We start from the raw sequence: 60,948 nt of genomic DNA on the forward strand, positions 1-60,948 counted from the left end.
CATGAAAGATTTGTACATTGATGGGTGTATGTTTACTACCTTCCGCACCTTTTCATTTCAACAAATGAAGTCAAAATCACTTGATAATTCAATTGAAAAGGCATATTTTCTTTTTAAACCAGGCCTGGTGATGGGAAGCTCAAACATCCAGACTTAAAGAAATATAGTTTGACATTCTGAACAGACCAATACCACTCTTACCACTCAATATCTGCTAAATATGAAGCTACCAGCCATTAGGTAATGAGCTTATCTAACTACTACTGCAACGTTTAGGTTTTAAACTTTGGTTTTTGAATGGCTTAAACGAACAACACATAATGTGTTAATTAGTGAGCTTTTGATAAGCTTGGAGGCAGATTTTGTTACTTTTAGACAGAGCCAGGCTCGCTTTTTCCCTGCTAACCTAATCAGCTCCTGGCTGTAGCTTCATATTTAATGAACAGACATGAGAGTGGTATAAATCGGCAAGAACACAAATAAGTGTATTTTCCAGAAATATTGAAGTATTCCTTATAGTTGAATGCCAGATAGCAAGAAGAAAAAAAAACAACAACATTTACATTGTCCTCATTATTTTCACAATGTCCATGTTTGCTGATCTTTTTAGTTTCATTCTCTCTGTGGACTTTTACTAACTCACAGACATGAGAGTAGTATCTTACTCTCAGCAGAGTAAGATACAGCAGATCTGTTGAATGGGAACGTAATTTTTGGGAAACTAGGCGGCTCGGCAAGAGAGCAAGCGCATTTCCCAAAATGTCAAAGTACGTCTTTCTTTTAACAGTTGTGATCAAACTCATGCATTAAGGGTATATAAATGTCCACTTTGGAAACACCCCAAATTGAAGCTGCAGCATCTTGGCACTGATCACATCTCACCCTCGTCAACGCTGAGAGGCAGACATTTGTTTTCACGAGGAGATACTGCACGATTGAAACAGAGCTGTGGACTCAATGTGCTCGCGGCAGAGAGGCAATACTGAAGCCAGACTCTACAGCTATCTTTAGAACAATATTGTCTTTGCCAATCAGTCATGCCAATAATGTGTAATTGACATGAGGCGGAAGTTGCAATAGAGGGCAGAGGGCGGTTGAGGCTCAGATTAAACAGACTCTGAGGTGAAAACCACCAACAGCCGAGTAATTATTGTCTATTTATTTCAAAGGAGATAAGCGGTGTGACAGAGGATAGTGTGGATTTCTCCCTGTGAGAACCTTATGTGACTTACAATGAAAGGGAGGAAGGATGTGGCAAGGGGAGAGAGAGAGAAAAAGAAAGTGGTAGAACAGAAAGGGGAGAAAGAGAATGGGGGGGTGGGTGAGTACGGAGGGAAGAGAGTGAGACAGTGTGAGGTTTCGCTGCTTCCATTAACCATCCGTTGTCTTCCAAGAACTGGAGCAGCAGCTAGATCAGATTGCACTCCACTCAAACAAAGAGCTTTGGTTATTTGAGTCCTCTGCCATTGTACCAGCTACATTTCCCAAGGCAAATGTTGACAGAGAAAATTGATATTGAGTGCAATATTAATACCAATCACAAAGCATTTCCTTAAGCAAGTTTCGGATCCATGATGTCTGTGCTGCGATCATCTGCATTAACATTAGACTGAGCCTCTGTCTCGTGAAAGAGGACGCCCATTTGCAAAGAAATTAAACTTGCCTGTACAATAAAACTTACTTTGCTTTATAAATAGTTTACCTGCACTACAGTGGCATTGTTTTAAAGAAAAATGCGCAGGTTTGGTGATCATGTTTTAGCTAATACATGCTTTTAAACGAAATTTTTGAATTCAGTCTTATGTGTGAGACATCAGCTTTTAAGCCTAAGTAATCTCCACCAATCAATACATGCTCTGTGGCCAGTAGACAGTGGTTATGCGCAGCATTTTAAATACAGCCTTAATCACGAACAACTGCCTTGAAACATGAGTTAATCCAATTCCCGATAGACACACACGCCTATTGGCTTTAATACCTCATGTCTGTGAGAGAGAATTAAGTGTTAAACCTGACACACCCATTGAAAACATATGTCCTCTGACAAAATGTTCAAGGGTCACGAGGAAATAACAACTCTGCAGGGAAAAGTACAGCACATGCATGCACAAGCTCTCATAAATGTGTGTGTGCATACACGCACAGAGGAATGTTTAAGCAGCGTGAGGCAGATGACATGAGGAAGTGCAAGTCTGAAGAAAAGCTTGAAACAAAGTGGTAACCGCGCCTAAAGGCGAAAGAGTTTGTACCTGTTCTGAATGGCCACACTCGATGGAGAGAAGGCAGGACGGAATGATTTGTTCAAATGAGGATAACGGCGCAAAGTCTCTCCTTAAAGGCATTTATAGGGTTGCACTCGATTGTGCACAGCAAGAGTGAGGAAGTGGAATGAAAGGAGAGAGCTTGAGAGAGAAGTTCGAAATCTACTTTCTAGTCACTAGAAACTAGAATCTAGTGAAAGTAGCCTGACATTAGTTTTTGGCAACAAAACCACTTGCAACTAAAAAAACGTTGCATGGAGTGGGCATGCTTTTCGGATTGTTGGTTTGCAAAAGTTACCAAAATTGCCGGATGTATTTCCTCAAATCCAAAGTCAGAGTCAGTGAAGTGTAGACAGACAGGGTTTCAGACAAGCACTTTGTGTGAAGCATTATGATGTTTTAGTGATGTTTTAGTCTGTCTACCTGTATTACTACCAACCTTATGGAGGCTCCTTATGGAGACAAAAAAAAGACTTTAATTTCAAGCAAAGTCTGCTTTCTTTCTTTCTTTCTTGCTGTTGGCAACTGAAAACATTCAGAGTATGTGAAAGTCTTTCTTATTTGCAGGAACAACATGATCTCACAGAAATGCGTGAAATGACCAAGACCTCTTCACAGCGTATTACACGGCGGTTTGCACGTAATGAACCACTTGATAAGCTTTAAGTGAAAACATCATGGTGGGGCTTAAAACAAGGAAACACGTAACCACCACCACGTGTTGTGCTGTAAAGAGTTTGTCTGCAATTATTCTACTAGAGCATTCACTGGCAATACAATGTCCACATGATAACTTACAGCTCTTGAAAAATCAAATCTAACATAGTTTATAAACACTCACACACACACACACACTCTTAAACTTCCTCAGTTTTGTACGTTCTTCCTCAAACACACACACACACACACACTCAAACACTAACAGACTGTGGAATGTAGGAAATAGATGGCGCCCAGTTGTGTTTTCTTTCTACAGTGTGCACTTCCTCCGAAGGCACGTCCAAAGAAAATATTTGTGTCTGAAACACTCCGAAAGTTCAGGGAATAATTCACTTCAGGGCTCCATGATGAAAACAGTTTGGCCACTTTGTTTGACTCCATTTTTGGCTGTTTACTCACAAAGAACAAAAAAATATGGTGCTGATCCACAAATAATGGAAGTTCAGAAGGGAGTGTTTTTTTGTGTGTATGTTCGTTTTAATACCCTATTGCTTTTTGTTTTTTGTGTTTTTCCCTCAGTGGAATCCGGCCCTGGCCGCTGGCTGAATGAAAAATAAAGCACGGACAGACGGGGCATGTCTGAGCATGATGTGTATGTGTGTGTGTGTGTGTGTGTGTGTGTGTGTGTGTGTGTGTGTGTGTGTGCAGGGTGGACATTAGCAAGCTGAGAGTAGATTCCTAAAAATCAAGACAAAGATGTAAGCGCCACGAATGAATTCTGTTTAGCTTGTTTCAACATGAGAACCAGCTATAATCCACTGACCACCTGTTTATTTATTAATAAACATAGCATTTTAATTGGAGGCATTTCATGGGCCTCATACATATGTAAATATTTGTCTGTGTGTTTGTCCATGGCACGTGTTCAGTGTGTTTCTTCCGATAAATGTTACTCTTATTTTATTATCACAAGATGCACTTCACTGATAAAAAATGGGCCAGAAATACATAATAAACATAAAGGTGAAACAAAGAGACACATTGTGTGCGTGTGAGACACTAAGGCAGGACATAATACACAGCTCAAAGCCTCTGGAAACAGTGTGAAAATATCCATCTAAACAGCATCATTATGCAAAAGCGACAATAAACTGGTTCTGATGATAAACAGACTGTCATATCTCTATACCCGAGCCAGAGGGCAACACACTCTGTGACATCCATCTTCTTTAAGTAACGCCGCTTATAATGACACTGTGCATGGTGAGAGAAAAACAGACACACACACACACACACACATGCCAACGTCCTGTCATAAACACACACAAGTTAACACTCACAACCACCCGGTACTAATATCCTCAGTCGCTTTCTCTCTGTCTTACAAACACAGCGAGAAGCGCTCGCACACACGCATACACACTCTCACAAATCTCCCAGTATTTAATACAACCGGGTAATGCCAGGGGCAAGGCAGAAGTCATAATCAGGAGTGTGTTTAACAGCAGTGTGACAGGCGGATGCTGCTTCAGTGTAAGTAAAGAACATGTAAATAAGAAGCAGAATTATTCAAAACTGAGACCGGCTCACACCCGCTGGTTGCCCTCGCCCGCTCAGCTCCAGGCGTGCCAGGATAATCTCAGGAAGGGATGGGACGCAACGAAGAAAAATAATGTCTTCTTCCGTCAAGGTGCAAACCAGTCCAAACACAAGACTGAGGCAGAGCAGGAGGTTGTTATCCAACAAATGTATTGTATACTTACGTGACATGAATGTAAATTCCGGGTTGGATGAAGTCGATGCACATGTGGAGGCCACAAGGCCGTGGTAAGCTCAGAGGAGATGGAAAGGAAAGGTGAAACAATAAGTCGATTCAATGATTCGTTGATTGAGTAAGCAAAAGGGACCAATGCTTTGGTTTCAACTTTTCAAATGTAATAATTGCTGCTTCTGTCTGTCTCAAATTACGGTTAACAATACATCTTTGGGTTTGAAATTGCTGGTTGAACGAAACTAATAAACTGAATAAGTCATCCTGGACTCTGGAAGATTGTGTGAGTGGCACTAATCACTGTTTCCAGGCATTTTATAGAGCAATTAATCAGTGAATGCTCCCTACGACTGATGATCGGCGTTCACTCTTTTTCGGTAACCAAACCAGATCTTGCCACGATCTCCATCAGCCAATCAAATTGCTGCTGTCAGATTTGAAATCTCTTCTCCTCTCGGTTGGTGTCAGCTGATCATTTTGGGCGAAATCATTGTGCCTCCCTCCACCCTATTCACCTCCAGTCATCATATTTAGTGCTGGTTGAACTCATCGGAAGTCCACGGGGGGGGGGGGCATATTACCAGTACAAACCATTTGACCCACTGTACGCCTGGATCTTATGTGGCCTTGGCTTCAAAAATAAATAAAGGCAAAATTCAAAATTGTTAGTTTAAGCTAGTGAGGAAAGGACATCATCATTATTGAGAAATCATACAAATCCAAATCTGCATCTTAAAATTGTACAATAGCTGGTTTTGTATGACAGTCATTCCAAAACCCACATATATTAAATTTACAATAATATGCAACACAGACAAGCAGTGAATTCTCACATTTTGGAGGCTGGAATAAAGGCAGCACGAGGAGCACACACACATCACATGTAGGTGAAAAGCTTTTGGTAAACACAATTAATGAAAAGTGGATGAATCCGCAAACAATCCACACAAGCTCAGGTTTTCGATCTTCCAGTGAACAAAAAGGGGATCTATGGGATCGAAACATCGGTCTTAAAAAAATGTGCCGTCTAGAGTCTGTGTTGATGTGCTCCTCTTTTTTGAGAAAGCTGGCACCAGCAAAACGTCTGGTTTTGTAGCTCAATGAATGATTAAGACAATTAATCAAAGTTTGGTTCCACTCTCTCATACGTCACCCTATATATAAAGGGTTTGTAAGTTGAAACTATTGACTTTATTTGTGGCTTATCAATCATTCACTAATTATTTATAGATCAGAAACAAGTCATTAATTTGAATAACTTTTGGGTTGCCAGGTTGTGAAAAGTTGTAGCTCTTTAATTCCTTACTAGAAATCTGGAGCAAAATCCATTTATTAACACACTATTAGCATGTATGTAAGTGTGAAACCCACAAGCATTTAATAATGGGTTTATAACTGCATTGTTACAAAATAGAAAGCATAAACAATAATCTTTTATGCATTAGTAAATGTATGACCATTATCAAAGTCATAAATAAAGGGTGCCGACTTATCATTTTACCTTTAAAAGGACAAGAAGGGAAATACTGAAACAGTTATTAAAGTGTGACTGAAGTATCGGTGTATCTGGACATCTGGAACACCTGGTCCTCCTAAAAATGACCTGAGATAAGTTATGACAGGTTTCAGGAAGCGGTTGAAAACAGACCACATCCAACTGGGAAATCATGGAAGTTGAAACTGTGGATAAGCACACGGGCAATTAGAGCCTGACTAAACACACATTACACATCATCAACCCAAACCACTCAAAGTGAAAACATACCCTCATTCCTTACCATCCTCATTTGCCATCAGCCACAACCAACTGCTGCCTTCACACCCCCCGGGCCGCTGATTGGGCTGATCTCACTGATTGAGCTTCATTTAGGAAACATGTGGGAATCAGGCCTGGTAGCTTACTAACATTACGCGCAGCCAGTAATTTCGCTTTGCCCTATTACCACAATAAACATCTGCAATAACAAATGCTGGAGAAATTGCAGCTTAACCACAGGGTGGAGGAAAAAAAAGCACTCTGTCAGCTTTGGTGGAGTCTTATCTGAACAACATCCAGCAGTGGAAGACATGTCTCGCTCTTCCACTAGATGTGATTAGTGAGAATATGTTCGACAGTAATCGCCCCTGGGAATAACATAAATATGCCTGACAAGTTGTTCGGGTGCATTAAGGAAGAAGCGGCAGCAGGTCTCAGTGCTGACCACCAGCGGCAGCAACGCGAGAAGCAGCGTGAGCCCAACAGGCATTGGTTGATCTCATGGTTGTCGGACACTTGAGCTTTCTGGTGAAAGAATCAGTTTGGAGCTTTGCATTACGCAAACTGATTTGTGTTGCCTCCTATTTTGCAATTTTGATTTTCTTGTAATCGGAATAAATAAATTGCATTCAAAGGGAATAATTCACTGATTTCACAATAGCTAAAAAATTCGTTTTTATTAGGCTACTTTCGCTCTTAATTTCTCTATAAATTCAACAAGTTTCACATACTTCAATTAGAAACGGCCACTATTTTGCGTGCTTTTAAATGACTTTTTGAGAGGAGTGTGTTTGCTTTTACTGATAATGTTTGTTCTCCATTTAGTCTCCAGCATTTCAGGCTACTTATGTCCGTGTCTCTGCACAAGGATGTGTTTCTGGGGCTTTACTGGCTAACAAAAACGTTTCTTGAAAAGTTCATAATCTTTTCATCTTTTAAAGTTATTTCTAACTTTGTTTGTTTATTTTCCATGTTTGATTTGTGTGCATATAGAGCAAAAAAGACAATGTAGTCTGCATTAAAACACATATGATGCAAAATAAAATCATTTTTCTTCCAAAAAGTCACTATTTCATAATTTCACAACACTTTTAAAAATACACATCTGAAGAAGATGGTCATTTTCCTACATGGTTGCATGTTTCGGGCAAAACATTAGATGTCTTGAATTGGGAATCCAAGAACTCTAAAAATACAGGCTTTAAATGACAGCACATGCTTTGCCCTAAAATCAAACCAAACTTTCTTAATTGATGGAATTCCTTCCAAAGTTTAAATTGGATAACGAATGGGGTTTGTTATGCAAAAAGAAATGTACAGCCTCAACTAGAACTTAAAATGTATTTTCTAATTGCTTAAGTCTTATTATGATGTAGAGGTTGATATTTGTCATTATAGATGCCAAAATATGTGTTTTATTTAATACGCTTATTTTGTATAGCTTCTAACTTGATCTGCAAAGTAGTAAATAGAGCTAATCTGATGGAGTAAAAATAAAGCAGGAATTGAAATTCTGAAAAACTGAAATGTTTGTTTGTGACTTGTTAAAACGTAATGTTATTATAACATAAGTAGTTAACAACCACATTTTCAGAAAACTGTATGTAGATGTAATGCCAGTTATATAGCAACATATCTATTACAAGTATTCCAAGTACTGGCTGTACAGCAGCAAAACAAGTGTGTTAAATTGTGATTTATTACTTAAGAATTCAACTTTTAGTTTGCGTAAAGAGGAATGTGTTGTAATCTACGTACGGCCACTGGCTATTGGCTACTGGTGGATGACACGGTCGTTACGTTCCAACCAATAAATTAAAGAGCCTCTCCTTTTCACTCGGTTTTCAGAGAGAGAGAGAGAGAGAGTGCGCGAGAGAGAGAGAGAGAGAGAGCGAGCGAGCGAGCGAGAGACCTTGAAAAGGTAGGATTCGCGCTGCATCCTGGGTACATAGCTCCATGGTGATGCAGTGTGCCTGTTTGTGTAGACTGGAAACCCAGAGTAAAGTAAACGGGGGAGGGTCGTCAACGGGGGGGCTTTCAGCGAGTTACAATGCGTCTTTCACGGTGTTGAGCGGTCTCGGTGCACGATGAGCCAACTTCGCCGGTCGTCTCGAAGCGGAATGAGTCAGTCCTGAGCCCCAGAAAACGAGTCCTTCTTTTGGCGGAGGGGGAGACAGAGAGAGAGAGAGAAGCGAGCATGCAGAAGCCGAGCGCCCCGCTCCCTGTGGACGGCTTGACTGGGAAATGGTAGCGTACTGTAGGAGCCGCACTTGGAAGGAACATGGTCGAGAGGAGCAGCAAATTCTTGTTGATCGTCGTCGGATCCGTGTGTTTCATGCTGATCCTCTATCAGTACGTGGCTCCCGGGGTGATCAATTTCGGCTCCCCGCACGGTTATTTCACGGAAGAAGACGAGGGGGACATCTTCCCCACTCCGGACCCCCACTACATTAAGAAATACTACTTCCCCGTCAGGGACCTGGAGAGGACGATCGATTTCCAAATCAAAGGGGAGGACGTGATCGTGTTTCTGCACATCCAGAAGACCGGCGGGACTACCTTCGGGAGGCACCTGGTCCAGAATGTCCGCCTGGAGGTCCCCTGCGACTGCAGACCGGGCCAGAAGAAGTGTACCTGCTACCGGCCGAACCGCAAGGAGACCTGGCTCTTCTCCCGGTTCTCCACCGGCTGGAGCTGCGGCTTGCACGCCGACTGGACCGAGCTCACCAACTGTGTGCCGGGGGTCCTCAACAAGAAGGAGAACAAACAGAAAAATCTAAGGTAAGAAAAGACACTCGGAGGTGGTTTCATTTACTGTCATTGTAGATCATGAAGAATTTTGAGGTTTAGGAAATGTCAGAAATTGGTCTATAGTAACACATAAAAAAAGATTTTACCTCTAAAACTTTTAAACTACATTTCTGTGATTATATGTCGATTAAAACGGTGTCCCAGAAGGGACAATTCACCTGACGGTACAATAAGGTCACTGTAGACTCGCACAGTGTCTCCGTAGGATCAGATAAAGATGATCTAATCAAATTTAACGAAAGGAAATCCATCTTCGTGAGAGGATTAACATTTCGATCTACTCTTAACAGTTCTTTCTGCTTCTTACATCTGTATCTGGTTTAAGAAAACAGCCTTTAATGCAGGTTCATTCCTCTGGAGATACAATAAAAACAGGCCTAATTTAATGCTACATTTTAAAGCATTTCTTCCCACAATATATCAAAAGTTAAGTGCGCAACTATTTTTTGTGGGGTCTAATTCCTGACATGTAAATGTAGTAATGACACCAGAGAAGATAAAGTACAACAGAAGGCAATACACTGGTGTTATTATAACCTCATAACTGAACACTACAAACCCATTAAAGTCCCCACAGGGTCTGAATGGATGCACCTGGTTGTAGTGTTGTCTTTAAATCAAAGGTCTTTCTTCCGCACCGTGTGGGACAATGTTGGTATGGTTTCTAAATTATGAGAAGAATGTCGAGGATCGAGGATGGCGTGCATCTTGCTGAGGTGGTGGGTTGATAGTAGCTGCTGAGAGGCAAACCGTTTATCGACATTTCAACGCTGCGCTGTGACAGATACCACAGGAGCTCAACAGTGCCTCTGTCAATTGTTGATGGGTGCTAATAATATCAGGGTGCCCTGCGTTTCCCACTGAATATCATTCTGAGGTTCTGGCTGAATTTATTTCAGGCACGGGGGAGTGTAATACGTCCAGGCAACATTTCCACAGCAATCATGCCTTGCTTTGAGTGCGAGGTATCCAGACACGCATTATTATTATTATTAAGTTATAGGCTAACCCATTTCTTCTCCTGCGCCTCCCCATTGTTGTTGCCAACACATTGCATCCCTCACTCAGACATATTGACGGCTGTATCAGCTTCCATTTCACTGCACCCTTGTGGTTAAAGGCTTGTTGAATGTGTTGTGTGTCTTTGTATTGCCTGAGCTCGTTATGTGTTTTAATTTGGCTGTGAGTGATCAATAGTACAAAGGAGGGAGGGTGTGGGGGGGGGGGGGGGGGGGGGTTAGAAATATGTGGGAATTTAAAAAAAGAAAGCTGTGTTTTTTCGCCTCTCTGTCTGGCAGCCAGGCGCATTGGGGATGTCAGACCGGCTGCTCTGCTTCCCATAGCCGCTCAAACTGGGGGATCACAACTGCAGGGCTGGGTTGGTAGGAGGGGGGGGGGGGGGGACCCTGCGGGGGTTTGGCTCCGCTCTAATCCGGGTGATTATTACTGCTGGGACACACACACACACACATCAGCGCTGGTATTTGCTGCTGGCGTCTGTCCTGATTCCCGTGGTTTCCCCTGGTCAGAGGTGATAACGCGTCCGGCCATTCAGCGCGGCGAGCCGAGATATCACAGTGGAAGCGGGATAAACGGCCTTTCATCACTTTTGTGAGCACTGTTCCAAAGCCTGAAAATTGTACGAGTGCGTATTTATGTGTGTGCACCCGAAGAGGCCGGGGGAACCGAAAGAGACGGCGGGAAGGCAGAGCAGATGAGAGGTCTAGGTATGCATGCATGGGAGAGGATCCCTTTGCCTCCGGTGTAATCGACTATCCTATCACTCCTGACAGGAGAAACAAGGGACTACACGCTTAATAGCACCCTGAAGAGAAACAACGCTGCTCCATATTACCCACTGCTCCACTTCCACAGGAAAAGAGAAGTGAATCGCTGCAATGAGGAGCTTTGAAGAACAACTAGAATCACACTCTCCGTTTCTCTTCCTGTTGTTCCCTTTTTCTTTCTCATTTCCTGCTTTTTCTCTTTCGGTCCTTGTGTCCCTTATTGGTTTGTCTCTCGTGTGTCACTGTGGTAATGCTTGTTTAAAGGCATTTGTTTTTGAGGGCAGTGTGGTGAAGAGGCCAGAGAAAGGGTGGAAAAAGATCATCTGTGTTTACAGAGCGATGGTGAGGGATTTCTTGGCGCAGTGTCGCATGCATATAAGCTTTGAGATCAGCTGTGCGTATTGTCAGTGTGGTGGAGATAAACAGCCCCAGTCGATGCTTGACACACCTTGTTTCTGCAAAGCTTTGTGGAGGAAGTGGTTTGTAGGTGTGTTGATAACTGAGAAACAGGAAAAGAGGAGACAGCCTCTACCTACAGATCCTCGCCTGTGCAGCAGCAGGAACCGTTCCAGTGTTGAGATCCAGCATCTCTCCGTAAGCGCTGTTGTCATCCAGCTGTCAAGTGAATTTTGCACAAACGTTTTAAATGCTGCAAAAATAAAAATGTGCATTAGGACCGTTTCCATCAGCTGGATTCAAAGCTCATAAATACGAGCGTTCTCAGTCGAGTTGTGACAGACAGTTACTGTCATATTTATGCTTTCATTTGGTTATGGAAACAAATGTACGAGCCAATATTTTTTTGGCCTGCAACAAACAAAAGGAATGACAGAAAATAGTAAAATGTGCAGAGCAGGCGTTGACATATTTAAACAGCTCGTTTCATTCGACTAACACTGCAAAGGCCATTCATATGTTCCAATATGTTCAGTGTGTGATCACAGAACACCAAGGAATAATACTCACATTTGAGAACCTGGAAGCAAAGAATGACAAATAACTTTAACCGATTACCAAGATTCAGCAATTTAACATTTAAACAATAAAAATCGTATTATTGTCTTTAGCGCTACTGTTGTTTATATGTTTTAGTGTAATGGCTTTGTGAGCTCACACGTTGCCATTTCAATGACGGGGACAGCCAGTCTGACATTTATGTGATTTGCTGTAAAGAACATCTCTGGATGTCCAAAGCCACTTTTGTGTTGTGTAACTGTTTTGTATTGTTAGTGTAACATTTTCCAGGCCCTGTTGTTGTCATGGCTGTGTTATTTATTGATTCTACAGATGGGTCTGTATCACTGTGCACAGTTTCTTCAAAATGCTTCTTCTTAAAGAGAGCATAAAGCCATTTTCGAGACATTGAGGAAATTGGATAGAATATGTTTTTTTTTTTTTTTTAAATTCAGTATAAAAAAATGCTACGATGGAGTACGCTTAGTTTGGTCTGGTGACAAATGTGTCGGCTTTAGAGGGAGGCGCATGAAGCGGCAGTGAGATGAATGGTGGGTAATAGGAGAGACAAGTCTGTCTTTGATCGGTGATGAGATGGAGATGGAGATGAACAGCGGCATTGTGGGAGAAAAGAAGTCACATACTCGGCGGCGCGCCACTCGGAGTGGATTTGTCATTTCCCACCTCTTTTATCAGTTTTAATGTTCTTCAGCGATCCCACGGGACACACTAACACACACTCACACACTAATGAGTGTGTGAGACAAACAGTCACAGCCCCTAATGCAAGGCCTTAGATATGGGGCTTCTAATTGGTTAAGGAGGTATCTACCACTTTACTCAAATTAGAGCCACATTTTCAGATGGGGGGGGGCACCATCTGTCCTGTGTATGTGTGTCTGTGCACACAGCTCATGACTGTGTGCATGTTTTTAATCCTAGCGTGTCATAGAGCGTCTTAGTAAGTGAAGTGATGATGGGGGCTAATTTTACTGCCTCTATCTCGGCCCTCTCAAATCACTCCCTGATTTTTTTTCTCTCTCTATCTCTTCCACCCCCCCCCCCCCCCCCCCCCCCCCCCCCCCCGCCTCCTCTTCATCCCTTCTGCTTGCCTCTAAAACTCTTTCCCTCCTCTCTCCTTCCATCCATCCCTCCCCTCCCTCCTTCTCTCCATGATGGTGTCACTCTATAATCAAACAGCAGGCTTGCTTTCCGCTTGGTGGCTTTATGGCCGGGGGGCTCACTCTCTATCTTTCTCCTTCACTTTCCTCCCTCTCCTCTTTTTCTCCTCTCTCCATCTCTGCCCACTCGTCTTTCTTTCGCTCCTTTGCCATCTTCCTTTCCCTCTCTCCCTCCGAGCGTGACTACCGCATTAGAGGAAATGTCTTTTCATGGAAGATTTGCTGCAATTTCCAAAATGGCTGCTTTGCCTAATGGACAACTGCCTTGGTTCTAATGAATGATTACATGTATGAGTATGGGGGAGAGGCGGGGGGGGGGGGGGGAGCAGGGGCAAGGAGAGAGGGAGATGGAGGTGATGAAGAAGATGGGATGAGTGTGGGACAAGAGGAGAGCTGTCAGGGAATGATTGAAAAGATAAAAGATGGAGGGGTGAAAACGTTTACTTTCATTACTGGGGAGGGGGCTAGTCAATTAGCACGGTTGTCAAGCGCCGGGCATTACTCGTCTTTGAATAGGTCTGCTTCAGATTCACAGCACAAATCACTGCACTCTCTAAAATGGCTCTCTGTGTGTGTGTGTGTGTGTGTGTGTGTGTGTGTGTGTGTGTGTGTGTGTGTGTGTGTAGCGCGAGAGCGGATGCGCGTGCATGTGTTAGCTCAGCATGGTGCCATCAGCCAGCCAGCACAACCCCCAGAATCCAGATGAACTCCAGGAAGCTGCAGAGGCAGCCCTGGCTGATTGGCATATAGTGTGTGTTGGTGTGTTGGTGTCCATGTCTGTATGAATGTGTGCGCACGTCCATGTGGAGCCAGGCAGGTTGGTGTTAATCCAATCAGATAAGCCGGGTTTAAGTGCTGGCGGCCAGGCGCTCCAAAGCGGGTTACGTCCGCTCATCCCGCGACTGCAATGCACCGCGTTTCTGCTTTCCCACAATCCGGGCAAACATTCCACCATCCCTCCGGCCGGTTTACTCGGCTCATCACCGTCACTTACGGGACAAGCCTCCTCGTCTTAGTGGAAACCAGGCTCTAATTGGGTTTACCACTGGTGATCTGACACCTGACTATACCTGACGGCTGTTAAGTTAGTGTGTGAGGAATTGGCGTGCAGACAGGGGCATTAAAGAACATTTTGTATCGATACACTCGCAAACATGGTGCTCTTCTGAATGATTAAGTGACAACAGTAAGTGCTAGAACCATTAGTAGATTAATGGACTTTTCAGTAGACAATTCATTTTTGTCTTTCTAGTGTAAAAGCACCAAACATATGCTGGCTCCAGACTCGTTACTATCATTATAACGTAAATAGTTTTTTGACTGGTGAATCTGATGGTCAGTCAAAAACCCAATTTGTAGATGTTATTTGGGTTCTGGTAATTGGCGAAAAGCCTTTATATTTGATATTTTAATCATCAAAGCAACAGTTCACAACCTTTTTTTTTGTCTTGTGACCCCAAAAGCAAAGCATCGTCTACTTTCAACCCCTTGTTTCAGGTCATATGTGCGTTCAAGCTTTCACCAGTTCAACTAATATATCATTTTATGTCATACTGTTTTATTTTAAGTACTTTTCTTAAGGTCAGAAGTGCTGAATGTTATCCAAGAATTCACAAGAAGCAAATACTTAAAGTCTGAAATGAATCATCCTGCAGCCCTTTAGATTTTATCCATTTTCTTCTAGATATTTGTGTTTTGTTTTCTACATTCTGAGAAAAGCTATTAAAAAAAAAAAGGCAGTTTTTAGCTAATGCAGATAAGCAGCTGGCCCGTTAAGGTTTGTGCTCTGCTCTTCACAATATAGTGAAAAGATGGCCGACTCACACGCAGTCTCACACATAAAGGAAGTGAGATATGGCCCCCATGTGCTCTTCAGTAGCTTCGAGGTGAGTGTTGACAGCACTCTCTCGGCTACAACGCTGCTTCACCTCCAATACAAGAGTTCAGCTCGGGTTCAGCCCCGGGTCACCGTAACGTATAACCCAGCATCACCATTCAGAGTCGAGAGACTTTTGCTCAACAGGATACGAGGACCTCTTCTGGGCCCCTGGCCACACACACACAAACACACACACACAGAGCTTTTAGTTTGACTCTGTGCCAGACCGACAGCCAGTTTACAGCAGACAACTGATGCCGTAGTGTTGATCAGGGATGCAAAATGGCTCGATTGAGGCATAGCTGTGATTTTATGGTGATGTATGGGATGGATTCTGGTGTTTAGGACGATCCTAGAATCAACATTAAACTGACAAGAATGCAAACCCCTCCGGTGAAGTCGAGTTGAGGCGGTTGCCACCATTGATTTGCCCCAGCTGTTCCACCTCAGTGCACAATAAAGACAGGAAGGGGAGATGGATCTGCTCGATCGCTGACGACTGTGTCTATTGGTAGTCTGTGTAGGGTTATCTTTGCTCTGCCCTGCGCGCCTTCATTTTTAATTAGCCATTATGGATCCAGAGGTTTTGTTTTTTTTCTTCATTGATTGATAAAACTTGAATGACGCTGACATTGAGCAGAGCCTTTCCAGATCCGATCCGGCTGTATCCTCAACACGGAAGAAAAGAAGAGCAAGAGTGATGTGTTTCTTAATCATTACACAGCCTTTGTGACTCTGTGCGTCACTCTTGTCTCTTCCATCCCCCCCCCCCCCCTTCAGCCGCCACCATCACCACAAGTGATTCTGCCGCCCTGTGGACAAATAGCCCGTGCGGCGAATGATTAGCGCCACATTTCTATGGCTGTGTAATGAGGGGCGCTACGCTACAGCGGCTCCGCCAACAGGATTACTCTCTATTGATTAGCCTAGCCTAGCGTTAGCCTTGCTAGCTAAAAAAAGCGAGTGAGTGATTAGTGGGCATTTCTATAGTGGTTCACGAGTGGTGCAGAGGAATACTATGGTATGTTATCCATGAGAATGGGATTACAGGCTCCTAATGAGACAAGAGGCTAGCTGAAGTCATTAGCCGACCGCACGGCGAAGTCTGTGGCTGATCCTAGTTCCTGGTTTCTAATCCGGTTTGGCCTCTTGCTACATGCCGACCCTGAGTGTCCGTCTTTCCTTGAACACCCCCCCCCCACCCCACCCCACCCCACCCCACGGTGCCCTATTCTTTGACGGCACTCCCTGTCTCTTCCCTGCTTCGAAGACGGAGAAGGACAGAGACAAAAAGAGAGGGAGACATCCCCAAGGACTGCTCTCTGCATCCATTAGCAGCGCTGTCTTTTCACGTCCCTGAATGTGACAAGTCCAGACAGGATGCGACCCGGGAAGCTTCTCCTCGTCTCTCGGTCTGAGCGCCTCCCATTTCTGTGTAAACAAACAAACAAATAAATGCATATATTTTCTGCATGCGCGAGGTTTATGAATAAATGCATCTATTTATGAAGCTGATGTGTGTCCGTGGGAGCGTGTTTGTGTTTGTGTGAGCGAGAGATGGCCAACAGAGGCATGTGAACGCAGAGGAGACGCTGACAGGCGTGTTAATTGAATTGTGGGAAAAATGCAAATCCCGTACTGCCTCTTTGAATTAGGGGGAGGAGCTTTAACTGATTGGGACTGTCACGTCTTTGGGGACACGCAAACACACACACACACACACACAGTAGGCTAACTTTTACAAAATCCCCAAAAGAGAATGAATGATAGCGTTGTGTTTGCATCCTTCCACGCCTCACCCTTTCCTTTTTCCCATCACTCCTCTCAACTTTTCTGCCCGTCATGCCATCCCAGCACTCCGGTGTCTTTTGTCTGTGTGCATGTGTGTGTGTGTGTGTGTGTGTGTGTGCGTCTGTGCATGTGAGCGCCCCCACCAGAAGTGCTGAAGTGCTGATGCCATTCATGGAAAGACAGAGCCAAGGAAAGAACCAGATTCTTCGTTCTGCTACACTTGGTTTGTCTGCTTTGCTCCAGGGCAGAGCTGTAGATCACCAGAGTTTACTGTGTGTGTGAGTGTCTCTTGGCCTTCATTTGTGCATTCAAGCAGGGGTTGCATGTGTCCGGGTGTTTGCTGTGTGAATGTGTGATCTGTGTTCACAAGTTTGTTTGTGTGTGTGCAGAGGAAATGTGTCACTTTTGCGTACCTTGCTGTTCTGATTAGTCTCTTTTCACACCCGGGGCTCAATTATAGGAGGAAAAATGGTTTTCCTCACCAAAATTGGTATTGTGATTTAAATTGTCATTATCCAATTCAAGGCCTTATTTATGAACCACATGGTATTAAACAAGATGAGCTTGTACCAAGCACAATCAAATCTATTGTGACACAAAAAGCATTAGGTAAAATAGAGGCAGGACAGAAAGACACTGACTCTACTCTCTTCTCAGACATGAATATAAAGCCAGAAGTCATGACGATTACCACGCAAACCTCTGTTCTACTAACTTCTGCAACTCGATGCAATTGCCTCACTAAGCGTTTCCTTCCTTATCTGAACATACAGAGTGAACGACTCAACATACTGTTGAGAAAACGGCTCCGTTCCAGGGCTAGGTGTTTGGTTTTATTAAGCGTGGTTATGAAATGTGTGTTTTGAATGAGGTTTTCCTTTTCTTCTGGAACACAACCTTGAAGTGATACAGATCGGTGTTTTCCAGGGGGAAGCCATCTTTAGCTGAGCATAAACAGTGCCGACATGAGCGTGCAGAGAACATATTAACCAGACAGCTGCCGTGCATTTTGAATTTGTACTTTGGCCGATTCAAGGAATTAATGATAATTAGCTTCAGCTGGCCAAACTTGCCGCAGACAGTTGTCTTTATAGCTGGCGGAATGGTTGCCAACTGTACTTTCACTCAACATTTTTTTTAATGTATTATAAAAGTCTGTTTTGGTACGAAAACAATTGTGTTGCACACGTCACCTCTCCACATGCACACACACACATACACAACCTCTTGTGTAAGCAGCTGATCTGGTGAAATAAGAGTTTAATGAATGTCACCTCATCTGGAAATGTCGACACAGTCCACCTTTGAGTCAAACTTAAGAGTTGAAAAAGTAGGCGACAACAGAAAGCAATTGAGGGAGCGAGAAAGTGCCACGCCGCTGAATACAGATCGGCGTCGAAGCAAATCCAGTTATACTATTCTTAGTGTCTCTTCATCTCTTTGTCTCTCATTGCTCTACCTCCTTCACCCCACACAGCACTGTGGATCTGGGCCATGATTATGTCGTTTTTTTTTTTTTTTTCCACCTCTGCTTTACCCTTCTCTCACCCGGCTTCTACCTTTTTTAGCTCTGTCAAAAAAAAGTTCCAGTTCTTCATCCTCCCTGCCACCACCCTGTCGCATTAGGTTCCCAGCGCGTGTCAGCTTCCTCCAGAGAGAGGAAGTGATGCGTCAGGAAGTGCTTTTATCTGCCAGTGATCTGATCTGATGTGAGATTGAGATAAACACAGGATGAGTGTAGTGTTCCCTTTCTCACCCCCAGAGAACTGTACGATGGAGGTGCCCTCGTTTCGTTTTTTTTTTGTGCCTGTGACTGCTTTTCTTTCCTCGTGCACACAGATAGAAAAATCGGGTGGTCTTGGGGTGATTGCCAAATTTAAACAGGGAATACTAGAGCGTCTGCTTTGAAACCAGAAAAGTCTAGGAAGTAGTCTTGTAGCAGAGAAATCACCGGATTGATCCGTCGCAGTATGTAATATGTCTGCAGACAGTTTTGTGTTGTCTGTCAAATTATCTTTGAGGAAGAAAATGTTGTTTTTTTACACCTCCATCTGCTCCCATTTTTTTATACTTTATGTTACACTGTCAAAGACATGCAGATACATCTATTAGATCACTTCCAGGAGTGCCTACGCATGCAAAGTACACCGTCAGAAGGCTTGTACATGAAAATGACAAAAAGTACATCAATATTTCAGACTGCGCCTTTGGGTTGTCCTAACAAGCATCTAGATTGGCTCTTTAGAGTTAAATAAGAAGGGGAAACCCGATCCCACTGAGGCTAGACCACTTCCAGGAGTCAGTGTAGCGTCTTACATTTTAAAAGCCTCTGTGTGTTTATAGTATACACACATGGAAAAGCAAGGCTAATACACATTCATCACTTTTATGTAGTGTGCTGCTTTATGTAATGTATTTGCTATGCTCATTTTTTTTTTGTCTACCTGCAGGGACAACAGATGCAAATACCAGCTCACTCTGGTGCAATTACTTTTAATTGTGCTCTTTCCCTGCAAAAAAAGAAACTCAATAAAATAAATCAACCACTCACAGATGTCAAAACCAAGCCAGATATTTTCTTGAATATAAAAAAAAACTACCATCTACTGCGTGGAAAGGTACATTTACTACTTCGTCGTACACCGGCAGTGTAGTGAAGAAAGTATTGCAATGGGAGAAAGTAGACGGACAGTCTGAGTATGAAAACTTTGTGCTCTGCGTTTAAAAGCCGGCCATTAGCTTCAGACTCGTGAGAGGCGAGAGAGAGGCTGGCTCTTTGAAAGTCTCTGTCTGAGCCGGGGGTTAGACTGAATCAGCCCTGCGTTGGTGGGTGGGTGTTGTTTCGTCATGAAATAGAGTAATAGATCCATGGGGTTGAAGGCTTATCTCAGGCCAATGTGATACTCACGGCAGGAATCGTTTTTTCTTTGGTTGTAACGATTGCGAGGTCGACAGTAGAAATATGGCGTAACAAAATTAATTTGACCAAGATTGTGTACCCTTGCATGTGTTTGCTTAGCTGCCACAGCGGCTTAGCAAATTACATCGTGGTCCAGCAAAAGTTAAGCCTCGTTCAACTCGCTGGACGACCCCGAGCTACACTCGGCCTGTGATGTCTTTTCACTTGTGATTTAAAGGCAGAACGCTTCCAAAATACACACCCCCCCCCCAAAGCGCCCAAATGCTGAAAATGTGTCTTTGGTGGATAAATCAAGAAGCGTCAGCTGGCACACCGGCGATTAAACATTTGAATCATTTAGTCTTTGGGTTGTGCTTGTGTCTCCCTTTCTTATTACTGGACAAACTAAAACAATGACTGTCAAGCAGCCCTCTGTGTATATATATAGCTGCCTGTCACACTGCTGCCATTTAAATGTCATAGGCTGGTATCATTCCCAGCTCCAAAGTTTCCTACAAATGTTACCTCACCACCAAGGAGCCTTTCAAGCACCGAGCAGCTCTCGGAGGCGAACGTGTCGCTGTGAAGCAAGGTGTGCCGAGCAGAGGTCGCGTTAGACTTTCTTGCTGTCCGTCATTTTGACGGTCGTAAAAATTCTGTCATAATCTTTTATTTCCCCTCATTTTAATAATCTCTTTCAATGATAATAAGACATATTTAACAACATTTAGATTATGTTTAAGGACATGGAAAAGGTGAAAATGGCCACTGACTGCACTGTCAGTGAAAATATTTTCCCTGGGATTTCTTTTTGAATGAACTTTATTAACCAGGGAAGTGAGTTAAAAACAAATCCTCGTGTACGCTGATATCCTATCGCATTGTTTCGATTTAGATGATAAAAAAAATACCCGGGCCATAAGATTAAAAGGCTAATCATCTGCAGATGGCAACAGAAAAACCAAAACAATGACTGCGATGTGGCACCGTTGGAGTAATGTTTCCAGTATCCCATCAGCAGTCTGTTGGTTTACGTGTGTCCATAGCAATAAAGCAGGAGAGAGTGGAAGCATGTGAGGCAGATAAAAGCACGGAGACCTCCGGGCTGCCCCTGTAGTCCGGCATGCTCTGTTCCAGAGACATGTCACTCTGTCATGACATGCGTGATGCGCTGGCCGTTTGCATGTCGAGCACCACAATGCAAATGCTCAGAGGCACTCGTGCAAAAATGCAGACCACGCTCTCTCTCTCACACTCTCTTTCTGCCACACACATTCGGCCTCCATCCCTCACTGACTTTATGGATGTTCACTGGTCGACGTTTTCCCCTTGTTGCCCCGTGTTTTTTTTTTTTTTGTTTTTTTTCTTTCTTTCCTCCCTTCCTTCCTTACTCCCTTCTCCCCCTTCTCTGCCGTCTTTTGTCCGGCATCTCTTCACGCTTGACCAGCCTTGCTGTGACTCTTGACTTCAAAGAGCTACTTCATTCATCAGTCACTCATCAGAGAGAGAGAGAGAGAGAGAGAGAGCGAGAGCGCCATTCAGTGCTGCGCTAAAAGAGAAGGAGGGGACGAGGAGTGAGTGTATAAAAAAGAAGAGGGTGAACGAGTGTATGAAAAGAGGGCGCGAGAGAGAAAGAGGATCCGCTCTTGACCGCGGGGAACCTCGGGAGTCACAAAAGCGAAAAGGGGGACACACTCCCACACGGCTACACACCCATACAGAGTCACTCTCAACACTTACACACACTTTTTGTTTTGTGTTGTTTTTGTCTCGTTGGGTGTGTGCATACATGATCTTTCGTCTTTCTATATCCTCTCTCCTTCATTCTTTTCACTTGAGCTGGCAGTACAAAGGGGTGTCGAGGCCTGTTCCTTCCCGTAATCCCTCACCGCGCGTGTGTGCGTGTGTGTGTGTGTGTGTGTGTGTGTGTGTGTGTGTGTGTGTGTGTGTGTGTGTGTGTGTGTGTGTGTGTGTGTGTGTGTGTGTTTTCAAATCTTTTCTACGCGGCGGCCACTCTCCAGTTCTTCTAAATCTCGCCCTCTGTGTTTTCATCGCCTTCGTGCTCACTGACATTCTCCCTCTATATTTTGAGGTGGCTGGCGAGCTAGTTTTCAGGTCAGTGGGAATTGCTATTGCTTCCCCTCTCAGCTGGAGTCTGGCTCACACTCAACTGCACACAAACACACAGATATGCACACGTTTTTCTTTTTTTTTTTTTTTTTTTTTTGTTCATCGCTCTCTATTTTGTGTGAGTGCTTTGTACAGACATGTGGTCTTGTACACGCGAGTGTCTGACTTGTAAAGATGCATTGCTTCTAGGTGTGCCAGGTTGCTTTTCATCCGTCTTTTGACTCTTCATTATTCCGTCGTTTATTTGTTTTTCTCCCTCGAGTAATAAGTCATGACTGAAAGTCTGTCACGCTCTGCGCGGCGCTCGCCTCAGTCTGTTTTTTTTTTTTTGTGGCTGTGTTCACTTTGTCTGTGAAGGAGAGGAGATTTCTGTAATGACTCACCTTGTGTGTGTGTGTGTGTGTGGGCGAGTATGTATGTAAATGTAACCCGGGTTAGCTTCTCCTGCTCAACAAGCAGTTTGTGTTCTTTATTATGTAAGATCACTTATCGTGTCATATGCGTGGTTATACCAGAAAAGCTCCGTTTTTAAGATCACTCCGGTTCCTCGGTAGTTAATCACATGGCACTTTTGAAAATTTGCCAGTGCACACCAACGACCACCGAAAGCTGTGAGAGAGCAGGTGTGGAGACAAGTCACAGGTCTTAATACAGAGGTGTGGAATAGTTAATGAAACACCTAGTCATTTTTCTATTCATTTTCCGATTACCAGAATGAGAAAGTGTGTGTATGTCTTGTCTATACGTGTAGCTGCACATACATACATGTGAATAAATACGTTTTGTAAGTATTCGTCGGTATAAATCAGTGTGAATTACACCCTCGATCCAATGTGGTGAGTCAGTCGGGTTCTTGTAAGCCTGCGAGCTGAGCACCGGGCCTGCCACGACATGCCTCAGCGACACACACACACACACACACACACACACACACACACACACACACACACACACACACATAGACAAACAGTCACATTAACTGCAGGAGAAAATTGGAGATGGAGGTAGAAAGACAGAAAAAAGAGCTTAATAAAAGCGCCATGGAGGGGGAAATTGGAACGGAGGGATAATTGTGTTTTGAGTAGGCAAACGGAAAGAAAGACTGGGGAGAAATGTGAGATGGAGTGAACAGTCGGAGGTAAAGAGAGTCAAAAGAAAGCAGAGATGTAGTAAAAAAAACGGTGGAAAACAAGAGGGCAAGAAGGTGAGGGAAAGTATCTCTTCATCTCCCCCTCCTCCCCCAATGGAATGTTAATCAGCGTAAAGAGGTCAGCCCCTTAGGCGTTTCAGAGAGGGTGAGAGAGAGAGTGTGTGTGTGTGTGTGTGTGTGTGTGGGTGAAAAGGTCAGACGCGGTGTTCTGGCCTTTTGGAGCCTTGTCTGAAGTGCTTCAAGTGAACAACTGCACGCAGGGGTCCATTACAATGCCCTTTACAACTTTCTTCACAACACAGTCCCGGCCGTAAACAGCTCTTTGATTCATCACGTTTGACGGCATTATCATTATAGGGAAACACTGCGTGAAGGGTTTAATTCCAAGACATCAAATATCCAGTTTTGGAGATAAAATGATCTATTGGATACTAATAAGATACCTTCTTTTGTTTACAGGTTGTCTTCCCTTTTTTTGTCACATTGTGTCAGTATTTAGTGAGAGCAGCTGTCAGCTTTTTAAAAAGCACGGATTCTGGATTTTAAATCCAAACGTTCAACAGTTGTGCTCGTCTTCTCTTCCCTCACACATTTGAGGGAGTTCATGTTGCCAGTGGCTTAACTTTGGATCACAAAGCAGTCAAACGATCTAAATGTGTCACGCATGGCGACAATTTAAAAATGTATTGTACATTTCATATTTTTATTGAAGAGCTCTGCGAGGTTATTTCAGGCGATTGACAGCCAGAGGGTGAAAGAAAAGGTTTGAGCACTATTGACAAAAACATCACAGATTTTATTTTTTTGTCTTTTGAGTCGTGCACATTGGCGGGAGTTGCATCACGTTTTGACGTTTTTTTTTTTTTTCACATTGAAATCAAAATTTCACTGCTTGAAAATAGTACACAGTCTCCAGACCGCGATGTTTTAATGAACTGAAGGATCTTCTAGCATGTGTCTTTGTTTATTGGCCAGATGATTCCTCACAGCTCCAAATGAAGTTGTGTAGGAAGCTGTCTGAAACGGTTTTTGCTTTCAATAAAAGATTTTTTTTTTTTTTTTTTTATTCCAGCCTCAGGTGATTTGGAAATTGCAGCAGTCAGTATTGAATTGGATTTTCTCTGTATGATTCATCGTGCAGTCCCAATACAGAGGCAGGGTTTAGACTTGAAGGTTGCCGTTCTAAGAAACGATCAGATAAACACCAGTCAAAGTTATGTAAGGTTGTCTGTCCAGTTTAGCGTTAAACATAGTGGTGAGATGGTGAAAAACGACTCAAAAAAATGGTATAGAAATGAATTATGAAAGCTGTTATAATCAATATCTTTCTTCTGTATGTGCTGCACTTCAGGGCTGCAACAATGAATCGATTTAAATTGAATCAAAGCAATTCTAGGAATAGCTGGCAATGAACTTGGTGTTATGTACAACACGCACTGAGACAACTTCTTCATTTACCCAATTAATGATCAATTATTCAACAGATTAATCAATTATCAAAATAGATGCAGCCCTGCTGCGGTTCCCTTCAGCTCTATCTAGACTTGTAGCAGCTTATTAGCTCATTGTTATGGTTTCCTTACATGCAAATGTACTATTTCGGTCCACTCGCATGGCTGTCATCAGTGTTGTTTACAGACGCAACAAGCAGCTGTTTTCAGCCAAAAAGGACGAAACCCACTGTACAGCAGACAGCAGAGCGACAAAGTGAACGACTAGCTGGTGAACATAGCAGAGCAATTAGCTGCTAAAGAGCCAGATACTTCCCTCAGGAGCTTGTGAAGAGCAAAGCAGAGCAAATAAGTTGACCTACACTCTTACGGTTGCAAGAGACTCGACTCCTAAAGAATGCTAATGTTGCTGTGGATATGTGTAAATTAGCAATTAGCTAAAACGTTCTCCTGAAAAGGTTTCATTATGTTGGTGTTGTGTTCACAGCTTGTTTACAATATGTGAATGCAGGCTTTAATAGATTTGTTACACTTGCTGCTACACTTACTTGTACGCAAGTATTACTGAAGCTACGCTACAGATGCCTCCAGCGTAGGGGGTCAGTTCCAGCTCTATATATCTGCTGACAAGTTAAATGTATGACCAACACACAGAAAAGTGTGTACTGAATATTATCCCCTCTTTACGTACACAAGTAATTGTGTTTAACGCTCTCTTACCTTCCTGTTGTGATGCACAGAGTCTTTTTCGCACCGACTTATTTTATGCATTTTACACAGATTGCTGTGTTTTTGGGTCACTAGTCGCTCTGATGTGTACCGGCCTCTTTTAGCTGTGGTGATTTTTACAGCTAGATCACTCGAAGCAGCTCCTTCAAACGAAGTGTTTTCACTTATTTCAGTTTATTGGGCCGTATAAGAAATTGGGGGGCGTGTAATTTAACTTAGGACCAAAACAATCAGACCAGGACCTTGTTTGAGGGGACAGGCTCAGTAAGTCTGTGAGGACGAGATCCTCCATCAATCGATCGGCGACACAAACGCCGAAGAGTACGGATGAAGCAGGAACGCTCTCAGAAAATAGTCACGGCGGTTCAATTAGCGTGTGAAGTAACCAGATGATCCTTTGTTGTACATTACGAAGACAACTGGCACAATTTCTAAAGTCTGGTAATCAGTGCAGTGATCCACATCCGCAGCAGATGCTGCTGCTTCATGTTTGTTTAGCTGTAAAGGAAGTTCAGCCACAAATATCTAATAATATAAAACTCAATTCTGTTCCTTTCTGTCAGCAATTAAAAAAATAAGCATAGTAAGAAAGTAGTGATTAAAACATTGTGGAAAGAATATGATTCAATCACACTGACACCGCTCTGTTTCCTTTTATATTGTTTATATTCCAGTTTCGGCTACAGTGCTTCAGATAATCTGGCTAAACTTTTGCCTCAGTTACAACCGATCGTTTATTTTCACATCGAGGAATATGTGGGCAACATAGTTGTCATGAACCAGAAATATCCCTAAATAAATAAATAAAGCAGCTTCCAAAATGCTTACACTCGCTTCTTCTGCCTTTTACCTCCCAATCCCCCCGAATTGAGGTCCCCCCCCCCCCCCACCGATCTGTGCGTAAGTTTAACAGTAATGTAGCATTTTAATGTGTAATACTGTGTAAGCTGTCAGCTTTGCCACATCTCCCTTTTGGTTAATTAAAACTGTGAGGTGAAGTAATACGACGCCATTGCACACACACACACACACACACACACCTATGCATATTCCTGACAGTGTTGACTGCTGTGGATACCTAGAATGGGATGTGGGGTCCCTGTGGAATAAGAGATGTCATCTCTGCCTCCTCCCCTGTCTCACTCTCTCTCACTCTGTCCCTCCCTCAGTGTGTCTCTTTCCCCGTCTCACCAACTCTTACCTCTGCTCTCTCTCTCTCTTGTCATCTCTCCGCATTCCTCTCCATGTATCTCTCTCTCCTGCTCTTCTTCTCCCCCTTCATCAGATAGAAGCTGACAGCTGCCATCAGGACACACACACACACACACACACAAACCCACACTTCTCTCTTTCTTTTCACACTTTCTCTCGGTTTGTCACCTTCTCCCGTGATGTCTCCATCCTTCTGTTTGACTCCATCTGAATATGTACCTGCCTTGTGAGTGAGTGTGAATCCAACTTGGGATTGGTTTCTGAAGCCCGGCCCTCGCGAGCAGAAGATCTGGAGGAAGACGAACACAAAAAGTAAACCGGGAAGCACTACCTCTGCTGCTACTTCTTCTTCCTTTCCCCCCCCCCCCCCCCCCGTCTCCACATGATCGTCATACTCCAGAGAGGGGGATTTCTCACTGTGTGTTTCTCCCCCGTGTCGGCGTCGCAGAGCACACAAGCACACATCTCTCATTCATTTATAATTAGGTGTCGGGCATTCCTGTCCCCGTGGTTGCACAAATTCCCCCGATTTTGACATGCTGTCTGTGTCTGGGCCAACGTGTCCGTTATGTCTGCTCGTCCATCTCCTTCTCTCTCTTTTCCCGATCTGTCCGCCTGTCTTTTTGCTGGACCACCTTTCTCTCTTTTTGTCAAATAAATAGGTCATCCACCTAACAACCCGTCCCTCCGACTGGCCGTCCCTGTGCCACTCAGACTGTCTCGCTGTTCAATTTGTCTTTTGAGCTATCGATCTGTGACGCTGTGATTGTTTAGGGATTTAATTTTGTTGTCAAAGGTTTACGGTGTCACAACACGGCGTCAACAGTGTCACTCTGTTGTTAGGACCTGTCCTCCATGCCAGTGAGACTCATTGTTTACCCAGTCTTCTCTCTCTGTCTTGTCTTTTTCATGACCGTCCTGCTGTCCTCTTCAACGTGGCCTCTTCTGCAACAGGTAAGAGCATTTGACCTGACCAGTTCTGTGTGTTTGTCTAAATCAGTTCTGTTGTCAAAAGACTCAAAGAAGTTGCGTCATGCAGGTTTGGTAATCAAACAATATGCACTGTCCTTGTGGCTTTCCACACACGAGCACAATTCCTGACATACACACATACACACACTTTGTTAGTCTAACTCGCACTTACAATCTCAGGTCACACGCACACACAAGCTCCACGAGTGTTAAATTACTATTATGGTGTTGATTTACTAAACTAGTTAAATATTAACTCGACTTTGAAGGTCTGAAGGTCTTTGTGTCTGTTTGTTGTCCTTTACACTGCATTTGCTTGGGCGTGTGTGTGTGTGTGTGTGTGTGTGTGCGTGCGCGTGGTTGTGTTTGTTGTCTCCCTGTTGGGACATTTCTGCTCTCCCAGATGGAATTGGCCTCTTCCTTCCTTCCACGCATGCAGCCTGTGGGACTAGTTTGTATTTGTGTGATTTCTTTATAAGTGCGAACATTGTGTCGTCCCCGTGTGAGATCACCTGCAGGATGTTTTTTTTCTCTCCCTGAGCTGTCTCTTGTGAGCTCTCTCGCCTCTGTAGCACCTCTTTTCTAATTTCCCATCATTCTGTATTCTCCCCCATTCCTTCCTCTGTTGTTTTTTTTCTTCTGCCATCCTCTCCCTCCAGTCTCTTATCTCCTCCTTGCAGCGGAGCCAAGGAACACCACCTGTGTGTGTGTGTGTGTGTGTTTGCTCTCAGTCGTTCCAACGCCCACTCGTCTGTTTTCTCTGATTTCATTTTCTTTTATCATTCTGTCTTTCCTCTCTCTCTCTCTCTCTCTCTCTCTCTCTCTCTCTCTCGCTCTCTCTCTCTCGTTCGCTCTCTCGCGGTCTTCAGTCATACAATCTGTGGAAATCTGTGTTTCCAGCCCAGCGCCCTGCTTTCACCCGCACATCTAAGTGTGTTTATGTTCATCTGTGGTGAATACAGTGTGGGTGTGAATCTCTCCCTGGTCTCTGGTGCATCAGGCCCCACCGCGGCTTCTTCTTGTTCAGTCCACTGATGCCAATATGAAAGCATCAAGTCCTTTTTCTATTTCTTCAGTTTTTTACATCAACTAACTAGAAGGCCAACAACAACAACAACAACCGCCAAAATAATGTAGCTACCATGACTACTACGCTGGCCAGAGTCTGCTGCGCTGCTCCTCAGGCTGGCAAACCACAACACATTCACAGATGTGTAGTTGTCTCGGCATGTGGAGTTGGTAAAAGAACTGTCGATGACGGGCGCTGTGGAGACCCGGGGGTGCCCGGACTCTCTTCCATGGATATTTTGTCAGAAGCTCCCTTTATTCCTTTCTTTTCTTATTTATTTTTTTTATCCTCACCTTGTTCTGTACCTGCTGCACACCGGAGAACAGAAGAAAGGGTGACCCAGATAGAAAGAACGAATGAGCAGGAACAGAGGGAGGGTACTGAGGTAAAAAAGCGCAAAAAAGTGGGATTGAGAGAAAAGGAGGAGGAGGGATGGCAGTCGAGACATTTACTGGCGACACCTGCTTCATGTCAGCGCTCCGTCGAAACAGACACATTCCTTCCTCTCCTTCGTCTCTCTCCTCAACATTTCTTTTCTTCTGTTTTCCTCATTTCCTTTTTTTTCCTGCTGCCCGTGAAACCTAATAATGACGGAATATGAGGGGACAGACAAGAACATGTCATGCAGGGAGGGAGCAAGGCAGCGACCTGTGTGTGTGTGTGTGTGTGTGCGCGCTTGTCTCTCTGAGAGTGTGTGTGTGTGTTTGAAGAGGGATTCTCAAACAGCATTATTAACTCATCTGGGTTTTGCATGAGTCGCCTCCCATTCTCAGACAATGCGTGCACACACACACAGAAAGCAGTGCAGTGCATCTTGACAGCTCCCCAGGCTCCTATCCTGGAAAGGCGAGACAGGAGAGCAGCGGAGCATGCTGGGATAGTAGAGGACCCGGACGTTCATCTCCGAGCCCCCCAGCTCAGTTAATACTTAATGTCCCACCACACACACACTCAGTGCAGCAGTTGCCGTATGCGGTCTTGCATGATCATAAACACACATGTACACACACACACAAAGCCAGGAAGAAAATGCTTACACACACCCGCACACACACACTCTCAGAGTATATAAAATATTCAGGAGTCCATGAAATAATGATGAACATTGATGGAATGAAACTTGCTAATTTAACTGGGACCTTCTCTTTCCTTTGTTAAAGAAAGACAACAGACAATGGAGACTCGGATGCGCACACACACATTCTCTTACTCACACATGCACACTGTCACAGAATTAATCGCAGCAGGAGAACAGAAGTGACAGCTTATGGGCACCATTGGGACAGTATCTGAAGCGTGTTTTTCGACAAAAAAAATGGCCACAGCATCTGTCCCATCAGACTTAAAGCAGGGTGGTGGGCTGTGTGTGTGGGCGTGCACATGTTCATGTTCCCTTAAGTACATATCATAGTAGGTGCATTTAGATGTTACAGCGATGCGATTGAAATTCTATATGTGGTGTGTAAGTAGGGCAGCGGCCCTGTTTCCCTCAGTGCCACCGCTTCAGCAGTGAGTGGGAAGTGCAGCGGCGTGTTGCTACAAAGATTAATAATGCTGGCTGCCGTTTGTAGCATTGAGATAGAAGTTTGGTAATCAGTTAATTAAATCAGCTAATTAAATCAGTGTTTGGAAGCGAGAGTGTTTTTCACATTTTGCTTTTCTGAATGGTGGCAAACAGAGAGAGAGAGAGAGAGAGAGAGAGAGAGAGAGAGAGAGAGAGAGAGAGAGAGAGAGAGAGAGAGAGAGAGAGAGAGAGAGAGAGAGAGAGAGAGAGAGAGAGAGAGAGAGAGAGAGAGAGAGAGAGAGAGAGAGAGAGAGAGAGAGAGAGAGAGAGAGAGAGAGAGAGAGAGAGAGAGAGAGAGAGAGAGAGAGAGAGAGAGAGAGAGAGAGAGAGAGATATCGATCCAATGTGCGTATTCTCAACAGAGCATTATTAACTCATCTGGATTTCGTTTCCTCGCTCACTTACTCCTGCCTGTGTGTGTGCCTGTTTTTGTGTTTAACTTAAACATTTTCCAACAGCAACAACTCCCCGTTCCCCAAAGTGTGTGAGGTTGTTTTCCACTGATGTCAGCATTTGGACGCTGAATCACCTTATAGGGAAAGTTGTTACACTGAAATGCTTTCCCCCTTGTAACAACCGGCATTAATGCTGCGTCATCCGGCACTGATTGTGCTCTAAGCTGTCAGATAGCGAGCGGAGGCGTCCCCCCCCCCTTATATTCATGAATTCCAATTTAGACAATTACTTGAGCAGCAAGACTTGAATCACAGTGAACGCCACTTTTTATCGCGGTTTTCAAAACACATTTGAGATCTTTACAAAACAGTGAGGAGTGAAAGTCAGTAAGATTAATAGTGTAATAAGATGAAAACTGGTGAATTAAAAGCATGACTGCAGGAGAATAATATGTTGGAATGCAGCCGGACTCAAACAACAATATTATGAACCGTATATCCGTGTGTGTATTTAAAGCTGGCAAGTCAGAGTATGTCCTAACGAGTGGATCCAAAGGTGGCACTGATTTTTCCAGCCTAAGCTCCTCAGGCAGAATGTTCAAAAGCCTCGGAGCCCAGAAGCCACATCCCAGCCCCGAGCCCTATTACTCGCTGCAGTGCCTTCAAAACTGCAGCGCATTAAAGCTAAGATAGCAAAGTTTGTATCAGCATTACTTGGTGATTCTATTCGTCGTGACTCAGGGACTCAGGGCTGAAGTAACAGGCTTGGACGTTACAGAGAGGAGCGGTTCAAATTAAATTACACGTCTACGTGCAGTAATAAAGGCATTCGTTTGAGCATCTGCCCGCTTGTGTATACGTGACGGTTCACGCCAGCTTATGTGCGTGAGCTCGTTTCATGTGTGCACCTCTGACACTGATCAGCTCTAAAAGTGTGTGTGTGTGTGTGGGGGGGTCTCCTGCTGCTTGGCAGATTGGCACTCCAGATCTCTGTTTGTGTCACCCTTTAATCTGTCCCCCTGCGTCGCACCATAATCCCTCCCCTGCCAACCTCCGCTGACAGGTGGAGGTTGCACTGGGGTGTCCTTGACCTCCGCTGCACGGTGGGCTGGCGTGGGACTGGATCAGACCGGATCAGACCCGACTCCCTCTGTGTGTGCGCGTGTCTATGAGCCAGAAAGAGCTACAGGTATCAATGGGGCTTTTTTTGAGAGTTGTATTTTTCCGAAGGCGAGTGCAATGATCCCTTATTTGATGTCCAAGTAGCTTTCAAGAGATCTAAGTGCATTTAACGGTAGGAAACTTGGAAAATAAAACCCATGCAGAATTTCCTGCTTATATTCCAGGTGCAAAGTTACAAATCCAGCTTGAAATCCAGCTTGAAATCCAGCGTTGCCCAACATACATCCCGAACAAGAATACATGGATTTAAAAGTGTGCAAGGTGCTGTTGTGTTTCTGCAGCACTCTTTCCTGGCAGAGACTCGTGTCTCCCTGCGAGTGTCAGCGGATTGACAGTAAGCAGAGTAACGTAATGCAGCTGTCATCTGAAAACAGTCGGCCCAGGCACGGAGAATATAATAACAACAACACAGCAACACCTGCAAAGCCAAATTAAGACTTCACGTTTGCTCTCACAGATCTGCCTCTAGAAGCTGTTTTTCCAACTATACGAACTATGGTTTCCCCTTAAGGTAGGGAAATGAGCCCAGATATTTCCATTTATGCTGACTGTGCTGAGATACCTGCAGGAGTAGTATAAAGGAGAGAGGAGGGGGGGGGGGGGCGGTATTGGCTCAAGCTTAAAAAACACCGACATTATCCTCACAAACGAGTGCCCTGCAGATCAGACCAGATAAATCGCTTCGTCTGAGATATTGTATATGTAGCCATAGGTCATATTGAATGGTTAAGATGCTAATGCCATATAGCAGAGAGAAAAAAAGAATCGATGGAATACAGAAATATTGTACAAACAAATGTTATGTTAGAAAACTGTGCTGACCGATAAGCTTCTCACAGAAAAAGTCCAGCCGAACTGTGGCACAACATAAAATGTGATTACCCTCTTTCCCTGCTCCCAAGAATGACAAGAAGCACATAAATGAAGCCCTAAAACTGTTTATCATTTTGGCCATGTTTATGTATACATAAACAACACAGAATTACACCATCTTATACTTATCCGTCAACTAAATCAAACACAAATTGCCACTCTCCTCATCTCCAAGGTCTTCAGAGTCGGCTCAATTATTTACCCAAAGTTACGAGCTCAGTGTCGACACCCACAAACACGCGAGATAAAAATAAATTCTACTTTCATTTGTTTTTGAGCTATATGTTGTCCTGCTCGTGTGTCTGAAGTACCCAGTGACAATGATTGTAGTACAATTACGTCTAACAAAACTAAAAACATCTCGGGATGTGATAGAAGTGAGCTCATCGTCTCTGCTCGAGGCGATAGCGGCTCGAGGCTACATTAGCCACTAACTAGCGTATCGCACTGAAATTTACGACCCAACTGTCTGTGGTCGAGTTGCATTGTGGGTACTGTGGGTGGAAGGAAGAAGAATGTGTGGAATAAACGAGGATATCTGTGGCTTTGCTGCATCGGTTTAGATGTTCTTTTGACTGTCCGTTGGTAGTCCGACAACGTTTCGGAAGTGCGACGCTAAATCGATGGAGTACTCTTTTTAACTTTCTATTGATTGAGCAATCAACAAATGGATTCAACTGTAGCTTTTGGTACTGATTAAGTTGTGTATTGGCTACATAAGTAGAATACGTTGTGTATAAGAAGAATGATCCTTATTTGTTTGTGTCCATGTGTACCCTAAACTCGAATTATCTATGAATGTCCAATACAAAAGGTGCTTAATAAAGAATAAAGGCCCACAGTTATATCAACAGTGAAGACCTTCCTCTACCTGGAAGGCCTGTGGTCATATTCCCCCAGGAAAGCAAGTACCCTGAAGCTGAGGTGTCCTTCTTTAAGGCCGTCTCATATCCTCAGGTATCGCACATTACAAATCTCGGGCCATACCTGGCGGCCTTGGAGAGAGAGAGACCTTCCACACTCCCCGGAGAACTGTGAATACCCCTATAATCACATAATGAATGCCAGCGGCTCAAAAGCTTCAGGCTGCATGACAGTTTAGAGAATTTTAAATCTCTCCTGCAGGGGCAGATTAGTAATGTGGTCATCTAGTACTGACAAGTGAGCCCGAATTCTCAGACTAAATGTCTGCTGCCAAGGCTGAGGTGTCCTTGTAGCTCAGTGTTGAATTCAAATTTGAATCATGTGGCTCCCCTCTATTGCCCAACTGAATCCTCGCCGACTCCCTCAGCTGTACTCCTTAATAAAGTAAAGAATATCCAGACAAAATGAATCTTTGAACCGCCATTTCTTAATTTCCCCCTCGCCAGACTGTCTGGTTCTGCTTTAATACTGTTCATTACGTTTTCTTAAGACAAGATAAGGATTCAATATATTTTTGTTTTATTCAAATTAAGAGGATTTTTTGGGCTTATGCTGTCCTTAAATGTAGCCATTTATGAGCTGAACAGACTAGAGGTGCGGAATGTTTGGACTTCGTAAACCAGGACTTCTCATGGTTGTATGGCCTTATCGATTATTATGTCTTCCTTTAGGTTTTGTTGTTGGATTTCTCAATATTGTCTTTGTACACACACCCAGACACACATGCTCTTTGGCCTCTTTCCCCCTCATTGTGGAAACCTTGAGCCTTAAAGCTGAATATGGGACTTCTGCTCTCAGCGGGAACCCATGTAAAATCCATTATGATGATCATCATCATCATCATCATCACTGAAGCTGACCTTTGTCCCCTCCAGGCTGGTTACAGTCTGCTGGCTATGGATCTGCAGAGCTGTACTCAATAGCATCCTGTAGTTTTGTGTCTGTGGTCACTTCTTTTTAACCCCCGTGGTCAAACCATCGACCGTATAGACCGTCCGACTTTTACATGTGACGGTCGGAGGAGGAATCAATTCCATCACTGGCAGATTTTTCCCTGCGCATATGTAGAAAAGGGAAAAGTCAGACCGTACGTCAGGGCCTCACAATGTGAGCAATGCTTACAGTTGAAGGCCAAAGACTGCAGCACAGACTGCTATAAAGTGGACAGCAAACCCATGCCTTTTGTTTGTGATGCTTGGAGATCATCTAAAAGCTCCGAAATGAACCTTGAGGTGACATTGAAATAACTTTGAAGAAATAACTTTGAAGCTCAAACTAACAAAAATGCCAGAGAAACTAAATCGGTATCTAATTCCCGTAGGTGTCATTGCATCAGGCTTCAAAATAATACTGTATGGTTATAGTCTGATATTTGATACAACTCCGCTAGAGTTTGGCTCTGATGTATCCGTCTAACTTCTCTATAGATTTCTTCTGTTTTCTTTATTCTGCTGCCAAGTGCCGATTGAACATGGGAGCAGAACGCAATGGAACAGATTAGAAATCTACAGTAGGATTCTAATTCTCGTCCTCTAATGGCCGACAGTGGAGTCAAAGTAATGTGAAAGGGATTAACACAGGGATGAATGCACACGGGGAGGGAGAGAGCGCCCGAGATTACAATGAGAGCTTTGTTTCTCCAAACTATCGAGCTGAGGTTTCTGCGAGGATCCATTATTCTTGCTTTGATGCTGCTGTCTCAATGAAAAGTGGTTGGCGGCGATGCATTGTTTCAACAGCAAAGGGGGGGGGGGGGGATATCACTACACTGCTATTCAGCATAATTTAGCCTTCCCACCCCCCCGCCTTCCCATCCCACACCGCTAACTCACTCCCTGCCTGCGTCGGTGCAACTTGGTGCAATTACCTGCGGTGCTAAATCAGAGCTTGACAGCGGTGGCTAAATATGGAGATTCGTGCCCACCTTCAGCTTATCAAACTTTCAGGGGTTTGCCAGCAGAAACCACTCCAAATGGGATGGAGGCCTCTGATAAACGCCGGGTTACCTGAGACAACGGCTGTCGAGGGCACCGTTTGTCAGTTATATGGGCCAGTTGTCAAAGAGCAGATTGTCAGAGACCGGGGAAGTCGGGGACAATTAGAAGATGGGTGATTTACGGCGTGTGATAAAAAACCAGAGCCGCTGGTGTCACCGTGTCTGAGCCTCGGCCGTGCGTGCTCGTGTGCGGATGCAGTCGGACGCGTTGATGTGTCAAGAGTGTGACAGATATTCCTGGCTCGGCGCTCGGCGCTCGCACCATCATTTCCCATCGCTCCTCTCGGCACAGATGTTTCGTCTGTGCACGCCCGATCATACACCCGGCCGCGCACACGCACAGACACATAATGGGCAGCGCTCCACACGCATCCCAACTCCAGCTGTTCCAGCAGTTAGTGGGACATGGTAGATGCCTCTATTAGATAGCCGCAACTCCCCTCAGAGGTAGTGAAAAGAGATGGAGTGAGCTATGGATGAGGAATGAACAGAGAGAGTTGAACAATGACCCCGGTGCTGCAGGGAGGGAGGGAGGGAGGGAGGGAGAGAGAGGCTCTGGCAAGTCTCACAGCAGACATTCTGGACATTTCTGGATCTGGCTTCAGAGATTCTCAGTGAAATGGAGGGGGAGAGGTGCACACAGCAGGGACGTGTGGGGGTATTGAGGAGGGGTCTTGGGTTAGGGTGATAAATGCTGGCGGAATGCTCCTGGAATGTCAGATGGGGCTTTTTAGAGGCGGCCTGCTCAACGAGGGCAGATGTGGCCTCGGGGGAAATCACAGGATCATCATTCCACCGCTGCTTACCTTTTTCTCTCCAACACACAAACCATACACAGATCCACAAATCCAGGGGAACATTCTCCGCTGTACGGCCAACAAGGGAGGGGAGGGGGGGGGGGGGTTAAAGGGGGGAATTTATCCCCCAGCTGGGGAGTGGTGGCTACCTCCAACTTTCACAGATGGTTTTATTTACTTTTTACAAGGATTTATGTTTGCAAGTTTGAAGCTTCTGCCAGCTGCTGGTTAAATAGTACAAAATCTAGTACAAGGTACAGGGTTCCCTCTGTTACAGCAGCATCTCTTTGGTACATGTTCTCAGCGCCGAACCATGTCTGACCTCTACAGAAGTCTATATGTTACTCCTCCAATCCTTCCCTCCGCCCTGCCATCGCTCCCCTGGAGACGAGTTGTGAACTCATGAGGTTCGCGGTCCAAAGCGTTGTGTAGGTAGACCGGCCTCACTATCAGGAGAGACCCCGCCGCGTGGGCTAGATGAACAGACTTGTCCTGCAGGCTTTTGGCCGATTTGGCTTTCCCGTACGAGTCTCGAAGGTCGAACTTTGTTCAGCAGTTAACAATGTTTCCCGTTGCACTGGGATGAACCAGTGTGGGTGGATTAACAGATAATAGGCAGTGGGAAAAAGACACGGTGAGCTTTCAGCGCGGTGACCCAGCGTGGGAGGTTTGCAGGCAGTCTCTGATAAGGGCCCCGACTGCTAACTGTTTCCTCCAGTTCCTACTGAATGCTAATCGGGAGGAGCAGAAGACAGTATTGGCTGGTTTCTCTTATTTCGTCTATTGAGCGTCTGCCTCTTCCCACCCTATCCATCTCCTGTCCTCTCATTCTGTGTTCCTCTGGTCTCCATCCTTTTTTTTCTCTTCGTTGCAGAGATAACTGTTACACGGCTTTGCAGATTTAGCATGAAAATGAGGGAAAGCACTTGGCTCCTCAATGTAGACGTGTGTGTGTGTGTGTGTGTGTGTGTGTGTGTGTGTGTGTGTGTGTGTGTGTGTGTGTGTGTGTGTGTGTGTTGAGCACTCCATTGACTCTCACCATATGGAGGAGCTTCATTTGCATAGTGTATTGTTCCCCTGGCACATGGTCCCTTGTGAGTTTTTGCCATAATATACTCTGACTCTTTCTAGTGCACAGCACACGAACATACACACTCCAACTCTGACCCTTAGACACAATCCTCACACACACACTTTTTTTCTTTCCGTCCGGCGCCCCCTACCACGGTATCTGATCCAAGGATTTGTTTGGGATTCACTCGGATTCCCGCTGATTCTCCCCTTTATTTATCAGTGTGTGTTCGTGTTCGTGTGCCTGCATGTGCTTGTCTGTACGCGTTTCTTCTTGCCGGGCACATGAATTTAATTACATATCAGCCTCTGCTCAAACAGTCTTTTATACCTCCCGAGGAGACACAATCTTGTATTGTTAGCCTTGTTGAGTGTAGGATGTGCTGCAACATATTATCACACTCTCTCACACACACACACACTGATACTATTACTGTTATGTAGACATTCCATTGACTAACGTCTGCTCTGTGACTTCGCTATTATAGCTGAATTCCCAACCCTTTGTGCTATACAATACAACTTTGGTATAATTTGCGTAGCTTTGGCCATCATTTCTACTGTTGTGATAACAATGTACCCATCAAAGTAATTGCCGGGTACATGCCGACATTGCTACAACAAGGTCTGACACGGCGGGAAACAAGATCTACTTTGTGGTAAAACTGAAAGTAAGCGTACCCAAAATACCAACAGTAATTTCCCAGAACTACAGCAACCACATTTGGTCAAAGGTTGAACCAGTAAGTCGGTCTTTCTTTGCCCCATCGGGACTGTTGACTAAAGAACCATTTACATTTGGATTGAGTCGTGACGAGTCATTTGAAATATGTGTTTATTAGTTTCTCTTGTTGACGATGCTGTGGGTGTGTACATGAAACAGTTTTTGTTAGTCGGATTTTTCCGTCTATTCAAGTGGTCACAGCATGCGGTGTTTAGCCAAATTTAAATTAGAAACACACCCACCCGGCTCAAAACCGGCACCGTGTCTGGTTTTGGACTTATTTAAACTTTACTGCTTGTGTTTCTCAACACCGTGTGACTTCGTTTTTGGGCGATACCGTGATAAACCAAAACTATGACAATAGGAAACATCCTTTAGCCTTGTTTATGAGGCCAAATGCTGCACCCTTTCCCAGTCCCCTGTACTCACCTGATCTTGTTCCTGTCTGAAACATATTTCATTTCTACACTGAGGAATCGTCTATTCTACATGACCATTAAAGGGAATATTTATTGCATTTATTTTAATATTTCTTACCTCTATCAAAAGAGCGCTGTAGCTTTGACCCGCAGCCTCTGTTTACTGTCTTTTTAGCGGATAACATAAACATGTCAGCTGTGATGTGTATTCTTTTTTCCATCAGCCATTCACTTGTTGTTTTTTTTTCCATTTCATTCGTCTTCCATTGCCAGAACATCCCAAAGCTTGAGCTCGGTTTGTGCTGGAGGAACAGCAGCCGTGTGCCAGTTTCGTTCTATACGGCAAGCGAGCACATTTCATGCCAAATCCAACCAGGTGGCACAAATTGTAAAAAGGCACTCACTGTAGAATGCCGATAGAGGCTGCCAGGCTCCAAATTAATTTAGCTCTGATTTATTGATGTTAAAATGGCTTAAAAAACAGAATTTACATTCATCCTGCTTTTGAATTCTGACTCAATCATTCTGGGCGGGGTCTTCAGCTAAATGCCTAATAGTTACTGACAACATGAATGGTTATTGAAGCTACACACACACACACATACATACACACACACACACACACACACACACACACACACACACACACACACACACACACAGGCCCTGTCCTCTGCCGTGTTGAATGTCGGGGTGTTGATGCTCGGTGAGTTTCTATCCCGCTTGGTTAGCGAGGCGCGTTGCCAGGCCGACAGCTGCTCCGACTTCACATTCCCCAGCATGTGATCCGGGAGTGGAAACTCAGGGGAGAGTCGGCCTGAGATGGACACACACGTCCACACACAAACACACACACACACACACATGCAGGGTGTGAGGCGCTAGATGTCACGGGCCTTATAATGGAGGGATGCCCCCTTAAGCTGCTTCACACCACAGCCCAGAAAATCAACTTGTCATATCAATGAGCAGCTCATCCCCAAAAAAAAGATCTCCCCTCTCCTCCTCACTTTTCTTCTTCCTCTTCTTCCATCTCTCTCCCTCCCTTTTCCCATGCCTTTTCTTGAAAAGCAGGTTTGAAGTTTTGTGGAGGACTGAGCAGGCATTTCAATTATTTTCGGTGTCATTCGTAATGGTTTAAGAAGGAGAGAAGATGAGAGAAGATGAGAGCAGAGGAGAACATGGGCGCAGGCTAAATGGAAATCTAATTCAATTGTAGCTATGACCAAAGGCCAGGTTCCTTTACTAAAAGCCTGCTTGCATCAAATGCAAACACATCTGTTTTTTTTTTTTTAAGTCCCTTTCTTCTTTTCAGCCAAATAGAGAATCATCAAAAAAGGGGCAGGGACTTTGCATCCATCTCCAGCCAAACATCTCCTATTTCCTCACTTTTTGTATTAAAAGGTTGTTTGATAAGAGTGTTTCTGGGTCTCGTCCTCTTGTTGTCTGTGTTGGAGTTTGTGTGGAATATGCACCCAACAGATGGTGCGTGGCTCCACCGCTTTTCTTCTTCCCCCCCCCCCCTTTTTTTTTTTTTCACCTCTTGTTTTGTTCCTCTCCACTAGCCAGTAACAATTTGCTGCTCAGTGCATGTTAGCTGCATGTTCCTCTACGTTTGTTGTAGAGTTTGTTCTGCTCTCTTTCTCTCTCTGTCACAGATGTAGCCTGAAATCACGTCTGTCACACTGGCCTTAATCTCAGGGTTAGCAGCTGCCAGTTGAGTGTGTGTGTGTGTGTGTGTGTGTGTGTGTGTGTGTGTGTGTGTGTGTGTGTGTGTGTGTGTGTGTGTGTGTGTGTGTGTGTGTGTGTGTGTGTGTGTGTGTGTGTGTGTGTGTGTGTGTGTGTGTGTGTGTGTGTGTGTGTGTGTGTGTGTGTGTGTGTGTGTGTGTGTGTGTGTGTGTGTGTGTGTGTGTGTGTGTGCTGTAGTGTGAAAGAATCAAATAAGCAAGTTCCTCTCGGTGCTCTGGTCACCTCAATGTGCGAATGTTGGTTTGTTTGAAGCCGTTGGTCAATTGATAATTAGAATAACTTTTTTTTTTTGCTTTCTTGACAACAGTTGGATGAGATGATTCTTACGGCTCTCATATCTGTTCGGTAAATATAAGACTACATCCAGCATTGGGTGAGCTTAGCTTAGCTTAGCTTAGCATAAAGATCGGAAACAAAGGGAAATGGCCAGCTTGCCCAAAGCAACAAAATCTGCCTTCCAGCACCTCTAAAGCTCACTAATTAATGCATTATTGCCTATTTGCTTTGTTTATTTTGTGAAAAAAAGAAAAACACGAAGTTCAAATCAATAAAACTGCACGTCGTCTTTTTATCGATTTTAATGGATTAAACTAATGAGATACAACGTGTTAGTGTGTATTTTGTGATCTTTGGACAGAGCCAGGCCAGCTTTTTCCCCTGTTTCCAGTCTTTATGCTAAGCTAAGGTACCTGGTTGAAATATTCCTTTCTGAAGAAATTGAGTCTGGTTGAATGGAGTAAAGGAAGGAGTATATGAGGACTGAAGGAAGGAGAGAAGGAAGGATGCCACAGCCTCGCAGCTCATTTGAGGCAAAGCTGGGGCTGTGAGCTTGAATTACACCGCTAGACAATGGGCTTCTTTCACTCAACTCACACACACAGCACAGAGGCGTTCTGTCTCGAAAAACTGTTGTTGGTCCTGTTGCACAATATTTGGCTCTTATTATTTCATTATGTCCCCTTCTTCCTGCTCTCCTGCCTCTCCACCCATTTCTGGTTTTAATTTGTGTGTGTGTGTGTGTGTGTGTGTGTGTGTGTGTGTGTGTGTGTGTGTGTGTGTGTGTGTGTGTGTGTGTGTGTGTGTGTGTGTGTGTGTGTGTGTGTGTGTGTGTGTGTGTGTGTGTGTGTGTGTGTGTGTGTGTGTGTGTGTGTGTGTGTGTGTGTGTGTGTGTGCGTGCGCGTGTGCGTGCGCGTGCGCGTGTGCGTGTGTGTGTGTGTCGCACCGCCCTGTCACATGTATCTAGCCTGCACTGTATGATTGCATATGATAACAAAGGGTAATTTTAGCTGTGAAATCCCTCTGACATTGTGTCTCTTGAGTTGCGGCCGCATAATGACAGAGACGGCACGGGGACAAAAAGTGGGGAATGTCATCGTTATTCTATAATTCCCTGGAATTTCCTTTCCCATTTTTCCTCTTTAGCTCTCGGGCCGTTCCTCCCTCCAGGCAGTGCTCATTAGCCCCGTGGCCCCCTCTAAACAGGTGGGGCATGTTTGGCACAGCCCTCCGACATGCAGTCGGGCTTAATTGGGCTTGGAGGAGCCCTTACATAGACACACACATACATGCATCATGTGCACCCCTCCCCATTTGCCCTTCACACGTTTCCCTCCATTCTTAAAGGGCCAATTGTCCCCTTGTTATTCCCCTGGGTGAGGTTGCAGTTCCTGGACCGGAGAGTGTAAATCCAGCCTCAGGCCTGTCTCTGGGCATGACTGACTGACTGGCCTCCTGGCTGTCCCGCTGTCTCCCCTCTGTCTCCCCTCTTTCTCGTCTCTGTCAATAGATAATAAGCACCGCTACCCATGCAAGCTCCATTGATATGCAGACGTCTCCCCCAAATGTCAGTTTTAGCTGCTTCTCTCGCTTGCGTTTTCCCCGGCTCTCCGCCTCTCCTTTACTCCGTCTTTCTCTCTTCTTGTTTCTCTCCCTCTCCGGCTCTTTGTGAAAAAGACTTTTCTCTTTGTGTGTATGTGTGTGTGTGTGTGTGTGTGTGTTTTCACTTTTCAAGGATACCCAGAGACTGAGAGTTATCCTCATGTGACTCTGCTGTTTGTTTGTGCATCTGCTGAGCTCTCTGGGTAAACGTGAATCATCACCATACCCATCTTTGTCTGTGTAATTGGAGCCACATCAGCCTGTTTTTTTTCCCTTTAATGGGCAAACACTTGACACTACCTTGAAAGAGTATTTTCTTAAAAAAAAAAAAATCCTAGTCTTCTTTCTGCCTCCTGTCTTTTTCTCTCCCTCTTTCACACACACACACACACACACACACACACACACACACACACACACACACACACACACACACACACACACACACACATACTATTCTCCGCTGCTACTGGCTCAGCGATATCTCATTATCCTGTTTATTCATACAAACAAATACCTTCTTTTTGGCACACATACATAATATACAGATGTAGCGCTGGAGTGGAGAGCGAAGAGCAGAGTGAAAGAAACTAGCAACGAGGAGAGAGTGTGTGTGTCGTGTTGCACGGGGCAGGTGGGGAGGTTTGAATGTTAACTGCCTTATCACTCCAATTTCACACTCTCGCCTCCAGTCACACACACACACACACACAATGCATGCACACAGAAGCACCCTGTTGCCTCCGGTCTCGTATGTGACGACTGATTAACGGGTAAACGGGGGGGGGGTTACACACACACACACACACACACACACTCGCGCACACACTAATCCCAGCCAGAGGGGAGGTTTTGTGTGTACGAGTGTGTTAATGAATGTGTGCGGCTGCTTCTGTAATGGGGCCACCTGTCTACTCATTAGCCTCGTTACCCAGCCTTTTAATTGCCCCCAGACTCTGCATCATGTCTCCTCCTCCGTCTTCTCCTCTTGCTCCCCTATTCCTCACTCTTGGTGATTTCTCTTCATCCCGTTAAATGACCTATAGGGACATATCAATAATCTGACATCATCATCATCATACAGCGGGGATTATGTCATACAGCGGGGATTATGTCATACTGCGCAGGTGTGTGTGTGTGTGTGTGTGTGTGTGTGTGTGTGTGTGAGAGACTGCATGTGTGCTGGGATTGGGCGGGGTAATGGGAGTGCAGCTCGTCCATATGTCAGCATATTAACAAAGTGATTGCTTTGACCTCAGTATCAGGAGGCAAATGAATATGACGCAGAGTGGAGGGGAATTTGTACACACACACACACACACACACACACACATATGGCTGGCAGGTTGATTTGTGTTACCTTGAACAACCTAAAGCTCTGCCTCCATTCCTCTCATTTTTCTGGCTCATATCTCATCTCCTTTTTTATAGCTGCATGATTGTGAAAATGGACTCTGGTCAACGTATTTTTCTCGTACTACCGCGTTCACACTTCCAGTCGTGATTGTTTGTCTCGGCTTCAGGAAATTAAAGCAGATTGTTTTATTGGATTTCTTTGCATACATTTTCACTGTATTCGTCTCAGTGCAGTGTTTCTTTAAGTCGCTGAGAGTCCTTTTTTTCCACACAGTCTTAACACCCTTATTGTGGTCCTGATGTAGAAATTCGGTTAATAATGGCTTCTTTATTACTTTGGGACGCAGCTGCAGTCCAAAGGCAAAGAATCTGTCGCTGTTTGTCGTGATCTGGCTTAAAAGCAAAGAGGTTTTTGGGCGATTGTATTTTCTTTTCTATGGCTAAGCCAATCCACTCTGCTTTTCATACAACGTGATGAGCATGAACATAGAACGTTTGATATTTCAGAGATGTGGATGAAAACAGTTTATGTAATTCAATGTAGTGAAATGTTGTAAATGTCTATTTGTATGAATAAAATATCAGACAGGAATGTCTGTTTTTGCCCAATTCAGCAAACCAATACCAGACACATCAGTGCTTATCATATTGATGCAAAAATCTAAAAGGAAAACCAGAAATATGGAAAAATAAGTGCTGAGACGACGAGTCAATCGATCTATTGGAAGCAGAAGAAACAACAGAAAATGAATCAGCAACTTCTCTCTGAATCAGTTACAACCTTTAGTCATGTTTCCAAACAACATCACCAAACGATTGCTGATTCCAGGATTTGATCCTTTTTGCTATATATGTTATTATAATTTGAAGATTTCACCTTGGGCTCTGGGAAATTAGAATGAGTATTTCATACTGTTTATAGTCAAAACAATTCATCGAATAATCAAGAAAACAGTAAATAGATTCACCGATAATTAGAAATAAAGAAATCCAAAATATCCACAAAGCAGTCTACGAGATAGGAACCAGGTATACCTTTTGCACAATCTCTGACAGTAGAAAAATGTACGGTAATGATCTGATGTCGTCACCACCCAATACTGTCAGGGACACATAACTTTAAACTGTTGAAAAACATGAAAAATGATCCGTGATGACTTGTGCAGTCCTTCCTGTCCTCCACCCGTCTCCCTCTCACCAAATCCATCTTCTTCTCTACATACCTCCCCCTCCCTCTCCCCGTCTGTGTCAGACAGCTCTCTGGGCTGTTGCCAGTCCAGTTACATGAGAGAACAGGCGGCGGTACATTCCCGCTGAACATAGCTTTGCACTCAGGGGATTCCCTCCCCTGTCTCTCTCTCTCTCCCTCTGCCCTCTCTTTGTCTGTGTCCATTGCTGTACCGTAATGTCCAACTCGAGCTGGGTCACTTCCATCCGAGTCGCTCTTCTCCCTGTTTGCTTCTTACCTTTGTCTGGTTATCACGGAAAGGGTGAATTTTTTTTGTTGTTGGTTTGTTCTGAAACGCAGTGAGCCATGTAGGGCTGGGCGGTATACCGCTTGAACCAGCATACCGCCCAGCCCTAGAGCCATGCCGTTATTTGGCACTCATGTTTTCACACGCTCCTTTAGCGACGGCAGCACGGCGACTCTTATTTGTATTGCCAGCTTGCATTTATTTGTAAAGAGCACCTTGCATGCAGAGAAGAATACTTTGACAGTACCTGGGATCTGAGGCATGCTCCGTGTCTTTAATAACAAAACAAGACGTTTAAAGACACCAGCTTCGGTTTTATGACCGTGAAAATGAAATCACACCAGACCCAACCATTAATCAATTAAGACAATAATCTTCAGATTCATTAACGATTGAAAATGTTATTTGCAGCCGCATGTAAATCATAAATCATGCCTCACTGTTGTTTAAGTCCATTAAGCAGGATTCCAACATTAAAATTCACCTGTGTTTTTTATAATCTGCTGACTGACTGTTGGAATGATTGGCAACATTTTGTTTTCCAGTAATCAATTCACCATTTAAATTTTAAAATGGCAAAATGTCCATTACGTTTCCCCTGAAACCAAGGGGATGGCTAAAAGTCGCTTATTGTGGAAAACTGTAACAATTCTGTCAACAGAAAACTATCCAGCAACCACTTTGATGATTTATTAATAGTTTCAGTCAATATTCCCAGACGCCAGCTTCTTGAAAGTGATGGTGGCTTTTAAATATCTTTTGGGTTTTGAACTTTAAGCACTTTGAGGATGTCACTTTTGGTTCTGGGAAACTGTGATGAGCATATTTTATTTTACATTTGATAGATTATTCAATAATAAAGGTAATCATTCACAGCCGGGGTTTGGTATTATTGCGTATTTTATTTTATTGTACAAACTTGGCCCACGTGTCCCAGTCCCACTGCCCGGACACATCAGCACACAGCATATCAAATTGCATCCAGAAGTCTGCAAATCTCCGTCAGGATGTTATGATATATAGAAAATGTGAACACTTGCAGTGGAAAGAATTCAGAAACCATAAAGTCTTGGCACAACAGGATTTCTCTCTTTGCTGAGGGAGAACAAAGAGTTTCCACAAGTTTTCTCATATTGAACCACAATCTCCTGGATGTCTGCTTCACTCCAACGTGGCCCCTCTGTGTCCCCTCCTTTGCAATACTGTCGCCACCGGCTTCTCTGTTACTCTCTGCTTTTTCACTTGTCTCTCGTACGTCTTCTTTGTTTAAAGTTCAAGCTACCAAGGCAAGCTGTCTGAATCCTGAGGCTGTTATTGATCGACTAACAAAGAGAGAGGGAGGGATAGAAAGAGCGAGTAGATGGAGGGAGAGCGAGTAGATGGAGGGAGAGCGAGCCGAGGGCAGGCGGAGATGACGCCCCGAGAGCTTGTCTGAACCGGAGGCTCTATTTCTGTCCGTCTCGGTGCGTCATTAACAGAAGACACACCGGACGCGGGATGAGATGACAAATGGTGAGCGCAGCAGTGAAGGGTGAAGTTCAGTCTCGAGGGGTCGCCGCAGACAGAGGGACAGGATATCCTGCAGCCTGTCGGCTCACGACCATGTCTGATTGTTCATTGTCTAATGCATGAGGCCGGTGCATCTCCAACCTGACCACTGTTGTGTGTGTGTGTGTGTGTGTGTGTGTGTGTGTGTGTGTGTGTGTGTGTGTGTGTGTGTGTGTGTGTGTGTGTGTGTGTGTGTGTGTGTGTGTGTGTGTGTGTGTGTGTGTGTGTGTGTGTGTGTGTGTGTGTGTGTGTGATCAAATGTCCAAATATGACTTGTGTAACTGCACAAATGGAACAGGAAGGACTTCGTGGAAGTCTATTGAGATTCAAGTCCTGACATGTCGCTCCTCACTCTCCCTTCTCTAAATATACACACACACACACACACACACACACACGGTTCCTCTGCATTTACAGCTAGCACATTCCACAGGGACCATTCCTCTGAAAGCAAAGGGAGTGAAGGCACACTGGTCGGCACTTCCAAAGCTCTCCCTGAAAGTTAAACTACACACACACACACACACACACACAGAAACACACACACACAGAAACACACACACTGTCATGTATTTCCAGTTGACACGGTTGCTACAACCAGTTAACTTAACATTTTTCGCATTTGGTTAAAGAAACTGTAGATTTAAGAGTTTCTATTTCTGTAAGTTGACTTAGAACAACTTCTTCTGTTGTGTCAATCACATCCTCGCTTGCCTCCTTTTTTTTTTTTTTTTTTTTCTTGTCCCATTTCATTGCTGAACAAATCCCAGATGTGGTCATACTGCAGTTAAGCGCCTCAACTACAGCTGTCCTTTTTACTGCTTTGTCTATCTCTTGTGAAGACAGACACCACTTTTGCGTGCTAGCTCCGGTCCACCGTTGTGAAAAACGCCACACATGTTTGTTGACAACAATGTAGACGGATATTAAACCGCAATCCAAAACCCAAAGGTATTCAGTTTACAGAGAAATGAAACAGAGAAAGTCATGCAAATTTAAGAAGAAATGAAAGGTACATTTCTTAACACATCCTTTCATTTTATGAAGTTATTCAGAACTGATTCTCAATACCGAGCACTAACCCCGGCCCCCATCAGAAATGTAAAACAGTATCACTGGTTTTGGTTTGTTGGCATCCTGCAGTGATTTATTAAACCAGGCCATGAAACACACATCCTGCCACTAACCTTAAACCTTCTTTTTACAAAAGCTGTTGGAGTTCAGGGTCATTTTTAGAGGTGGGAAAAGAGCGGTGTTGTTGGGTGGATCTGGTTTCAACAAACATCCGCGAACTATTAATAAATCATGGCCGCTCTGCACAGAGGGATGCTGTTGGCGTCGCCATGTTTGTGTGTTCTGGGTACGTAAATCATACTCTGAGCGCAACCTTATATTTTAACAAGACATCTAAACATTTTCACCCTCCCTTGAGGAAAAAGAAAAGACGTCTCTAGTGTATTGCACTAGATCTCTAGTGTATTGCAGCCACAAACCACCTCCGTTATTTCTTGTGCTCCTGTTGCTTCCCTGTCGTATAAAGAAAGCTTCTAAAAACACTCTTAATTTGCATGAAGCCTTAAAAAAAAATGCTAACACCAGCATGTCAAATTGTAGACCCTAACCCGTATTAATCATTCTCCTGTTTCTAACTTTTCAACAACACTAACTAAAACTCAAAAAAAACAACTCAAACCTCACCATTCCTCAATTTGCGGTGCGCCCTCAAGGACGTTACTCAACGGTTCTGGTTTGAGATTTTAACAAAACCACCTCCTAGAAGGGAGAATGCATCGTAATCAGGCAGAGACAACCCCTACAGATGGAGGCAGGCATAAGAGATGGGCTGACGGAAGAGAAGCGACAGAAAGGGAAAGATTTAAATGGAAAGGGAAGAGAGGTTAAAGAGAGAAGGTGGAGGTTGCAAAAGGGGTGATTTGTGACCCACAGGAAACGGGCAAAGGGCTGATTTACCCTGAGCTCTCAGGGACCATAGCACGCCCAGGCGCTGTGTGTTTCCTCTTGATAACGAGCTCAGCAAGCTCACATGTACTCACTTGACCAATGTGGTTTTTTTAGGGACAAAGCTGCTGCTGTTTATTCCTTTATCCTTTAAGTTTGACCATGGTCATACCAAAGAAAGATGGTGAAGAACTACAAGTATTCCTTCTCTCCTTAGATAATTGCACTCTTGGCAAGATGGAGAAGCCAAAGAGTGTCTCATTCTCAATTATTACAGAGCGAGTAAACGCACAGATGTGCACGAGAGGCGGTAGCGATGGTGAGAAAAGACGGGTGAAAAGTGAGAAATTCCTCTAAAAAATGTCCCGCTCTTACAGCCTCAGTTCTTTTATTCAGATAGAACGATCGGGGTGAAAAAAATAAATACATATTTAAACAGATAAAGCGAGAGATAAAAGACTAAACTTGTCCCACAGCGGTCCAGAAAAAAAAGCTTTGTCACACCTCTCCCTGCCAAACACCAGCTTTTATTTTTTTTTTATCAGCCTACTCCAAACGCCGCCGATCCGGTGGGATGAATCTCGCCGATTAGTTGACATGTGTGACACCAGATGAATGCAGTTTTGAGAGGTATTCTTCCATTTGATGACACAAAAAAAATATATACAGGGGAAGTTTTCATGAAAAATATATCACACGTAGTCTGCAAGAGGGCCACTGCCGAGCTGCTGCTCCCAGACTGCAAATTCCTGCGTTCAGCCGGAGGATGATGTGCTAAAACCTCGACGGTGAGAGATTGAGCGCTGTGTATTAGCTTTGAAGTTAATTTGACAAGTTCACGTACGCTCTGACTATAAGCAATATCACCTGTGAAGAAGAAAGAAAGTGCCGCTCAGAGGCAGGGAGCGTGTGTGTGTGTGTGTGAGAAAGTGTGTTAAAGGGAGTGGACTTGAGTGGTGAGTAAATGTGTGTGTGTGTGTGTGGGGGTTGAATCATCATTACCTAGGGATCTGAGTACACGGCCAGACACCATTAGGCTTTAAGGCGAGAAAGTCTCCACGGCACCAGTTCTGCAGTCTGCCTGACCCAGCAGACACGACAGGCAGGCATGCCGTTTAAGATCATTTATTTGGTTTTGCATGTATGCGTGTGTGTGTGTGTGTGTGTGTGTGTTTATGTGCATGTTATTTATTTATTTTCCCTGGTAATATGCCTGAGCCTTCATTATAGCTGGAGCCATAACTTTGATAAATCACTTGGGCTCGGGGCCCTCACTGCTTTCACAGTATTAGAAAACTAATTGAAATTCTCTTCCGCCCCCTCTCTCTCTCTCTCCCTCTCCCTTTCCCCCCCCCCCCCTCGCTCTCTCTCTCTCTCTCTCTGTTTTTCACCCTCTCCCTCGTTCTCTCCACCCGTCTCTGTTGCGAGGGCCAAACAGTTCTGTGTTTTTTCAGTAGAAAAGAAGCCAAGAGGGGCGAAATGTCATCACTGATTTAATAGGCGTAGTCTTACCCAGAAACACACACAGAAGGCTCACACACACACACACACACACACACACACACACACACACACACACACACACACTGCACTCTGGGGAGTGTTAGGAATCCTGATAATGTCATCATAGGAATCTCCATAATGTACCCCGGTCTCTGCAGGCTCCAGTGCGACTGTGCCTCTCCCCTCCCCTGGTTTTGATTAGATCGGTCATGAGACTTTAGGTTTAGGTTGATGGGATTTAGAGTTTAGATACTTCTTTCTATGGCTGTGATCCCCTGCTGTCCCAGGATTGAGGGTCTGTTTGGTTCATTGCCTGGGATCTCCCAGCTGCCACTGGATTTAGGGTTTAGTCGTTTCATTGTCCGTGATCCCTCTGCTGCTGCTAGATTTGTTTCATTTGAAGGGATCTCTCCGCGCTGCAGCTAAATTCAGGGTGTGGTTGTTTTGTTGCGCAGGATCTCCCAGATTTGTTTTTGGGTTTGGTTTGTTTTATTATCCAGGTCAGGACATGCGTGCCGCTCCTGGATTTGGAGTTTGGTTGTTTTATTGTGCATCTCTCCGCTGATGCTAGATTTCGGGTTTAGTTGTTTCGTTGTCTGGGATCTCCCTGTTGCCACGGACTGATTTTTTTGGGGGGGAAGGTATAGCCACTTCTTCTTAATATCCAGACACTGCCGCTGTTTGTGTGACACTTGGGGCTTTGTATCCACCGAGCAAACCCCTCCTCTCTCACTGGGTGAGCTTTGTAGTGTGAAGCCAAAAGATTTAGTGATGGAAGCAGAGAGTCTGTGTGTATATGTGAGGCGGCTTGTGCGGACCGGGCCATTTCATGGAGTCCTGTCAGCACACAACATTCTCTCTGAAAACATTCCTCTGCCGTGATGCAAGCCCAGGAGAGGAGGGCAGCGTGTGTGCCTTTCGTGCATTTTCGACCGGCGGCATGTGTCTGTTGCCCAGACAAATCCATACCATCGCTGCCAGACACACTCCGGGCACATAAACACACAGACACACACACAAGTTCCATGTGTGTGTGTGGTTAATGAGGATGTGTTGATTGATTAGACTGCAGTAATTAGCTGGAGTGTGAAGGCCTGGAAAGGTCTCTGCTCTGGTGGGAGTGTCCCCTCTGGAGAGACATTGAACTGTGCTATGCACCATTACGTTACATACACACACACACACACACACACACACACCACAGAAACAGTCCCATCCATATCTTAGATGCGGGATGAGTCATCTCTCGCAGGCAAACCTAATACTTGCAGGAGGAAGTGTGTGTGTGTGTGTGTTTCAGATTCTGAGACATAAGGATGTTTGCAGCGTGGAGATGTGTGTTGCAGAGTGAGATGTGCTTGTGCCAGCAGTTTTTGCTTCAGTACATAGAGGCACTGCTACCTCGCCCCCGCGGTGCTGCACCGCGTGGCCCGAAACACTGACCTGATCCTCTGCCTGACAAATTAACTCTCTCCCTCACCTCCTCTGCTTCCTCATTTGTAGTTTCACTTCTTATCAGCTGTACAGATTTAATCTGTGCGTCACAGAGCTGCTTCTCGTAAATGCAAATAATATGGTATTTAGTATGGCAGCCTAAGTCTTTAGCCTTCCTCTGACTTGAGTTTTGTGGATGTAGACCGAGCTGCGGCAGTAAAGCGTTGTACACAGCGCCACCACATGGACAACAGAGGATTCACAGATTTTTTATTTTTTTTTCCCCAACAGGAAGTTCTACTACATCACTCTGCTGAGAGACCCTGTGTCTCGATACCTCAGCGAGTGGCGGCATGTGCAGCGGGGAGCCACGTGGAAAACCTCCCTGCACATGTGCGATGGACGGACGCCCACGCCCGAGGAGCTGCCCTCCTGCTACGAGGGCTCCGACTGGTCGGGGTGCACCCTGCAGCAGTTCATGGACTGTCCCTACAATCTGGCCAACAACAGACAGGTACAGAGGAAAAGTCCAATATAACCAGTAGCTGTGATACTGGCCCACACACACACACACACACACACACACTATAAGCTTCAAAAGCCTGAATGTGTTGCAGGGTTGTCACGTTGACAGTCCTCTGAACTGGAGCCAGTGCAGTCGTGTGAAAGAATGCTACAGATTTGGCCACAAATCCTCATTCGATTCATATTTGCTTTTGGGCTTCTCCTGGCAAAGACTCTCTTTTTACTGCGAACACTGAAAAGAGCAGCTGATTTCAGTCATGACGCTGCCATTCATCACAGCCACCTTGCTAGCATGCATCTCTGCACCGGACCTGACTTCTCTCCTGCTTGACTGTTTTGTTCTGGTCACCAAACAGTTCACCGCTCCGACATTGTCAGCTGGTATCGTACATCCAAGCCCATCGGAAAATATCAATACAGGGACTAAACCTCGGCAGAAAGATTGCTAAGGGAAGTTTCACACAAGAAACCTAAATACAATATATAGATAATGATGAGAAAGCCACACACTCATAACCCATTTATTTCAATGTATGAAGATCGACCAAATATTTATTTCTCAACAAAAATATATATATTTTTTTATTTGACTTCTTTAATTCGGACTTACTGCAATTCAAAACATGTGAAAGGTATAAGATGAGATGCACACATGTAAGCATGTACTGTCTCTCTCTCACACGCACACACACACACACATACACATACACACGCACACACACACACACATGCACACACGCAATCAGGAGTTCACCTGCTGGCCATAAACACCTCAAATTCACACCTTCTTTTCTGATGGCTTTCTCAGTATCCCACCTAAATGTGTTGGCCAGCTTATCTCACATGAGCCTGGGGCTGTTATTACTCAGGGTCCCATGGCTTATGAATGTGGCACACACACACACACACACACACTTGAGGCATCCTGTTGTACTCTTGTGAATCCAAATCAGTATGCTGCTCCTGTGCTGTAACACAACAGCTCCAGAATACACTCAGTGAGGAAGTGATGTCTCACTTTGGAACAAATTTACCAGAGTTGAAACTGCTGCATTCTATGCGTGGAAGGTGATAATTAAAGTTAATTATTATTAAAAATGCAATCTGAGTTATTTCTGGCCAATACTAATATTAAAACAAATCAATAATATAATAATAATTATAATAATTATGAATAAAAACGCATTATAGGATGGAGAACCAGTAGTTTTAAATAATATTTTGTATTTGATCATTTAGTTAGATGTAGAGCTGCAGTTATTAATCAATTGATAAATAGTTTCAGTAATATTTAAAGCACAAAAGGCCAAAATACGTTTTGGGTTCCAGCTTCTCAAATGTTATTTTTTACTGATTTTCTTTGTCATTAATGGGAGTAGATGGAACATTCAAAGGTTTTGAGTTGGACAAAACAAGCAAATTGAATGAAATTATTTTTGTAGACAAAATGATTAATTGAGAAAATAATGGATAATAATGGATGATGAAAGTAATTATTAGTTGCAGCCCTAGCCAGATAATTAATCAGTTATCCAGTCATCAGTTCATTTGTTCTTCATCATTTCAGCTCTATTCAGCATCAATGCAACACCTGATTGTTTGATTGTCCCTTTTTTAAACTTTTGCTCTGTAATCTTTTCATAAAGCCTTTCTGGCACTAAACACAAGTCCCTTTATATAAAGTTGCATTCTTTAAGACTGTCATTCACAAAATCATCCCCCGATTTCTATAACCTCCTTCGCTTCCTGTTCCTACCGACAGGTTCGTATGCTAGCGGACCTGAGCCTCGTCGGCTGCTACAACATGTCCACGGTTCCAGAGAAGAAGAGGGCCCAGCTTCTCCTGGAGTCGGCCAAGAAGAACCTTCGAGACATGTCCTTCTTTGGTCTGACGGAGTACCAGAGGAAAACCCAGTTCCTGTTCGAACGAACCTTCAGGTTGCGCTTCATCCGGCCTTTCATGCAGTACAACAGCACCAGAGCTGCAGGGGTGGACTTGGACAACGCTACGGTTAGTGCTGCTGCTCAGTCATCTTGTGGAGATTTAGTTCTGTGGGCAGGAAGCGAACATTCAAAATCTTACATTAAAAAAAACATGATCTGTTTAAGTAATCCAATGCATTATTAAAGATTAAAGCAGTGGATCCCAACCTTTTCGGCATGTGACACCTTCCAAAAACGGTTTGGGAACCATGTAGTCTAATCCTAGACCGGGAACCACTAGGACCACTAAGCAGAACAAGTACTTCTACTACGTTATGACCAACGTCTCTCTAAGAAATTAAACATGGCAGCCGTAGCACATTCGCTGACAGACTAGAAAATATAAAGAATATTTGAAAAGGGAAAATAATCCGAAAAAAATAAAACTAGAAGATGAGAAACAGAGGAACACAGTGGTCTTCTATTGCTGTGAAATGAGTTGGGATGACTGTCACCGTTTAAAAAAAAAAAAAAAAAAAAAAAAAAAAAAAACAGCAGCTTCAAACGCGTTCTTCACACTTTGATTGGTCCAGTGTGGGAGTTCTTAGGCTCCATTCCCAGCAAAAAAAAAACTATCCTCCAGTACACAGCAGACTGGTGATTTAAACATCAAAACCACCAAATAAAATATGCCCTGCTGACAGAGAGGCTGGGGAAAGGTTATGTGCTTATTATCACAAAAGCAGAAAAATATTACTCGGTAAAAGTGTGACAGGTTGGCCAAGGCTGTGTGTGGCATTTTGAGTGAAAACTTGTTTTCAAAAGTAGCTTTCAAATTAAATGCTTAAAAAGGCACTGTGTGAAATTGCGACACTATTTCATTATTTCTAAAATGTCAAGTACTTACATCAGCAGGTGAAGAGAAGAATATTTACTCTACACTCCCCAGCAAAGCTGTTGAAAGCTCATTTATATCCTCGTGCATCAAGATCCCAGCGAGTCATTTCTGATTGAAACTGGTTTCCAGCTAACGTGACGACTGTTCCCTGATACGTGAAGTCTTCGTGACGACTTGAGCTCAGCGCCGTCTTCCTAGCTTTGTGCCGGGTTGTCCCCCGTGCTGCCGATCAAACATCTCTAACTTCTCTATCGCCGATGCAGCGCGCCGTTTCCCTTTGTTGACGCACACATGTCTCACAAATTATATCCAGCGCTCCATCGCAGATTTCAAAGGGATTTTCTTAATTAAACACATTTTCCCCCTCCATGTTGAATCCACACACAGCGGATGACACACGCCAATAAACCCAGTTGCATCGCACCAAACATCAAACACGTTTCTGTTATCTCGCTCCACATATTGCCAACACACTTTTTTTCCCCTCTGTTCCCCTCGTGTTGGAAGTCCTATAAAGCTTTTGTACAACAAATGTCATGTAATAGGGCGCTCCACAGCATGAACGTTCACCAGGGGGTACAAGTCTCTACGCGTCTTCCTATACAATAATCACAGGTTTTAAAAAAAGCCTGTGCCCTCTGGGTTGTACTCTCTAAGGCCATGTTAAGATCCACTTTAGCCCTCTCGTTCAGTTGAATGAAGCAAAAAAAACAACTGCTTTTACTTTCCTAAAAGAAGGACCAAAAATGCGTCACTGGCCAGATTGGAAATGTTTCCTACTCTGAGACAATTAGTAAATATGGGCCCAGGTTGTCTACTGTGGAGACTATCAACTCTGCATGTGTCCTTTTCATTTATTTATTTAATCCACTCAAACATTAGAGTCACGCCACAATCACTACAAACCAAAAACAGAGGAACATTCAAGTTTTAAGTTTAACTTAAGTTCCTCAGTTTAGTTCCATGGATGCTGCAAACTTTTGGTCTCAAATGGCTAAAACGTTTCTTCCACCTCTTCTTTACTGAAACATTTTGTCCGTTCGCCTCCTTGTCAGGTCCAGCGTATAGAGGAGCTGAATGAGCTGGACATGGAGCTCTACGACTACGCCAGGGACCTGTTCCAGCAGCGCTACCAGTACACGAGGCAGCAGGAGAGGCGGCAGCAGCGCATCAAGAACCACATGCAGCAGAGCCACCAGGGCCTGGGCCTGGGCGTCAGCCTGTGGCCCTCCCACGGCCGGCAGAGCTCGGTGTCGACGCTGGAGGACGGAGAGGGGGAGAGGGAGGAGCGGGAGGAGGGCGAGGAGGGAGGCAGAACCGAGGAGGCGGGCGGCAGGCTCCCCACCGAGGACTACATGAACCAGATCATCAACCGCTGGTAGCAGCAGAATGAGAACAAACACACAGACATGCATATGTAATGTGAAACACACACACACACACACACACACACACACACAGAGTGGCACCTGCATCAAAAGACCCAAATGACTGACAAACAGACTTTACTGGAGAGTTGGGCTACGGGAATGAGAGTTGCAGTGGTGGCGATGGAGACCTGGGCTTGGTCGATTGCATCAGCTCACATTACTGAGGTCCAGTTGTTATTAGCACCCGCTTGCCCTTTCTTCCCTTCCTGCCCCTCTGAGTTCCTCTGTCTCTCCTGAGAGATATTTTTAAGAGTTGCTGAGCACCGAGCATCTCATCCATCTCTCCCAGCCTCCCCTCCCCCCCCCCCTCCTCTTTCTCCTGTATTCCTCCTCGTTCTCTGTGGCCTAATATGGAGCATGAGAAAATAAAATTAAGTCTGTGAATTCCCATAAAACTTTTGCTAAAGGACCAGTCTACTTCCTGGATACTCCAGTTTCAAAAGAACTGGGACTGCTATAAAAGCTATGCTAATGTCTGAGCTGAACAAAGAAAGCAGTACATGAGAGACTGAACCTGAAAAAAGAAGCAAAGAAAAGTTGTGTAATAAAGCTTTCTGCTTAAAAAAAAAAATATCTGCCATTTTACCCATGAACACGCTTTGGTCATGAAATAATGACTCATTCTCATTTTAGGATGATTTCATTTGTATTTTCCTTTCTGTGTATTGTAATAACACTGAGACCAATATTGCTGCCTAAAGAAAAGTGATTCCTTTATTTCTTTATTTTTATTGGTTTTATAAGTCAAAGCTAATGGATCAGATTGATGTACAATGGACCATAGCCATTACTGAAGCCTTGCATCTTGGGGGGGGACGTAGCGTGTTTCTCTGTTAAAGGTTCTCAAAGATCCTGTCGCTTAACGACTTCATTTTCTCTCCTCTCCTTCCTCTCTATTTTTTTTTCTGTGTGTCTCATTCCTGCAGAGAACGACAGCCAATTACAGAATCCAAATCTCACATAGGTGCGAAAGAATCAAAGGCAGGGAGAGGAGGAGGAGGAGGAGAGGAGGAGGAGGAGTGAGTCCGCTGCAGGTTGTTGCCAGGAACCGTGCTGTGTGAGCGACGAGCACTTTGGAAACCTGAACTCAGAAAAATGCTTGAGACGGGAGTTGTGGAACTACTGGGTCACCTTGGCAATAGTGAGCCCTTAATGTGGTGGGGGTGGCATTTTAAATTTCTCCGAGCGGCGTTGTAAAAGCGTCGGTCTCAAACAAGACTCCTTCCCACCTGCTGAAAGGGCACACGCAGCGCCGGTGACCTGCAGTTCGTTGGTTTGGCCGGTTATTACCCTGAAGAAGGCACGGGGCGAGGTAGCAGTGCCTCTATGTACTGAGATCATAGTTAACATAATTATGTCTGCATTATTCTACATTTCTCTGACTACTCGTGTGTCTGTGTGGCTGAGTGTGTGTATATAGTATGTACAGTACGCCTTTGATTGGCGTATGTGTATGCCTTTGTAAATAGTGTGCCTGACTGAGAGAGGATGCCTGATGAGTTTTTGTGAATGACAGGTTCCATGACCAATTATCTTGCCATTTGTTTTGGTGGTGCTGGTGCTGGTGGTGCTGGTGGAGGTGGAGGGGTGGGGCAACAAAGTCCCTCCAACTGCATGTCACAGCAGTGTGACCGTTGCGGTGATGCAAGCCAATAATACTCCCCTCTGTCCTCTCCTTTAACATTTTCCTCCCCCCCCTTTTCTTGTCTCCTCCCAATGACGTTGCGCATGAGGACTGTATCACTAGAAATGATCCAAATCCTAATTTCTACTTTTAAAAAAATCTGCGTGTGTGACACGTCTTTACTCATGACAGCAAATTCTACAAATAGGGTTACAAGGCGGCTCCACCAATTGCACCATTTTTTTTTTTTTTTTTACCCAATCAGTAATTTTGACTTTGGTATTTTTAATTTGTCAAGCGCTTGTTTTTTTTTTTGTTTTTTTTTACAGAATTTGATTCGGCAGGTTCTCGTTTGGTAAAATATCCTCCTTCACTGAGCTCTGATCCTCACCTCATCTCTTATTGAATGTAACGTCTCTCCTGCTCTCTAGAACACACGTAGAGAGCTTTTGTTATAACGACAAACAGAAAGTAGACCCATTTGTGATCTCAGCACTCTGTACATTACTCTGTGATCAGCTGACACAGCGTTCCCTACGCAAACCTTAGGGGAGAATCTTTATCTTTATTTTTTTATTAGTCGTCCAGCAGCAGCTGCAGGAATTTGTTGTAGCCCTACAGGTGTCAGCTAAGGGCAAAATTCACATTTAAATCTTATAATTACATAGATTGTGACGGCATGACCTGAGCAGCTGACTTATTGAGGAAGGTTGCGGAAAATATCAGATTTAAACGCTGGTTTCATCTCAGCTAAACATTTTGTCAGTCAAAAGAAAAATCACTTTGGAGACGCAAACCTGCTACAGGATAAAAATACCGCTCTGACTTTAGATCTATGTAGGAAACACACTCTGAATGATTTATTAAGTAACGTACAGAGTGCTGAGTTCTCAGATTATAGATTATACAAAATGAATCCAAGAAATATTAATTCGGTAATGGCAAAAATTAAACTTGGTCTGTACTCAACCAAAGATGGTTTGTGGGAGAAAAGAATAGAACGTGTGGGTTGTAGTTCAACAAAACCAACAAAGTGGTTATTCTTCTCTCGAGAATCTGTTATGATTGCATCACGTTCATTTCAACATTTCCATGAAAATATTTCAAAATTATCCGTTTAATAGTTCTGTATCAGGACTTCCAGCATTCTGAGCAAGTTGCTTACTAAACGTGGGTTGTAAAGTAAAAAAAAAAAAAAGCATCACTTGTTATTTCAATGTGCCAGATGCATTTAAACAACACTTCATTTGTTATCGTAGTAATCTCATTTTAGCGGCGCTTTGTAACACGTTTCTGTCACCTCGGCTAACGAAAGGTGATAACAGAGTTTCCATTCAGACTCTAAACTGAAGAAGGTTCAATAAGGGACTCAAAAAGGATTCAGATTTCATTTGCAAATTTAATACTGAATTCATACTCAATGAAATGTTATCGAACCCCAAAAAAAATCAGAGCAATAAAATGGAACGCCAAGAAGACGAAGCTGGAGAAAGAGAATGTAAAAGTGGGGAAAAGACGCGTCGCAGCACCATTCAATTCAAATGAATGTAGTTTGGTGTCATCCAGGGAGGCAATGGGAGGATGCAAGCTTCCTTTGGAAAAGGATCAATAATATGTTGCACCCTGCTGTTAACAATAGATTTTTACGTCTGAAGGAAGAAGACGCCAACAATTTAGCCGCCCACCACCCTCCTTGTTAAATTTCAACTAATCACCCTGCATCCTCAGCGTCTCTCCTTTTGATCAGCGCCTTTCAAATCAGGGATGATTCATGAAGGGAAGGAGAGGAACAAGGGGGGGATGATGAAAGCTATTGGGATGCATCCAGTGTCAATATGCTGCTTTTTGTGTAGCCTTCAAAGTAACGCAAATGCGTATGGGAAGAGAGATCTCCCTCTTTTTTTCTTTTTTTCATATTAACTTCCCCGTCATTGTTTTTTTTTTTAATGAAACCAATGACTTGAAAACACTGCAGCTCCGGGCATTTTGCCCACAAACCTCTTTTTTTTCTTAAAGTCAGACTTGCGTATTTGGCTCCAAACCAATATCTGGCTCTGCATTAGTGGTTAAAGAGAGAGTACAAAACTGATTCTCTACCTTCAGAGTGATTTTTTTATTTTCGGCGTTTCAGTTTCAAGCGACCATCACACTTGAAGCGGTCCTCAAAAAATGACTCCCCGTCACCTGAACAGTGTGTGAAAGACAAAATCCTTTCACAGAAATTCTTCCAGGAATTAATGCCGTAAAGCTATACTCAAACATGTTATGTCTCATCACTATGTATATCTGATGTCTTAACAGCGTTTGCTTTGTGACAATGAAGCAGCCCATGTGTCGCTAACGTCATCCCTTTTGTTATTTTATTTTTTTTAAAAGAGGTGTTGAAAACTGTGTGATAGAGACTTGTTCTTTTGGATTGGTGTGCAGTCTGTCTCTGGCTCCTTCTGTATGCATCATTCTGGGTTTGTTTCTTATGATTGCAAAAAGATGAATCATCAAGCCACCAATTAAAATATTTCATTTTTACAGACCTGACTGTGTTTTGGTTGTCACTGCATATCATTTGTCATGTTTCTCGCTCTGTCACTCTTATTAGCAAGTATGAAAAGCATGAAAAGCTTTGACTTTTTTTAGATGGAAAAATACATCCAAGGTAATTAACTTGAAATGCAGCCACACATTCCTCTAAGAAACACTCAGTTAGGGATTTCTCCTCTTCCATCCACAGGCCAATCTATACCTAGAGGGCATTTCTACCACTTGCCTACATTAACCACAAGACCGTGACCCCATAAAGCAGCCTGGCCCCCCCCCCCCCCCCCCTTCAACGACTGCGTCAGCCCTGTCGACAGTGATCTACAGCCTAATTCAATCTGCAGGCACTCGGGGCCTGCCTAACACATGTATGAGCGCACCAATATGCTTCTTCCTCTGCAGTGGCGGGTATACGCAGGGGGCCGGTGTAAATATCATTCCCTGCCCTCGGCTGGAGAGGGGAGCAGAACATCAACACTGTCTCATCAACAGTCCGGTGAGCGTCAACTTTGACCCCCACAAGGCCGGGCATTCAAAAAAAAAATGATTTGCCTGGACAGCGACAGGCCGAGGCAATCGGCCGGAGGGAGATGAGAGCGCGCAGACTGCACCAAGAGAGATGAGGAATCAGAGAGGGCCTTTCATGTAAGACAGGAGGAAAGAGAGGATGTTTTTGTGGCTGACGTATGAACAGAGAATGGGG

General features: G+C 44.2%; 1 protein-coding gene across 1 annotated transcript; it reads left to right on the top strand.

Moving 5' to 3' along the window:
• The first annotated feature begins 8,441 nt into the window (after positions 1-8,441).
• hs6st1a (heparan sulfate 6-O-sulfotransferase 1a) lies at positions 8,442-60,240 on the top strand. The gene is made up of 4 exons (XM_076108281.1): positions 8,442-9,229; positions 51,602-51,824; positions 53,598-53,846; positions 55,712-60,240. The coding sequence occupies exons 1-4, from the start codon at positions 8,730-8,732 to the stop codon at positions 56,036-56,038; spliced, it is 1,299 nt and encodes a 432-aa protein (XP_075964396.1). The 5' UTR covers positions 8,442-8,729; the 3' UTR covers positions 56,039-60,240.
• Positions 60,241-60,948: the final 708 nt, after the last annotated feature.

Source organism: Anarhichas minor, unplaced genomic scaffold (assembly GCF_050575085.1).
Source record: "Anarhichas minor isolate MPS153535 unplaced genomic scaffold, ASM5057508v1 ptg000040l, whole genome shotgun sequence".
NCBI classification, from domain to species: Eukaryota; Metazoa; Chordata; class Actinopteri; order Perciformes; family Anarhichadidae; genus Anarhichas; species Anarhichas minor.

Bases quoted from the DNA above. Each gene is read 5' to 3' on its own strand.
- hs6st1a (XM_076108281.1), top strand. From the start codon at position 8,730: ATGGTCGAGAGGAGCAGCAAATTCTTGTTGATCGTCGTCGGATCCGTG. The intron at 9,230-51,601 runs GTAAGAAAAGAC...TTTCCCCAACAG, and splicing joins AACAAACAGAAAAATCTAAG to GAAGTTCTACTACATCACTC. The intron at 53,847-55,711 runs GTTAGTGCTGCT...CCTCCTTGTCAG, and splicing joins TGGACTTGGACAACGCTACG to GTCCAGCGTATAGAGGAGCT.